Source organism: Gymnogyps californianus, chromosome 3 (genome assembly GCF_018139145.2).
Source record: "Gymnogyps californianus isolate 813 chromosome 3, ASM1813914v2, whole genome shotgun sequence".
NCBI classification, from domain to species: Eukaryota; Metazoa; Chordata; class Aves; order Accipitriformes; family Cathartidae; genus Gymnogyps; species Gymnogyps californianus.
In genome coordinates, this window is record NC_059473.1 from 57,930,208 (window position 1) to 57,995,720 (window position 65,513).

The following is a 65,513-nucleotide window of genomic DNA, read 5'->3' on the forward strand; positions in this document are numbered from 1 at the left end:
GCCACATTGAAAGTTAAAGTGTTTTTCAGTGCTTCCTCCTGAGAGGCCAATGAATCAAAAGTAGATCAGCCTCTGATCCATATACCTATTTGAAGCATTTATAACCCTAAAAATGTTGTTGCTCAAGTTGCAAAATTAGCATAGGGCCTGTCACCTGTTACTAGCAATAGCAATAATGATCTTACTGGGCCACTTGGCAACAACATTAATTAATTTCTCATAGATACTACCTTAACAGTGGCATAAGGCTGTCTTTTGCAACAAGTATCACCTGAAGATGCTGAATTATGACAGCTGGGGATCTAACACCACATACTTTGTAGCTGACAATGAACCAAGTGTTGGTGGGGTAAGTTACATGATGGTAAGGTAGCACATGTTGGGCATAATCAGGTTGCTAAAAAGCTGGAAGGGAGGACTGTTACTGGCCCAAACAACTCATGAGGATAGAAGATAAAAGCAGAACACTCTCAGAATTGCCGTTAGCTGTACTAAATTCATTAAGAATGTCAAATGCATTCAGATCCTCTAAACTATTTAGAAAAATTTTGTCATTCATCCACTTTCAGAAAAGTGATTTGATTTGAATAAAAAGTGGGTCAGCTTGAGACATGGCAACTTACGCTCAGAGTTGACCATTTGTAGTGCAGACGAAGATAAACTACTTGCTAGAATCCGGTCCCAAATCCACACAGACCAGTGGGAATCCTGCAATGGACTTCAGTGGGCTTTGGGATTCCCTTTACAAGAGAATGAGAAGTACTGAAGGTAGGAAGAAGCACTGACAAAAGATAACACTTTTTGAAAGGAATAAAGCAAAGGCTTCCATTAAGTTCCTAAGCACCAGCTCCACATAAAACTCAAAAGCAAAAACACCAGCATGTCTCTCAGCTCTTTTTTCTTTCTGCCGATGTAAATAATTTTCAGGGGGTAACAGGTATCTCTGCACTGCAAGCCAACAATGTGAAAGTCCCTCTGGGTTCTGAGCCAGCTTCGCAGCCCAGCATGGGAACGCTGCTGGGAAGATCGTTGGGAGAACCTAAGGCTGTTCTCCCAGGCCAGAGATAACAAGGAAATAGCACAGTAGTTGCCCTGCACTGCTCCCACGGCTGCAGTGCTCCCATACCCAAGCAAGCTAGTTTAAAGCAAACGTGACGAGTCCTCTCAGCTGGCACCCCACCACAGGGTATAAACACACTTTGGCTTTCCATTGCAACTTACAGTTCTCATCCTTCCTGCCTTGAATGCAGCGCTAAAACCTCTCTTGGCAAACTGGGAGAATGCGTCCACAAAATAAGCTGGGGGTACAAACCCAAGCTTTTCCCACCATCTCCCCCAGATCCCTACCAACATTTCTTGCCTTAATGTTCTCTTATAGCAAGGCCATCAAGGAGCGAGGAGATAAAACAGTATGAGATTTAAAAATTAGTATAGTGTAACTGAATTTAGATCAATAAACATTAAAATTACCCAAATGCAATCTTGTAGGCTTTGCACAACGTCGCTACAAGGAAAGTCAAGATTTCTTCCACAGGAGGTCATTTCAGTGATGAATGAAGAAAAAGTGGAGGCAGTATCTGAACTATTTAGTAAGCAGGATTGCAGCCTTTAAACCAAGTGAGAATTTGGAAGGGTTCTGAAAGGGAATATTACCGTTCCTAGCTCACACAAACACATGTTCTTATGCCTTATAATGTTTAGATTCACCTATCTAATAATACATTCTCTTAATTTGCTACTTTTTGTTTGGGACTAATTAATTGCAACACCCTGTAAATATATTTAAACATATTTCAACTTAAACTGTTGAGATATGTTTTCAACCTGGACTCTACTTAAATGAAGTTTTTGCCTGTGGATGAATCAAAAGAGCTTGAACCTATTCATAGTACTCTTATTTGGTGATGGAATTTGATGCAAACTGAGACAGGCCTTTGTAAAAAAAATTGAATAATACAAAGTAAATCTACACAAAATATCTTAGTATCCTACATTATTTTCAGCATCTACCAGCCTTTCTTCAATATTTTACTTTCTTCAGTCATGCTGGTTTACGCAAGATAAAATTAATGTTGTCGTACTACCAAGCAGCCTGATGTGCATTTATTTGTTTTCTGTATGTTTATCGCTTATCTGTTTCAGTTTCTTGATCTAGGGCTGTCATTGCATAAAAACTGTCCTTTTATCTACATTCATGGAGTTTTATGTCTTGCATACACTCAAGACAGCTCGCTTTTAATTTTTGTTACTGCTAATAAAGCTTACTTTCTTTGACAGTTTTATTCTGAAAACATCTTTATTGCACCCCTGAGAAATGTAAGACAGTATCTAATTTGGAGATGTGGCATATCAGGAAATCTGGATTGCAGTTTAAGTTGAACAAGAACCAGCATCTACCATAATTAGACATCTGCTAAAAGGAACAGATTTCAGCCCTATCAGAGCCATGCAGCTCTTCCTCACATTTGAAAGCCATGTTATCAGGGATGAAGGGGAGCAAAGGGAGGGTGTGATTTCTAGGAGATTCAATCTAATATTATTTTGGCGGCACTTCAGAGGTGGTTATATGCCATCAGGACTTGGTATGGCCCATGGAGAAAAGAAAAAGCTGCCACCAAGCCATCATGACAAGTTTTCTCTGGGCCAGCTAGGTGGGCATGGTCGTCTGACTCTGACAGCGATTGCTTACAAGCGGGAAGGGATGGCTTGGCAAAGGTGATGTAAGGAGTTCCCTAAAGCAACAATCTGTTCCTTTTAGCAGATGTCTAATCATGGTAGGTGCTGGTTCTTGTTCAACTTAAACTGCAAAGTCAGGCTGGCTGCTGGTGAGGGAGAGGGACAGAGCTGATGGGGAAGGAGGGATTTGGCATCACACTCGTGCTTTTGTTCAACCCCCCCCCTACAAGAAGCCCAGCTGTCCCAGACTTTGCCTCTCTCCCCGCTTTGTCTCTCTTCTCTGTGTTTCTGTGTCTGTTTTCCTCCCTATATCCTTCTCTAAGGGCAGGAGCAGCTAAGGCTGAGCCTAGGTGTTCTCCCTGCTGCTTTGCACTGCAACATCTTGCTTACACCTACTCTGCAAACAAATTTACAGTTAGCTAGGGTTTTGGCCTGGATTCTCCAGAATCAAATGAAATATTATTCCTGGCAGAATACTTATGTCCTCCTAAGAATATAGAGCAGATACAGATTTTTTCCAGCCATCAGTTCCAGTTTCCTATTAGCACCAGCTGTTATACCACACATCCCTTTCACAAACTGGTGGAGCTCCAATCCTGACACTAGTTAGTGTTTCAATCCCTTTACTGCTCTTGGAAAATGTTTCCAGAGCCTTGTTGTTCAGAGCAGAAACCTCCTCCCACTATTGAGCCACCCCCGCTAGCTTTGCTAGCCATTCCCTTTAACCTAGTTATTTCCCCTTCAGCAGTTTACCCCACCATGCATTTTCAGACAGCAACCATACCCTCTCACAGCTTGCATTTTGCCAGTTTAAATGAGCCAACCTCTTTTAATGTCTTCTCATAAAGCGTCTTCTCTTCCCCTCCTCCTCACCCTAGCAGTCCCTCTCAGCAGGGACTTGTGAGGTCTTTCCTGAACAGGGGCAGCCGATTTGAACACGGTATTCCAGAGCAATTCCACAGTGCCTTTTAAAAGGACTGAACATTTCCCATCTGTACTGCTAATACTTAATCTGAGACTTTACAGGACAGCAGTTGGGTTTTGTTAATGCAGGACATTTTCAATTCATAGTAACCCCATGACCAAGCAGTATAGCTGGGTCTTTCTCTTCCTCTAATTTCCAACTGATGAATTCCAAGCTTGTTACAGAAAAGTCCCTAAGTTCATGACACTGTATTTTGTATAATTAAATTGTACCTTATTTCTAGTACTAGAACCTTCAGTGTCAAGCAAAATTCTCAGTATGATATTCTGCCTCCTTTTTTTCTTTTTGTGCTGAGCCCAGCTCTGTATCTTCAGTAAATTTCAGTAGCCTTCCACTTCTCATGCACCATTTCCCCATACCTAAAATATAGTTCCATAAGATATATCAATGGGAGTGATTCATTTTGTCTTCTCTGAAGCTAGAGAAGGTTGCAATTAATCTTACTCTGTATCTAGGTCTTCTCTTTGCTTTTAATTATTTATAGCTGCTGGTACAAATTGGTTGATTATGGAGAATTTCAGTTCTGCTATTCTGTACAGCTATTAAAAATACAACAATCTTCTTTTGGAGAAATAAGACAATGGATCTGTTTGAAGACTGGAATATTAGAAATACCCACATCTTTGCTCAATTGTGCACCTTCCACATGACCTCAGGCAAGGTATCCCATCACTGGAGGTTTTAGAAAAGGATAGACAAACATTTGTCAGAAGTGGATTTTGCATATTTAGTTCTGTCTTAGGGCTGGGGATGAACTAAGTATGTTCCCAAGGTTCCTTCCAGCCTTACAATTCTGTGGAATAAATCTACTTCCCTGTGTATTAATTTCTCACTCTTCACAGATCTTAATCAGTCAGTTTACCTATGGGTTTTAATGGTCAGCAACTACTGCTCACCCTGTGTTGGTAGTGTCTTAAATATAGACTTTTGTGAGGTTTTTAGACCAAAAGTTAAGAGAAAGCATTTCATCAGTTCCAACAGTATTAACATATTTCTGTAGTTAACATACAGTTAATATAGAGTAAGTTTAGCAAATTTTTTTTCCATGGACTGCAGTACAATACTGTATATAATACTGTATTATTTCAGAGAGGCTGAAGTTCTGATTCATTTTAATGTATCACAGGTATCAGCTTATCTACAGTTACTTGGGTAGTAATTATGTTCCTCTCATAGCACCTCAATAAAAAAACTCATTGTATGGTGTAAGTTCTCACTTTGAAAGTGATCTTATCTAGACAGTATTGGCAAGTCTGGGTCTTTTTTATTGTGTGTTCTGTTATTACTGTGGAAGGCAGCTCCCGTCTTTTTATCTGATGTGCTATTGTTTGTAAATTGCTTAGTGAATGTAACCTCTAGGAAAAGAATATTAACAATTAATTGGCAGCCAGGATAGAATATTAGCAAGAATGTGGCTGGGTAGCTTAGTAGTTTGAGCATTCAGATTAAAGTGAGGAGTCCTGGGTTCCCACATCTGGTTTACAGACCGTTTGTGTATTCTAGCCAATGGCTGCTTGACATAAATACCCAAGTGATTGTTGAAACAGGAGCCCCAAGCTATTTATCTCCCAAGTGAACAGTATAAACATGTAGCTAAAGATCACACCTTTTTTTTTTAACCTTCTTTCACAACTACCCTTGACTCTTTTATGAGCAACACCACAACTGTAACAGAAAGAAAGCACAATCCTTGGAGAAGGAATATATGGATTCCTTTTTTCAGGGGGAAATGGAAAGCGATGGCAGGAGATGCAGAACTCTGCATACGTGTTGCAACCAGGGAGCCCTTGCTTATAAAGGGGACACCTGCTTGAAAAGAAAGCAATGGTCACTGCAATGTCGCCTGCAAGCTGGGCAGCCTGCTCTGAAATTGGCCACAAGACCAAACCCCTCAATCTAGACAGGTGGAGGAGCACCTTCAATGACATCTCATATGGACTTCCTTTATTTTGCGGTAAAATGGAAATGTCACACTCTCTGATGCAGTGCCTCAGCTGAGAGAAAAGCTGCTAGCAGCTCAGGGGTGACAACTGGATGCTAGTTGTTCTATTTTATATTCTCAGGTAGCTGTCAGTAGGGATAGCTGAAATGAGCTTTAAGTCAGTGCCAAAGAACAACATTAAGTCTTAATTCAGATGCCTACATTCCTTTCACAGATCTTGCCATAGCCTAGCATTTCTATAATGCATATACCTCCATACCATATTATCTCTCAGTCATGCACAGCAGCTAGCTATAGTGGTTTGCAAGTCTCTCTTTTCCCATTTTCAATATGTCACAACCACCAAAGAAAATTGAATGTACAGATCTTTTACAGAAATTAATCATAAAATGACCTTCTTCTGTTCTTTAATTTAAGCTACATTAAACAAACTGTAAATATTGAACTTGTGACTTTCTGCTTGTCACAAACATCACCTTTCTCTGCACCTACCCAAAATTCAACATCTCATTCTCCCCTTACAATTATTTTGCCAAAACATTATGAAAAATGAAGTCCATAGAAAGCTGACTATATTCCTAACTAGCCCTCAGAGAATCTGTTAGTGGTTAATACCTACATACAGTTCAATTAGTCAGCAGAGAGCAATTTGACCTCAGAGGGAATTACTTGCACAGAAGAAATGCAAAACTGGGCCTACTTATTGATTCATTTCTTATGTTTGTTTAAACACTGTCAGACATATGACATATCTTGTTAGTTCATTGTTTAAAATTTCATAAAGTGTGGGGCATGCTATCAGTGCTTGTCTTTCATGTACCAGTGAGCAGATTGCAGGTGTCACAATGCTCAGTTTAACTGTTCTCACCTTTTCACCCATGTGGCAATTCCTTCCCCTGGTACCAGAACCAGGTCCATCCTGTTCTCAAACAAACCTTGGACTGAAATCTTTGGAAGGACTGAACTGTCAGCAGCAAAAGTCTACCTGTAGAGTTTTCTCCTTTTTCTTTTCCTTCCCATTCTTCTCTTAACTATGTATTTCTGACTTCACATAACAAATCCTTTAGGCATCCCGTGTGATAATTAAGAATTTGAGCCAAAAGCTGCCAAGACACTCTACTTTTAGCTCTGGTTTCAAACAAAATTAAACTAGAAATTATGGAGAACACTACTCAGAATGACTGAATAGAGCAAAAAATTATTAAACTACAAATGACCCTAAAAATGGAACGTCATCTATTCTATGCCTCCCTAATCAGGATTAGTTATTAATGAATGACGGGTGGGCCACTCTCCAGCTTTTTTAAAACGCTCCAGTGCTGAAGATCCCATGATCTCCCTAGGCAAGGATTAGCTGTCCCCAAGGAAGACACTCCACCGCAGGGCTAGAGAATTGTCTGAGGCAGTGAGTAGTCCTGTCTTGCCTACAACACAACAGTCCCCAAAGCATCAGGCAGAGCAATGGCCCATTATATTGCCGCAGCTCCAGTGTATGCCTCAAAGAGCAGGTTTACACTTTGACTACTAAGCTACTCATAGGTTTTTCACTTAAAAAAGAGCTCAGCTATTACAATATAAAACAAATCCATCAAATACGAATAGCACCTTTGGGATGAAACCAAACCTCCTCCCTTAACTTTTCCACCCTGTGTTTGACTCAAGCCCACAGATCAGGGAAGGCTGAAACAAGAATCTCACCATAGTAAATGCAAAAAATTATTTTATATCAATTATTCTGATTATTCAGGCTACTAAAATGATTGAGTGATAGAAGTGAATTCCAAAAATGTTCCTTTCCTCTAAAAGTTGGAAGCCTACCTGAATAAACTTCAGGCACTGAGTAATACATAGACCCAATCTGTAGCTATCAGATTTGGGAGAAAGAAGGGCTAATGTAATTACAGTCTTCAAAGGAATCTCTTCACTACAGTTGCTTCTAGCTACTTGACGATGCATTGAATAGAATTTAAAATGCATATTATTGGTGGTTATGTGGATACCAATTGGAAATGTGGTACCAAAAATAAATGTGAGAGGAAAAAATAACTGTTAAAAGTCAGAAGTCAGAGTCATATTTAAAGCTAACTCGTTAAGGTACAAAATTTTGCCTAAGATCAGAGGAAAGTTTCAAGAAGGTTTCTGAAGCATGTGGGAAACTCAGCACGTGTATGAATTCCGTGCCAGACGAGCACCACCTTGGCAAAGGACTATTCTTTCATTATCTTAATCACTAATATAAAATCATCTTAATGTATATAAAGTGACTGGATACTATTTTAGCAAAATAAGATAAAATATATGTCCACTGCATCCTTTGTGGTCAAGCTAGTTCTACTGACTTTCTTGCTGGTGGGAATCCCTAACTCACCTCTTTTTCTCATGTCAGTTTTCCAGTCATCTAATTTTCAACTTAGCTAAAGCTATGCTGACATGAACCACTTGAAACAGTTACTCATAAATGCTATGCTGCTACTTATATCTTGTTCTGTCCCTAGTGGTTGTCATGTATTATTTCCTATATTATCTGACAGTAACTGCTACAGTTAGGCTTGCTAGAAGAATTGGTTTAAATGCATGAAGAATACAACCATCTGAAGAAACTGCGTGTTTCATTTAATTTTAGATCCAGCCCTGATTTAATTAACCTAAAGCACGTAATTTAAAAGGAGGTGAATGCATGGATACCTCTCTGGCTGAATTGCAAATCAGGAATTCATATACTAAGGTCACAGCTTTCTTAATATTCATAAAGCATGCCTACAGATTCAATTTTTTCCTCCAAACATGGGAATAATTCAAATAACACCAGAAATTAATCCATCACTGGGTTTTTGCTCATGCGGTAAACAGCACTCTCTTCCTGACGAAAAACCAAATGAGGTAAGACTAGCAGCCCTAAGTCAGTTTTCCTCAAGCTGCCAGGTAGGGGCAAAGAAAAAGGAAAAGGAAAAAAGGAAGCGTTATTTTTTTTTCCTAAAAAAGAAGAACTTGCTTTTCCGTTATTGCACTTTGTTTTCTTCGACAAAAATATTTTTTACAACCCCAAGGTTCTCTGGCTTTGCATGCCTTGTCCCAGCAGTTTTCTTAATGGAACAGCAGATGAGGACATGCCTAGCAAAATCATTCAGCTTTGACATGGGGTAAAGGACAATGCTGAGCAAAGAGTAGGTGCAGCTTCAGCAAATGAACATAACTACTTCTCTGGCTGCAAAAATTATGGACAGGAGAAATGTATTTCCACTCCAGAAACTATTCACAAAGATAGTACTAGATGTATGTGTAAAGTATGCCGAGGCAAACTAGATGGTCAGAGTGCTTGTTTGCATGCCAGCACTCAGGAAAGTCCTCCATCCTGCAGACCTCGCATGGCAGCGGTCCAGCCTGAGACCTGGGAGTCAGTCTGAAAAGTGTGAGCTTCTTCCAGCCTCTACAGGCTAGTCTGAGCACTTTTAAGGCCAAAACTATGCAAGCCAATACATAATCTTTGCATCTGCAGTGCTGCCCAGTTATACACAGAGGTTCATAAATTCATAACTGGCACTGAATCAATGAGTAGGGAAGGATTCTTCCCTGTTTCATTCATTACAAGAAGAATGCCCTGTAGTGCTGCCCTGCAGTACTGGAAAAAGCTTTTTCCAGCAGCTACAGACTTGACAAAAGATGCTGTTAGTGTCATGCAAACCAGAGCCAAAACAGACAAGTCAAACGCTGGCATCATTCCAATGACAACTATTTAAGTTCAGATTTGACAGTAGCATGACATCAGATTAATCAGAAAACCAATTAGAGGTCAGCAAGTCACTGTTAAGAATGCATATGTAGTGGATGGCAAACAGTGGCCAAAAAAAGCAGAATATCATACAGGAAGAAATATGAATTGTTGTAGAAAATGTCTGCATACCTAACATTATAGTATTATATCTTTGGAAATCACTGAACTCCATCCTTAATTGTATTGCCTACTGGCAGTCATGATGCATTGGTAGAGAAAGAGACACTGACATTTGGAAATATTACATTAAGTATAGATGGGTGTTAATGTCTTTCAGACAAGAGAGGGCTAAATACAAAATGCCTGCAATTCAATTCTGTTGTTATTTACAGCTGACAGTGGATTTCTGATGAATATGTAAGGATAAATATAGGTGTAGGCTGCTCTCAGACAGTAGAAAATAGCATTACCACATACCATACTTAGTCGTCTATGAAAAAAAATGCAAGGTTACAAATGGGAGCCAGGGAAGGCTCACTGACAGTTCCTCCTGGATTATTATAGCTCATTATTACCATATTTATAATAAAAACTCTTCCATCTAGGGGGAAAAAAAAGAAAAAAAAAGATGGTTGAGGAATAAGAAATCTAAGCATTCATAACTGGCATTGCAACAGTGACTGGAGAGCGATTCCCCACAATTTCTTTTTAGAACATCTCAGTAGAAACTAGCAGGTACCTGGTTCAAAATGAACAAAAGGACATATTTCTCACATAACGGATTGTTACATCATGTACTACTGAATGCCATAGATGGTAAGAGGTTTCATAGGCTCAAAGGGGATTGGACGAATTCCAAGAAAAAAAGTAAGTCATGTCTTATTTGCAAAGATATCCTCCCTGTCTCAGGAAGTCCCCAAGTGAAAACCTGTAGAAACCAAAAGAAAATCTGAGGAAGCACTGCTACATGCTTGTCCTGTAGCTACATGCTACTATACTGTTCCCAACAGCACCTGCTATTGATCACTATCAGAGTCAGGATTCAGGGTAACATCTTTATATTCTTACTCTGTATGTGGTTTTGTGAACCATAAATGGTATTCTGGCTTTCCCAAGTAAACACAGCCTTGATCCTTCAAAGGTCTGAGTTCTGCAGAAACATGACAGTAGGTGATATATTAACTTCAGCATCTGCTTAACACTGAATTCAGTGAAACTGCTGATATGATTCACTTTAAATAAACCATAAGGACAGGATTCCTATACTATTTAAGGACACCATGTGGCTACAATGACACAAGAATTCCTGAAGACACAAGAGGAGGCGGGGGAAACACTATATAGGATATCTTTAATGGCAATAGATGTCTATGTTCAAGCAACTGAACTTCACCCTGTCTGGACTGGCCACTGAGAAAGACCCTGTCAGGACTGAGCCTTCTCATTCAAGGTCAGCAGCCCATATTTCACAAACCTTTTAGGCAGATAACTGTTAATGCACGCTTAAATATGCTGCTGCCTTGGGACACAGAGAAGGTACTAATGGTCTAAAAGCCAGAGGAGAAGAAATGCTCTGGGACCTGCTCTGGAGAAGGTCAGAAACTTGAAGATTTTGTTCATTTGATTGATTAATGTAATACAAATCCTTTGAACATGATGGGAGAACCAAGAGTGAGACCAATACTGAGTAATACAATGGTGTGGAGTTAGAAGACCATTCCATGCACAGAAGAAACATGGTGAACCTTATAGAGATGGAGTGATAGAAAGAGACAAAAGATCTTGGTATCTGAACTGGAGGTTCTGGGAATGCTAAAACATTCCACAGAGTGCCATGACTGTGGTGAAAACTGATTTTGATTGCAACTTTTCATTTTAAAATTACAATTAGAGCAGATCAGACTAATAAAAATAAATCATAGACAAAGCAACAAACAAACAAACAAAAATGCTTGGAAGGTAAAACTTTGCTCTGTGTGAAATTATTGTTTCTGGAAATTCTTTCTGGGCAAATTTTAAAATGTCAGGTTTCATATATAACTGAAATGAAAGTAAATTTTTAAAACTGTAAACTTCTCTGAGAGAATGAATTTCTACTCTGTGTGTCTCAATGAGATTCTGCATGGGCTTAGGAAATTTACATAGGAACAAGTAATTTTAGGAGACAGAAAAAGATGCAAGTAAAAGTAAATTATTGAAATTTGCACTATCAGGCAATTTAAAACTGAATTGCCCTTTAGCTGCTGGACTTGTAAATTACATCCAAATCTTGCTTGGACATCAGGAGAAGGTATTCTAAATGAAAGTAGCATTATGGCCAGACTGAGAAGGCAGCTTGTGCTCTCCATTTGTGGAGTTGTTTGGGACATAAATTAGTTATATCAGAATGGGTCACTTATTTTTTGGTGCCCGCAAGTTCAATCTGGAATATAGACTCCTGACTTCTTTTATAGTGTCCTTCCAGAGAGAGATTTCAGAGGGAGGCAAAGGAGTTGATCTTTTTTTCTATCTGGAGGACCATACAAAGGAAGTCACATGCTGTATACATAATAAGTCTCTCCACAGGTAGGCCTTCTTTTCTTTTCCTCTCCCTTCTTTCCCCTTTCTTCTACTCTTAATGCTAGAAATAAGCCTCACAAGTTTGGTGGGCTTTGTAGGAGTGGGGAGTTAAGGCCAAAATAGAGATATAGATCCATCTTTATATTAAAGAACATCACATAATGTGAACATTGATAACGCGCATACCTATACATCCTTAAACACTGTTCTGGGATTACAAGCGAACTCTTTTCTAAAAGGTGAATGGCTTCCAGCCTTCAGGGCACAAATCCATCTCCTAAGACGACTGGAAATGTCTCGTAATGATGCCTCATCCCCTCTGCTACACAAATTTCTATTAGAATGAGCAAATCCTTTAAAAAGGAGATATTGGGTTGTTCTAGTAGCACATTGGGACAAAATCAGCCCTTCACTCTTATAAAAATTAAAGTCTCTGATGCTGCATAAAGCTACTCTACTCATATTTTTCTATACCACCAACAAAGTTCAAATCAAGAGCTAAAAATAGCAAGATATTTATGGTGAGAAGACACTCACATCATCCACTAACATCTGATGACAGATATGGTGATTAATATACTTTGGTTTATTTGCTAGTGTTGCTTATAGAAAACCACAAAAAAATAATGAGGAAAATGTAGAGCAATACGTACCAAGCGAGGAATCAGCCCTGGCACCTCCCAAGTGTACCTGCCAGAAGAAGCAGGTGGCACAGTGGGCACCCAACGCAGTGGGGGCACAGCTTGGGATCTGAATGCATGTTGACAGATCCAGCAGCAAGGAGCTGTCTGGTGAGGAACCAGACAGGGAGTGTGCCCAGCCCCAGTTCAGGGTTCAATCCCTTTGTGCATGCACTGGTGTCTGGAAGCAGAAGCAAGGAGTAGCAAACAACTCCTCCTATCAGCAAGTTACATCAGGTCAACTGATCTTTTCTCCCCCACTCCTTTCTCAGATCCACACAGATGATAAGACCCAAACCACACCCTCTCAGTTGTTGCAGCTCACCTGCATCCCTTTATCCTTCTCCAGGGCTGTGACAACAAGCACCAGAGTCTATCCCAAAGGAAGAAGTTGGTACTTTATTATACCACAAACTTACAAGGAAAACTAAGCAGAATGAATTCAGGAGAATAGAGTACCAGCTGTCTTGAAAAGGCACAAGTCCACTGGCTCCTGCAAACCTACCTCAATTTACACCCAACAGAGCAAAAAAGCTGTTCCTTCCTGTCTTACAATGCCATGGAAGAAAAGAAACAGATAAACTTAAGTCAAACTTCTGTTGCCTCACCCTGAAAACCTCATGGTTTTAGTCAACAAAAATGATTTCAGCTTATCCCAGGGTAATATAGGTCATGACATGTTCTCATGGGCAAGTTATCACATGGGAATTAATGAAATTGAAGTCTACATTAATTTTAATTATATTTGGGCACTTAACAGAGGCACCTGTGTTAGGGATTTTGAGGTCCAGCACAGTCCAGCATGGCCACAGTCAACGGAGAGACAGAAGCGTCCTCAGGAGAGAGAAATCCCTCTCGCACACAGTTCAATGTACTTCCCACTCTGTCACTAACCAATACTTCTCCCCACTGTAGCTCTGTTCTCTGTCCCTCTTGTACATCCTGCAGAGCTGGGTCTCTCTCTTCAGTTCCTGGCAGGAAGGCAATCTCATTATGGCTGGGCTGGAATAACAGCGGGTGCCATAAGCAAAGTGACACTGGAAGCTCCTGCACTCTTATGATACTCAAGCACAAAGGAAAACTTTCCTAGCAGGACCTGGAAGGGAAGAAATAAACTCACTGGCTTGCTGAGATATTTGTTAGAGCCAGATCCTCAGCTGCAATTAATTCTTCTATATTACAGCTGAAGGACTGTATGCATTTGCTTACATTTTATTTTGCACTTATGCTCTCACCCCAAATAGCATTTGATGGTACAATGCTTTCCTGGGTGCTTGCGTTTCGAGAGCTCCATCAGAAGGGCCACCTGACTGATCAAGTGGGCTATTGGAAAGCATGAATCATGAGGTGCTCTGAAACCAGCTTCACCATACTTGTATATAAAAACCTTTATTCATTCAAAGAGGGCAGACTGACTTCAGCCTTTCTTCTGTGCAAATGACTCATTCCAGGACTAATGAAACTTCAAGGTTTTGGCAATCAGTCCTCCCACAATCTGCCATATCAAAGGGCAAGCTTACAATGATGATCTGAACTCTAAATTCATGTTCTAATTACTATGCTTACTCTACTTGACCTTAGAAGTGGTGCAGGGACTGCAAAGACAGTCATGCATGGCAGGTGAAATCTTCACAGTGGCAGGATCATTGTTCTTGCCTTCTAGACTTCCTTTCCTTTGTGCTTATTTTCACACTGACTTCATAGCTTCTTACGAGTTGCGGGATTGAGAATTGTTAAGATTTTTATATAAATAAAGTCTTGAGCAATGATTTCTCACTCTCCCTTCAATTGTGAGCGATTTCAATGAGCAAAAAAATCTCACACTCCCTAATGCTATATTTGGCCAGTACCACTGCACAAGCTCAAGTGGCCGCCTAACCAAGAAAAGCACACTTCTGCCCAAGAGTAACTTGATGAAAGATATATACGCATGAAAAATTATGCATTCAATGGATAATAACCATTTTGTATGCTTCCACTGTACATGTCATCTGAGGATTGCAGAACACTTCTCAAATGTTAATTGAACTTCATAATACCCTTCTGAGATACATAAAAGATATAATGGATGCTTCAGCTCCTCAGTAAAATGTACTAGCATCCAAGAGAGAACCAAGAAATTATCTGACAGTATATAAACACTTCAAAAGGAGGTGAGAAATGACAGCATATTACTTTGAAATAAAACAAAGGGAATTCAGTAGCAGTTTGTTCTAGAAGGCTAAAGCTTCCTTTTGCATTGGATCCACTGAAACATTAATGAACACGTAAGTCAGGAATTCATTTTTCTCTCCTATTAGGACAGCTGATCCTTTAGTAATACAAGTGCTCCCAAACTCTTTCTGAAGTACTGCTGCAGTAACAATTCTGCCAAAAAGTGCCATCTGCTGCTTCTCTCCTCCACCTCCTGCAGCATTTGCTATCACTGCGTGGTAGCTATACCATCAACTACGGCTATTGTACAACCTCCCAAACTTGTGGGCCCTGGCATGGCTCCAGCATGAAGTGGTGTGGCCCCAGGCACCACCGGGTAGGTGAAGGGCTTCCTGTTGCTGTTTCCTTTCTCCTTGGCAGCCCCATTCCATGGGACCAAGGCCCTAGTGACCTTGTTTGCAACAACTCTTTGCCCTGGTGCTCTACACAGTTAATTATAGCAAATGGAAGATCTTCCCCCCGCAAAACTTGCAGTCTAAGTAAATCAATATACCGGACAGAATGTGTTCCCCCAGGTAACGATAACTGACAACACGTCTTTCCTCAAGTTCCTGTTGCCCTGTGCAGCTCCACTGATTTCAGCGGAATTACACCTTACTTACTCCAGTAATATCAAAGCCAAATTAGTCTCATAGTTTTGTTTCTGATTAAATGATTTATGGTACATAAAGATAATGGCACCCACAAAAGGAGAAGTTCTGCTATTTGAATGTGATGCCAAGGGTAGCATACCCAAAACAGGCAAGAATAAGGCTAACACAGATACTACTATTCTATCATTTCAAGCACCTCAAATACATAAAAACATTTTAAAACAATAAAAATTATGCAACTACGACATTCACATTTTTAGTCATCCATCACGCAACTTTCCATTGCTTTCCCCATATGTGATCCCATTTACCTCAGGCAAAAATTCACACGCTTCTTCACTCTATTAATTCTTCCAGGCAAAGACAACATCAAAGTCACACTTCAGAGGTTACAAGAGATCTCAACTTAATAGACTACAGATATTTCATAGAAGGGAGAAATCAAAGAGAGAAAAGATATTCTAAAACAGTTGAAATTACGGAACTTTCCATAAACAATCATTTCTACAATCCAAAGGGGGGAAAAAAAGACTATTTTTTTCTTTCACTTCAAATGTCAGTGTACCCCAACAGGACACCTTCCTATTGCCAGTGGCTGCTAGAATCCAGAATCTTAGTGCCAAATTAAAGGTCATCTTTCTATATGTCATCTCCTACTGCAAATTAGCTTTTGCAATCACTAATTGATGAGAAATTACAAGTGCTTCTTATACAGATAAGTGTGAAAGCTTCACTTGAAGCTGATTTCTTTCTGCTATTGTGGTTATTTGGAAATGAATCATCTCCTACACTCTCTTTTTAGTAACTGCTGGCTACTTAAACAGAAAATAGAAAAGGAAGGAAGAGAGTACATAAACCAGAGAAATCAGAAACAAATGTTTCTTTCACATTTTAGTTTTTATGTTGCTTAAAAATACATAAATAAATACAGGACATACTTACAACCTTTCATCCTGTTATAAGTAGTACTATTATCCCTCCTATACAAATGTGAAAACTATGACTCAGACAAGTTGTGAAGTTTGCTGACTCTGTTATGTATTTGATAAAGAGGCTTAATAATTCACTGAGCAGAGTCTATGCATGCTTGCGTGCATTCACAACACAATTACCTTATGGCAGTCTGAATGCAATAATACATCTTCATGTTCCACTGAAATCCTATGCCATGTGGCACCAAGAAAGATTACTACCTGTTTGTAAATTGTCTCTTGTACTTGCTTCAAAGAAATAAGCTGAGCAGGTATACCTCTCCAACAAAAATTAGCCAGGAAATATCTTTGTCCTCCTGCAATGTCTCCTTTCACCAGGTTCATCATTCAAAATGGATTAGTGTGGGAACAAGGCTACAACAGTTCACCTCTTTCCTCAGCCCATGAAGCGGCAAGCCACAGATGAGAGAAGGATCATCCTAAGATAGTTCTGCTTTCTGAGGCAAGAAAAGTGGATAAATCTGAGTGCCTTTCTTTGGTGCATTATGTAGAGACACAATACTTGTAAGATGCAATCTTGAACATTTGTCAAAGGTATGACAAGGACAAATGCAAGTAAGCAAGTTCAGAAGAGAAGTACTGTGTTTTCTGTGATAAATCTAAACTGAAGCTCAGGAGACTACATCAGCATTCTGCTTAAGGTTATTATTTTTATTTGGCAACAGTTGTCTATAGAGGATTGGGTGGGTTGAGTTCAAACCCAAGGGCTTCTTTACAGCAGGCATTTGCAAATGTTAAAGGGAATTTGAGCACCAAAATCAGCAGTTCTCCTTGGGACTTAAGTTCCCTCACCCTACATTTCAGGGAGATGCCTCCCTCCAGTTTGAAATCACAGCCACAACTTCTTCTTCCACTGCTGGGTGCCCATCTCCATGTCACTTCATAAATCACTGCTGCTGCTGTGATGCTTTTTCCCTCATACATCCTAACCCGCACCTCAAGGACAAGAATACGTGCACAGGAGCTGGAAGGCCTGAGCTCACATCTCTCATCAGACCAAAAGGACTTAAGCACAGTTTTTAGCAGAGTGCTTAAATAGTGGATGATAGTTCAGGGGAGACTGGGAGAAAAGAGGAAATGAAAGCTTTTTCTTTTTGGAAGCTGCTCCACTTTGTTGCAGATAATTAACCATTTACTTAGCCAGAGCAAAGGGACAATGATAATTCCCAATTCAGCAGTTAAGGAGCTTTCCTTCCTGAGGTGAACCTTACTATCAGTTCCTACTCCAGTGAACACTGTAAGTATAAAATATTTAGCATCTAGCGATAAATGGCAGCCAAATACAAGTGTGGAACTTTTTACATTTTGGAAAGGGTTTGTGATCCGGTGGTCACCTATCTAAACCTTTTGGTCAAACTGACCCTTTGTGGCTAAACTGATGACTTGACCTTTATGAACTCAAGTTGAGCTGTGTTGTATCTTAAGGCTATTGTTCCCACCACCCAGTGACCCAAAACAAGGTTCAGCCTCCTTCACTATTTGTGGGGGTTTCTAGGACTGCACCCGGTGTGTATGAGAAGCCAGAGTGTGACATCAGACTCTTCATGGAATTCAAGCTTTTCCAGTGTGTCTCTTCCTTTTCTGTTGTTTATATCTTTGCTTAGTCTTTAGCCCTGCTTCTGCCTTCTGGTCTACATCTGTTAAGTGCAAGCTTTAAAGTGTAGTGCTCAGTTACAGAAAACAGGCAGCCTTCCAGACCAGTTCTGAAAGAAGCAAGGCACGCTGCCCGCAGCAAGAGCACACACAAATGCTTCAAGGAGTATTTTGAGTATTAATTGCCATAGCAGACAAATCAAGCAGGAAACAACAATTACTGTCATGAGCTGGCAAACAGAGGGCCTTCTTTTACACTAATTGATACTTACTAGGAAGACAAAAGAGAGATTAATTCACCTTACAATATCAGTTACTGTGGAAAGGTTTGAAAAGAAAAGCCCATGGCATGCCTGTAGGTAATTGCTCCCAGTCCGGTTTGTTACCGGTGCCTTTTGCAAGAACTGTTGTGAGGACACTGCTTTCATGATTTATATGAGCCTCTAAAATTATCTCCCACAAATTACTGTAGATATGGTGGTGAAGTGTGCTTCCTCTGCATGTGGAAGAACAGAGATAAAGGCTGTGAGGAGGTGCGCTGAATTTTTATTTTGGCTCATTCCAGTGGTGTCTCAGCTCTGACTTATGCTTTCATAAGGTAGCAAGCAGGGTATTTGAAGGGCATATGAACAGTTTCTCTCTTTATCCCCATTTAATAGATTTTATTCAATTTGGCCTGAAAAAAACCGAAAATAATAGCAAAAATTCCTAAAATATAACATTTACTCTTTGTTAAGAAACATCATATTTCTTAGGTAAAATTTTTGTAGGATTTAAGGTCCATAAGCTGAACCAAGAAATTAATCTCTTCTCTGCTTCTCTTCATAGTAATTTACAGTCTATCTAACATCATTTTTTATTAGCCCTTTGAAATCTTCCACCAACTTCATACAGTATACACAGTTTCCCAGTGGAACACTCTGAAATGCTATTATTCCTTTAGATTTTCTGAATGGCAGAAGCTTCTTCTAGGAAGTTTATTTTAATGTTTTACATTAACAGCAAGCATATTTCTGTTGATATAAAAATAAAACACTGATGTGTGTGAACAAATATATAAAGGTCATTTGGTATTACCACTGGCTTCTTATATTAGAAGCTATCTGAGTGCAAAGTATCATTGCAGAGTTTAAAAATCAATAATTGTCTGAAAAACACAAGTAATACCTCCCCACAAAACTCTGGAAAACATGTTCTTAACTATTCCAGTGATGCTAAGAAAAAGAGATCATAACTCTCTGATTAAGATTTAAATTTAAAATACTGTCTCTAGGACCTACTCGAATTCAAAAAGACTGTTTTAGAGGCAAGACTCACACATACATAAAACGCTAAAACACCAACTTAACTATCGCAGCATTGACCACTGTGTCCTTAGCTGACCAGCTGGTCCAGCTTTTGAATCGAGAACACAGAGTCCAGGGTTCTTTTTTCCTAGTGCACCAAACAAGCAGATTTAGGCACTTCTGAATGAGATCCACCAAACTCTGCATGCCAAGGATGTGACCCCCTGTGTTAGCTGACATGAAATGGCAAGGACAAAGGTGAGTGTGACATCCTGCCCTTCTCAGTGACTCGGAGGTAACAAAAGATATTGCCCTCCACTTGATCCTTCTCCTGACCCCTGCCTAGAAAAGGACAGTTTTGCCTTTGAAAATAAAGCTGAAAGAAACTGATTTTAGACAACAGTTAGTAATTCTGGATGATGACAGACATGGGTTCAAATCCTTCCTTTACCCTGTGAAAACCACTGGAAAGCAGTCTGCCATTCCTGTTGAACTTGTCTGATCAATAGGAGAAAATTAAAGATTCAGTGGATGAAGAAGAGGAAAGCAAGCACATAAATCTATAATCTAATAATTAGATCATAGTGTCCTGGTTTCAGCAGGGATAGAGTTAAGTTTCTTCTTAGTAGCTGGTACAGTGCTGTGTTTTGGATTTAGTGTGAGAATAATGTTGATAACACGCTGATGTTTTAGTTGTTGCTAAGTAGCGCTTATCCTAAATTAAGGATTTTTCAGTTTCCCATGCTCTGCCAGCAAGCAGGTGTGCAAGAAGCTGGGAGGGAGCACAGCCAGGGCAGCCGACCCAAACTAGCCAAAGGGGTATTCCATACCATAGAACGTGATGCTCAGTATATAAACAGGGGGGAGTTGGCCGGGAGGGGCGAATCGCTGCTGGGGCATTGGTCAGCAGGTGGTGAGCAATTGCATTGTGCATCACTTGTCTTTTCTTGGGTTTTAGTTCTCTCTTTTTTTTGTTATATTCCTTTTCATTACAATTATTATTATTATTATATTTTTATTAGTAGTAGTTAGTATTATATTTTGTTTTACTGTAGTTATTAAACTGCTCTTATCTCAACCCACAAGTTTTACTTTTTTTCGATTCTCCTCCCCATCCCACTGGGAGGGGGGAGGAGTGAGGGAGCAGCTGCATGGTGCTTAGTTGCTGGCTGGAGTTAAACCACAACATAGAGAAAGACCTTCTCTTCCCCCTAAAAAGAAACATACTCTATTTATCACTTAATACAAAATACATAAACAATCTTTGCAGCAGGACCAGAAATCTCCCCAAAGCCCCAAAATCTCCTAAAAGCACATACCCTTACCAAAAAAAATCCTCACTCTCCTTTTGTGGAGGCTGAACTTCATCTAAGCATAAGCCAGAAGTTTCTCAGCAACTTTGAAGGCGAAAATCTATGTGTCTATGGATCTCAGATTTCTGCAGAATTAAGGAACAACTGACAGGTTCATAATTTTGAACCTCAGAGCCTAAACTATGCTGATAGCCTGCTGACCAAGATCCTCTTGATACTTGATATTTTTTTCCATGACAGGATGATATTTGAGTTCATTTAAGGCAAATTACAACTCCTAAGTAAACTGTATTGAAACTAAGGGAGTATCTAAAGGGACTGAAGACAAGAAAGAGTGAATTCAGTAACCTAAATGAAGCTTACTAAAGATATTCGGAGGTTCTTCCAGAAGAACACAGAGAATTAAACTCCCATTGAATGCTCATAAAAACCAGCGTATCCCTTTATGGGAGACATTACCAGGATGATCCATTAGGATGCTGAACACCTAATATTTAAATCTAACTAATCCTTAAAGTATATCTCAGCTGCCAATGAACTCCCCAGAAGGAAAAGTGTACATCTCTGATTCAGGCAAGCCACTGACACTGCGCTGTCATCCATCAGCTTCAGGTGGACACCTTTTTCAGCACTTTCATCTTGTCTCAGCGTATTCACCCCTTGTGAGCAAGCAGCAGCAAAAAGGCAATAAAGTAGGAACATCATAACACAAAGAAGCAGCAATCCTTTTTCATGCAGCATGACTTTTGCAATACATATAACACCAGGGTGTCACTATAAAAAAGGGAAAGAAAATTTGCCAAAGCCTTGCCAGTCATTAGATTTTAAGTTCTCTTCTTGAAATGTAACAAAATATTGCTCTTACAACGTAAGGGGGAAACTGTTCCTCCCATCAAAAAACAAAAATGCCTTTGATAACCAGAGGGAACTTGCAGATTTAATTTTAACACGATGCTTTTGGCTCATGTGGTTAAGCTGTTTTCACTAGGGGGCTTTTTAAAATAACTCAGTACATATTTTTTATTAAGTTGGATAAACTTAAGATTGGAATAATAGAAACTCTAATCTTGGCCAGCACAGGGAGGAGTAATTTCCCAAGTCAGGCCTGGTCTGAGAAGTGAGACATTGAAAAGTCTCTATGAAAACATGTACGAATAACTGTGACTGAAGTCACTTCTGCTTACTGCTTGTACTTTTTGGACTTCCCCTCCCCGCCTTTTGATAAAAAGAACAACTTTGCTGTTGCGTGCCAAAAGACAAGGCTGAGAATCTGACTAAATCTGACTAAAAGAGGTGTTAACAAAGATAAATATGCTTAGTGGTACAGGGGACCTGCCCCAGGGGTAAGTTAATCAGCTGTTTAAATCAAATCCTCTCTCCTCCTGTCTCTCCAGCTTTCCATTAGGCAGGATCCAAACATTTTCAATTTTCCAACCTTAGAAGCCTACAGCTGGCTTTCCTGAGGGCTGAAGATCACGATTTTGCCTTGAGAGTAAGCTGCCATATGTGCTCTACCTAAACTTCAAAAATCAAGATTCATATCCCAATATTGAGATTATAATTAAGAAAGACAATTATTCAGGCTCAGCATCCTACTTCTCTTTCTCTAAGATGTGAAATTTTAGAAAAGCAGGAAGGTGCAGCTCATATTATATTTTTATTAGCTCTACAGTTTTGTTCCCTGCACCACAGCAGCCAGGGGAGAGCTGGAGCATACAAGACATGAGCGACTGCATGGCTCTAGGGATGATACAACCATGGGACCCACTTTGAGGATCAAGAACTGCTAGGAAGAGATGGGATCCACCTGCAGTGGGACAAAGGCCCACAGGCTGGCCAGCCTGTGAGGAGAGTTTTGAACTAGGAATGATGGGGAGGGAGTGGATGACCAACAATCGAGTGAGGAAGTGGTGGACTGAGGCAACAAGCAAAGTGACCAGGATGATGTGAACAGGAGATAATTAACAAAACATGGCAGAAGGGGGCCCACCCCAAGGGTATGCACACAGACAAGCAAGTGCCTATGTGACAGCATGGTGGGGGAAGCTCTAACACCTCTTCTGGAAATCCCACATGACTGGATGCCTCTCTGAAGTGCCTGTACACTAATGCACATGGCATGGGGAGGACACAGGAGGAATTAGAGGTCTGTATGCTGTTGCAGGGTTATGATCTCATTGGGATCGCAGGGAAAAGGTGGTATAGCTCACATGACTGGAGAGCTGCAATGGATGGCTACAAGCTCTTTAGGAAGGACAGGCTGAGGCAGCAAGGAGGGGAGAGAGCAGGGGAGAGAGCACAGAGCTCTGCCTAGGGATAGATGAGGAGCCAGCTGAGAGCTTATGGGTCAGGATTAGTGGGGCAGACTAAGGTCTCAATTGGGCAGAAGACGTGGTGACAAAGGACAAGGAAAAGACCAAGATATTCAATGCCTTCTTCACCTCAGTTTTTACAGATAAAACTGCCCTTCAGCAGTCCCAGGCCCAAGACCCTTGAGAAAGTCTGAAACAAGGAAGACTTACCCTCAGTGGCGGAGGATCAAGTTAGGGAACATTTAAACAAACTGGACATACACAAGTCTGTGGGCCCTTATGGGACACAACCGTGAGTGCTGAGGGAGCTGGCTGGTGTCACTGTGAGGTCATTTTTTATTATCTTTGAAAAATCATGGTGATCAAGGGAGATTCCGGAGGACTGGAAGAAAGCAAACGTCATTCCTGTCTTCAGGAAGGGCAAGAAGGAGGATCTGGGTAATGACAGGCTGGTCAGCCTCAGCTCAGTCCCTGGGAAAGTGGTGGAGCAAATCTTTCTGGAAACCATTGCCAGACACCTCAAGGACAAGGTGGTGATCGGGAGTAGTCAGCATAGATTGTTACAAAGGGAAAGTCATGCCTGACCAACTTGATAGCCTTCTACAGTGAACTGACTAGCCTGGTGGATTAGAGGATAGTAGTGGATTTTGTTTATCTTCTCTCTAGCAAGATTTTCAACACTGTCTCCCATAACATCCTCACAAACTAATGAAGTATGGACTAGATAAGCAGACAGGGAGGTGGATTGAAAACTGGCTGAATGGCTGGTCTCAAAGGGTTGTGATCAGCAACACAAAGTCCAGCTGGAGACCAGTCAGTCATTAGTAGTGTACCCCAGGGGTCACTGGGGTGCTGGTTAACATCTTCATTAATGGCCTGGACAGTGGGGCAGAGCGCGCTCTCAAGAAGTTTGCAGATGATACAAAACTGGGAGGAGTGACTGATATACCAGAGGGTTGTGCTGCCATTTGGAGGGAGCTCAACAGGCCGGAGAAATGGGCCAACTGGAATCTCATGAAGTTCAGCAAAGGGAAATGCCAAGTCCTGCCCCTGGGAAGAAATAACCCCTTGCACCAGTACAGGCTGGGGGCTGAGTGGCTGGAAAGCACCTTGACAGAGCAGGCGCTGGGGGTCCTGGCAAATGGCAAGTTGACCATGAGCCTGCAGTGTGTCCTCACAGCAGAGAAGGCCAACAGCCTCCTGGACTGCATTAGGAAAAGCATTGCTAGCAGGTTGAGGGAGGCAATCCTTCCCCTCTGCTCAGCATGGGTGAGGCACATCTGAGTCCACTTCTGGGCTCCCCAGTACAAGAGACATGGACATACTGGAAAGAGTCAAGCAAAGGGCCACAAAGATGATTAAGGGACTGGAGCATCTGACATATGAGGAACGGCTGAGAGAGCTGCGACAGTTCAGCCTGGAGAAGAGAAGGCTCAGGAGGATCTTATCAATGTGTACAAGTACCTGACGGGACAGTGTAAAGAGTATGGAGCCAGCGATAGGCACAAACTGAAACACAGGAAAGTCCATTTAAACATAAGAAAAAAATTCATTACTCTGTCTGTGGTTCAACACTGGAAGAGGTTGCCCAGAGAGCTTGTGGAGTCTCCATCCTTGGAGTTATTCAAAACGTGATAGGACAGCCCTGAGCAACCTGCTGTAGATGACCCTGCTCTGAGTGTGCTGTTGGACTAGCTGATCTCCAGAGGGGCCTCCTCACCTCAGCCATTCTGTGACATCTGTGATCTAGGACACTGGCACCATCCTGAGCATTTGCATAATTAATGAGACACAGGTTAGCTTTTTTCTTTGCAAGAGACCTGCATCTTCTCTCTTGTAAGGCAGCTGAGGAATAGAATCGATGAAGACACAGAGAACCAGGTGAACATGCACACTATGACTGATGATACATTCAGGTCTGAACCACTGGTGCAACAAGGTTCGTGATGTGTGAAAATGACCCTATAAACACACAATGTGGAGATCAAACTGTGCTTGGACAGCTGCTGTTGATCAAGGTATGCATTATCTTTGACATTTTTTATTTTTATATGTAAGAAAAATTAGGAATAAAACTATCGATATATTTAAAACTTCCCATTATTTCAAATTAAGAGTATTCATATGGGAACATGAATGATGGCAATTATATCAGTAGAGTTACATTGGACAGAAGATTTCCCCATGGTAGATCTTTCTTATCACTTCTTGTAAGTGCTGCAGAGGAAATGAGAAACAAGAAAGGATTTGAAAGGGAACAGGACATGAGTTTGAAGGATCGAATAAATAATGCAGTCCTAAAAAAGATCCATAAAGGATGCCAAGGAAAAGGTTTCGGAAATTTAAGCAGGTAGAGGCAATGAAATGTTAAGTTTGATAAACATATCAGGCAACAAGATCCCAGAGTTGGGTTTGTGGAAGCAATCATAAGCTCACACTTCACACAGGACCAAATTGAGACTATTTCCTCATTTGAAAATAAGTAGAGCTTGTCAGATTTTAAATTCTGTAGCTTTTAACTATTTCTAAAATTAACCAAAACACACATTGGAAAATTCTCAAAAACATAATCAACATTTTCCTTCTCCTTTTACTTCTGAAATGAATTTATTTCTCAAAATAAAATCACATGGAGAAATCAAAAAGCTAGGCATCACCATGCCCACTCTGTAGTGATTTCACTAGTGTTCTTCCACTCCAAGAATCAAATTTATCTCTTTCTTCTGCAACATTGTATTATTTAATTTCATTAAACAAATAATGGGTGGCAATTGCTTCATGTCACATAATGCTCTATTTTCAGTGCTACCAAAATGACATTAAACTGTGATTTAGAAGTGATATTTTTTACAGGGCAATTTATGATGGCTCCTCAGAGTCTTCTGTCTATTTCAGAATGCCTTGTGGAACCTGTGAGGCCCATAACAAGTACTTTACTAGTGCATTCTGAGGATTTACTAAGAGAATATGATTTTTTTTAAATTGCCTATTTAAATGTCCTCCCTTCAGCAAAAGCCAATTGTATCGCCACAGAAACATTTTTCCCTACATTACCATCTGCAGCTGGGCAGAGGAGTCAGTCTCTTTGCGGACAGTATTTCTCCAACAGGTGCATCCTTTGCATGTCTAATGCTGGCTTTCTGGCATATCAGAGAAATCAGTATTTAGTAGTGAGATTGCCAAAGATGACTCTTAAGCTACATGATATGTGTCCACACACACGCAAGGAGCACAGAGAGACAGCACCAGGTAGGGAAACCTAAATAATGCTCCGCCCTGGCTACTCCAGGGGCAACCACAGGAGCCATCAGCCCTTAAAAGACTCATCTCCCCACACAGGAAGGAGCACGGGGGCAGAAGGGCAGGTGGGGGAACACCAACAATGCCATCAGAGAAATGAGATCCCTCCCTAGACTGTCCCCGGGCTGTCGCAGGGGAGCCTCAGCCCCATGGGCCAGGCATGACACCCAGCACCATGGGTCTAGGGGAGTAGCTTCCTGGAGCACCTCACAGACTGAAGGGTATCACCGCCTAGGGATATGGGACACAATATGGGATGCAGGGGAGGAGCGTTTTGGGATTGCACAAAACATATCATGAGATGCTTAAAGGAGGAACCACAGGCAGGGAAAGAGAGGGGCCCAGGCCAGCTACTGAGCAGACTGAGAGTCTAAGGACAGTTCCTAGGGGACCTTAGTGCGTGTCCCCGTATGTGCGTTGGTGTCTGGAAGTGGGTACATATCAGCAGCGGGAGTGGTGCTGCAGCCTCAGGGCTCATATATCCAGGTGCCAACAGCTGGGGTGCCGGGAGCAGCTACTGGGCAGACTGAGTGTCTGACCCCAGCTGATCACTGAAGGGATCCACATGGTATATATGTATATATATTCCTATTAGCAGACCTTCATCCTGAACAGCCATAGAGGGGAACAGGATGAGGCCGTTGGTGCCATTTGTGGTTCTATGAGTGCTGAGTATGTGTCTGTGCTGGTCTGTGTGGCCAGCAGTGTGTATATGTTTATGTGTGGGTTCTATACAGGTGTTTGCAAGCATGACTATTGGGAATACAAGCCCAGCCTTGCTACTGGTTGGACCTGAGGGCACAGAGCTGCAGTATCCTCCCCTCTGTTGAGCTACTGGATTTGGAAAGCCTAACCAATGACCACGCATTAAACTTGCAGAGTCAAAATATTCAAGAGTTAGAAAATGTAAGATTGTATGAACTTAAGTGTTCCCCTTACTATAGTGTTTAATTATATCACATACTAACTTCCTCTAGACCCTTACGTCATTCAGTACAGTGTTAGTTTTTCAGAACCCCTTTCATTCTTCTCACTCAATATGTAGCTCCAACTCAGCAAATGCAAAATTATTAGTTTCTTCAAGGATCGTTCTGTTAATACAGTCCTTAACAAACACTAATGAATCTGCCTAGTAGCCTTGCCAGATTAGGAAGTCCGAGTCTATATCCCCAAACCATGATGCCCTTCAGACGTGTTATACAAACACAAAAGCTATCACTCGTAACTACATTTATTAAACTTTGAAGATACATTTTATTTTTCACAAGTGCAGAAGAACTCAGAGATCCTGGAACCTAAAGTACTTATTTTCAACTAACGGATCTCGTGTTTGCCACCCCACAGACTACCCTTATCTGCAGAGTCACTGTCACAACCTAGCAAGGAGACACAGGTGACCTGGGTCACTAATACAGAAGTAATGCAAATGACTGAGACTGCTTCTTTAATGTGAAGAAGGAAAAAGCTGAACACAGAAACTTCTACTTTCCACAAAGATAATTGACTGGAGACCAGCCTCGTACATGAGTTATTAATACATTATTATCCATATTCTAGAAAATGAGGCAAAAATGTTAATATCAAATCTGTTAAAGCATTTGATTAATTTTAGGGACTGTGCTGGTTTTGCCTGGGATAGAATTAATTTTGTTCATAGTAGCTGGTATGGGGCTATGGTTTGGATTTGTGCTGAAAACAGTGCTGATAATACAGAGATGTTTTAGCTATTGCTGAGCAGTGCTCACACAGAGTCAAGGCCTTTTCTGCTTCTCACCCCACCCCACCAGTGAGCAGGCTGGGGGTGCACAAGAAGTTGGGAGGGGACACAGCCAGGACAGCTGACCCCAGCTGACCAAAGGGATATTCCATACCATACAATGTCATGCTCACCATATAAAGCTGAGGGAAGAAGGAGGAAGGGGGGGACGATTAGAGTGATGGCGTTTGTCTTCCCAAGTAACCGTTATGTGTGATGGAGCCCTGCTTTCCTGGGGATGGCTGAACACCTGCCTGCCGATGGGAAGCGGTGAATTAATTCTTTGTTTTGCTTTGCTTGCGCGTGTGGCTTTTGCTTTACCTATTAAACTGTTTTTGTCTCAACCCATGAGTCTTCTCACTTTTACCCTTCCAATTGTCTCCCCCATCCCACCGACGGGGAGTGAGCGAGCGGCTGGGTGGTGCTTAGTTGCCGGCTGGGGTTAAACCATGACAGGGACCCAAACTGTAGCAAGCAAGTGACATATTCCTAGCACCCCAGAATTCACAGCAGCCCTCCAGGCTATTCAGGCTGTTGGCAGTGGTGTCCCTCACTTCCAAAAATCAGTCCTCACATGGCTACTATAGAGCACAAACTAGTGAACTCTGAACATACCGCTTTAAATGATGTGCACACAGATTTTATGCCAGAAGTTGGGACAACTCTCATTTCCGCAAGTCAGCACCTGGTTCCCTCACAGCTAAACACCTGTAAGAGCGAAGGAAAAGCCCTACTACGTCAGACCAGTGATCTACCTCGCATCTAACCTCTCTGACACTGGCTTGTACTAGACACCTAAACTGAGCTGGTTTTGTCTTTGACTCCATTAGCACCTGTCCCTCTCCCCTTTACTAAGGCACACCAGTCCTACCCAAGCCTCTCACGTCCTGGATCTTTCCTTCACTACTATCTCCCTCCTACCAACTGCTCTGTACCCTGGCCTCTGCATTTCTTCTCATTAGCTACCACCATTTACCCTAACCTTTTCTTTGGCTGGCTAGCTCTTGGGCTCCTGCTGCCAAAATCCATACAACTATTTTTATTGTCTATGAAGACTAGGAGCAGAATTTTCAAAAGAACATAGGCCAATGCTAAACATTTTTACAAATCCTGAAGTTATATGAAAAAAGTGTTAAAATCTACGATTCTAGATTGTGTGTATTTGTCATCATCTGAATTCTGTAGCCTAAGTCTAAGTTCCAGGATTATGTAGCATCATTATATAAAAATCATACTTAAAATCCCTATACATTGAACAATGGAGGTTTTATTTACTTCAGGGTAGAAAGACAAGTTTTGGATAAAACATTGCACTGAAACTAAGGAGATGGAGACATGCTGATCTCAATTAGTGTAATTTTGGGTAAATGACTTAAAGAAGAAACAAGACACAGAGAAATTATCTGAGCTACCTTAGAGAAAATATCAGCCAATGTAACCACAGTCGGCCCTTCTGACCACTGAAATGTTAACTAACAGACTTGCCTGTAAATTCTTAAATAGCATTGTCCATGCCACACATTCCTTACATTGCATTGTGAGTTGGGCTCTGGCCAAACCCCATCCAAACCTGAGACCAGACCATACAGCCTGCTAGTATCGTATATGAGATTTAAAATAGCCTTCACAATGCTGCTACCAAAACACTATTGCTATATCACCTTGAGGATGTCCTTGAGGGGGAAAAGGGGGATGTGTCTTTGGAGGACTTCAGAACCGGTTGAAGGCTATGATGCAAATGGCTCTGGGATTACTGAGGTAGTGCCCTCCTTACCCTCTCTTGCATAACTTCTCCTGCTCCTCACTCTGCTCGGGATACATGGACGCAGCACAGGCTCTTAGGTAACGCACTGTGAGGAGAGGGAGTACTTCCACCAGCAAGGCTGAAGAGCACAGCCTGCTTCCAGACCCCTTCCTGCCCTGCTCCTAGAAGAAACAGGTCGCATCACCATGCTACTAGTATACAGGCCATCTTTACAAAGTGCCAAGCCACAACAACCCATCTCAGCTCTGTTTCTTAACTAGGCTGTAATCAAGGCACACGGTTTCCATTCAGTTTAGGACTCATGGAGACACTGTGGAAGTGAATGCACTACATGAAACTCTGGTTTTGCTATTGAGACAGAAAGAGAGATGTATATAACTGCATCGGAGTGACCTCACCAACCAGTACTCCTAGGACAGTCTTTGACAAACTGTTTTCATCCTAAAATTCTCCGCAAGTCTTGAGTCTTTCTCAAGTCTTCAGTCCATCCATTTCTAGTTACAGCCCCGGAAACTTTTCTATTGCTAGTGCTTTGGCAGAAAAGAGACAAGCAAAAATTTGATTTGAGATGGAGGTTGTGATTCTGCCCTCAACCTGATGTTGAGGCATCCATTTAAAATGTACGTCTCAAAGCTATGTATGTCCCTTTTCTCCATGCACTACTCTGCTACCCAAGAGAAGGAATAACTGGTCTGCAACTTCACAAATACCTTTTCAGTAGAACCTTGACTACACAGTCCTTTATTATCTGAAATTATTTGAAGAAAGGGTCTCATGCATTATTATACTTTAAATGTCCTTCACCATCTGAAAGCATTATTGTAAAGATTTATTTCATATTGCCTGTGTCCTTGAGAAATAACATTCGTAATAACTTCGCAAAAAGGTGCATTTAACTATCATTCCCTTACCTTGAAATTTTGCTTAATGACGCCTATCTTAAACAGGCTCAACTCCCAGGGCTTTTTGCCAGTCCTCTCTGCAGCCCAAGTTTTCATCTGCACCTGCCAAAAGGTTGATTTAATCGGGCATAATAATTATGCTGTCTTTAATAATAAAGACTTGCATATAACACTAGATTTACCTGGGCATCTGTTTTTAAGACTTTTTTAAGACACTCATTTTTAATACATCAAAGGCCCTTCTGACAGCGAGGATGATACAAATCTGGCTGTGACAGAAGATACAGAGTGGATCTCCTAGCAGCCTTGATTTTTGTTCCCCATCTTCCCCATCCCTTCCACAGCCAGGCACAGGGGCTAAAAGGGCTAAATACTAATTGCGTCCAGGCTTACATTAAACTCTTCTGATGGCTTTGGTGGAACAAAGGGCAAGCACAGAGAGAGGCTCCTGCACACTATGCACATACCCAGAGATGAAAGTCTTTGAGAATGGCCCAGTTTTAAAGCCTTGTTCCTCCCACTCTGTGTATGAGTAAACATGCTATATTTCAGAAGGGGATAAAGAGGCAGTGACTTTGACCATGTGAAATCTCTGAGTTCTTGCTTTCATTTCCCCTTGTCCACAATTTTTTCCAGCGACAATTTAACTCCTATTCTAAAGCTCTTTTTCTGAATATGATGCTAAATGGTGCTCTCCTATCAATAAAGGATGCTGAAAATACTCTCGCTGGCCATGAAGTAATACATGCTATCTACCAGAAGTGCCCATTAACAGCTTACTTGATCTTCTTCCTCCATTCCACTATATGCCTGATAAGACTTGGCAGTACATAACTTGAAAAAAGGAATACCAGTTACCCAGATCTATGTCCCCCTCAAAGTCCAGTGACACCCCTTTCCCATTCACTCTTCTTCCTCCCCACTGCTAATGATCAGAGATACTTTGGAGGACTGTGTGGTCTAACTCTGCTACTGTTACCTGTCGTGATCGGCACTGGCTTCCATTGGTTGTGGCACGGTAACACGGGACCTCCTCAGCCTAAAATGCCTGAGTTTTTGCATCTTTCCGTCAGGGTGCAACTTGCTGCTTCTCCACTTCTGCCATTACCACTCTTGAAGTAGCAGGAGGTGCTCTGCACATGGTGAGCAGATACACTAAGCGTGCGTCCATGATGAGGTAGCAGGAGCAATCACTGCCACTCTATCTCCTTCCTGCTCACTAGGAGGTATTTTTTCTGCCTTACCAAGGACCCCTCTGATTTCATTGATGAGACAGTAAAAGAGCTAAATCCTAGTAATTTACGATCAGCCATACAGCAGGCAGTCCTGGAGATGCATCTCTGTGCTCATCTGGAACAAACTGACCATGGAAACGTGCTGATGCAAATAAGCGGTGTGCGAGTCAAGCACCGCATGCGAGTAATGCACGTACAGTTCAGAAAACGGTTTTGATGTCTTCCTTATCTGTGTTACCATATCCGATAACAATCAATCACACCAGTGCCTAGGGGAGAGCACCCTTGGAGCTCTGGAACAGAACGTCATCTGGAAATCCTGAGGATCCGTGAGATCCCAGTCATTTCCAAAGCACAAGTCTGTTCACAGTCACCCCTCCCAGCGTGGTGCCGTACCGTTCACCACATTTTATTACAGGGCTCAGCTATCTCCGTAATCCCAGAGGACACCGTTTTGCCAAGATCCCTGACTCATTACGTTAATCAGTCGCGCACTGATCTCCTCCCTGCCCCGGTCCTTAGCCCGCGAAGTCAGTCTTTCCCGGCGCTTTCTCTCTGCTGTTTGTCACCGCTGACTGCGCCGCCCGGGAAGGGAACATTTTAAGCGCTTTAAGTGCCACCCGCAGGGAAGGGGACACCTGCTGGCGCGCCCCCCGCTCCCCCCGGCCTTCCAGCGGCGCGACGGGGCGGGCAGGCCCCGCTCTGCACCCGCTGCGCCGCGGCGGGGGCTCCGCTCACCGCGGCAGGCGGCCGCGCCGGGGGGCTGCCCGTGCCCCGCCGGCCCGGCAGGGAGCGGAGGAGGGAAGCCCCGCCTCCCCGCCGCCCTCTGCCGCTCCTGCCGCCACAGGCCCCTCCTCCCCTGCCCGCCCCGCCCGCCGCACACATGTGCCCGCAGCCAGCGGCGGGGCGCGCCGTCGGGGCGGGCGGGCGCCGCCGCCTCCCCGGCACCGCTCACCGCGACAGCAGCGCACCGCACCGGCACCGCGCCGCGCCGCGCCGGGCATCCCTCGGGCGCGGAGAGCCGGTGGCCGCGCTGACGCCGCTGCGCGCCATGGCCGTCGCCTACCTGCTGGGCAACGGCTCCGCGCCGCTCCTCGCCGGCGCCCTGGAGGTCCCCTTCGCCGCCAACGGCTCCGCCGCCGCCGCCTGCCGCCCCGCCGCGCCGCCCTGCGCGGCCGCGCCGCCGGGCGCCTGGGGCAACGCCTCGGCGGCGGCGGCGGCGGCGGCGGCGGTCTGGAATCGCTCCGAGCCCTGCGGCGGCGCCAACGGCAGCGCGGGCGGCGGCGGGCCCTGCGCGCCCGCGGGCAGCGGCCCCTCCGTGGTCACGGCCATCGCCATCATGGCCCTCTACTCCGTGGTCTGCGTCGTGGGGCTCTTCGGCAACTTCTTGGTCATGTATGTCATCGTCAGGTGAGTGCCGCCCCGCCCCCCCTGCCCTGCCCTGCCCTGCCCTGCCCTGCCCTGCCCTGCCCTGCCCCGCAGCCCGCGGCCGCTGCCGTCGGGGCGGACGCCCCGCCGCGGGGAGCCGGGCTGCGGACCGGCGTCCCGACGGGGGATGCTGCGGTCCTTCTCCGGCAGCCAGCACGCAAAGGGCCGCACTGGGGGTGGGGGTGGGGGGAGTGCGGAGGGGCTCCTGCCCCCTGCGGGGAAGGGAAGGGGGCTTTTCAGAAAACGCCGGAGCCGGAGGATCGGGGAAGAGAAACTTGCGGTGGGGCCGTGAGGACCGGCCGGGCTGGGCGGTCCGTCAGAAACGGCTGCGGGTCTGGGAATGCTCTGCGGACCCTCCGTGCGAGCTGCTGTGGCCAACGAGGCCTGAATCCCGCACCTGGCCGCTGAGGAGGGAGGATTTAAAGGGACTTCAGCCGCTGCCTGTGAGCGTGTGCGGGTACAGGGTCGCGCACGGACACCCGGCACACATCCACGCGTCTTTCCCCCCAGCTCTCCCAAACGCACAAGCAAAATGTAAATGGCATCGCGGCTAAACGCTTCTCTCTGCCCGGATTTATAGATCCTGTGCCTCAAGTCTTGATATATATGTTTATATTCATGTACATTTATATATGTATATGAATAAATACATGCGTATACACGTGTATAAATACGCCAGGGTCGCGGCCACTATCCGTAATCCCGGCCTCCCGGCTGTGCTGCAGCGCTTCGCAACTTTCTCGCCCACAAGCCCACCCGGGCTTTTACAGGTCACTCGCAAGTGTCTTTCACGTACCAGAAATTCCGTGCCCGTAAATCGGCGGAAAACGGGTGGACGAGCGAGACCGAACGGGCTCCTTTGCCCGCCTGGGAGCGGGGCGGGCGGCTTCCGTGGGGTAACACTGCCACCTCCCGGGAGCGGCGGGGCGGGACGGGATGGGAGCGGCGCGGCGGGACGCGACAGGACGGGGCTGACCGGGCTCCTCTTCCTTCGTGGCTGCTCGTCGTTTCCGAATCAAGCAGCCGCTGAGCCCTGCAGAGCCCAGCGGGCGCTGCTGCGGGGGGTGCCCCTGGGGAGCGCTCCCTCCCTGCCGGGCAGCCCCAGCGCTTCCACTTCCCCCAGGTCTCGAAAGCGTCCCTTTCCCCTTTGAACGCTATGTTTCCTAAGGAGTCGGGGTAGCAGCCGTCGAGCATGGGTGCCGTGGGTGCAGGGAGCTGGCAGGCAGGAGCAGAGGTTGGCGCCCAGCATCGCTTGCAGGCCAGTGGCACCGGGATGGCTTCATGGTGGGTGCAGCGCTGACAGTGCTAGCTACAAAAAGCCGGGGGTGAGGATAGCGGTGAAGGTAGGGTGCTGTGGCACTGCGGAGGATGATTCCTTCGGCATGTGTTGGGGATGTCACTGCAAAGCCTGCGCAGCTCATAGCCCTGATGGGAACACAAATAATATGCATCAGTGGTTCAAACTGTAGTAGTTCAGAGACCTAATGGTTTTAACTATACTTTAGAGGCTACATTTTAAATGCACAGATGTCCTGGTTTCAGCTAGGACAGAGTTAATTTTCTTCCTAGTAGCTGGCATAGTGCTGTGTTTTGGATTTAGTAGGAAAATAATGTTGGTAACACACTGATGTTTTTAGTTGTTGCTAAGTAGTGTTCATACGAAGTCAAGGATTTTTCAGCTTCTCATGCCCAGCCAGCAAGAAGGCTGGAGGGGCACAAGAAGTTGGGAGGGGACACAGCCAGGACAGCTGACCCAAACTGGCCAAAGAGCTATTCCATACCATATGACATCATGCCCAGTATATAAACTGGGGGAGCTGGCTGGGAGGGGCGGATTGCAGCTCGGGAACTAACTGGGCATCGGTCAACGAGTGGTGAGCAATTGCATTGTGCACCACTTGCTTTGTATAGTTTAATTCTTTTAGTATTACTATTGTCATATTATTATTATCATTATCATTGTTTTTCATTCCTTTCTGTCCTATTAAACTGTCTTTATCTCAACTCACGAGGTTTTTTTCCTGATTCTCTCCCCCGTCCCAGGGGTGGGGGGGAGTGAGCGAGTGGCTGCGTGGTGCTTAGCTGCCGGCTGGGGTTAAACCACAACAACAGAGCTGGGGAGATTCTCTTCTGTGGTTTTGGTCAGTCCGAGACTCAAGCTATCTGTGTGAAGATACAGCTGCAGAAAGGCTTCTGAACAGGGGCATGACTGCAACCGGCTGAGCAGTGTTGAATGCATTCCTCTGGGAGAAAAAGCAGATGCACAATGTAACAGAGCCAGGATAGCTGTCAGCAGAGAAATATGCCACAGGTTGTCCCTGGAATTATATATTTATACCGAGCATAACCCATTCTAGGTTCATATTTTTTACATTAATTAATTGAATTACACTTGCACCACAAAGCCATATTGAATGAGGCACTTGCATTTAGATTTCTATCTAAAGAGAGCATCTTTCCCTGAGATTACAGCTTAAAAACAAAAGCCAGAAGCAATGGGAGAAGGCAAAAATATATTTTCATTTTACAGAGGAAAACACAAATAAATTAAATGGCTTCTCCAAAACCATCCAGGAATTCTATGGCAAAGGCAGGACCGAACCCGGGTCTCCTGTGCAAGAACAGCTTTTGGTATGACAAGAGTTCCTTCCCAATTAATATCATGCAGCTGTTTACCAATTTGGGATGAAAAAGTGTTTACATGTTAATGGTTGAATAGGATCTGTGGTTTAAGCAACATAAAAACGCATTTCCTTTCTGTGCTTCTCTATAGGTTTAGTATATCTAGACAGCAATAGGGAACTTTTCAATTTATTTCCTGTTGCTAACATGACAGTATTCCCAATCCTATAATATGCATATATGAAATGGTGAGGTTATGTGCTCACATTCATGTATCCTTGGATCCAACTACAGATAGGAGGCAAACCTTTCACTGGACTGAATTTGGCATCATATAACGCTCCCCTTCTTTATCTATATTTCACACCACGCCTGCTCAGCAAGAACAAAACATTGAAGTTCATATTAATTTTGAGAAGAATTGAGCCTACTAGAAATAAGATTTTAAACTGATATTGGTACTTAGTTTGCCTTGAAAATACTAGGAGTTGGGAGGTAGGTGCTTAGATATTTGAAGCTCTGTCCCAACTCACCTTTCAGAGTCCACCCCCAGTGAAAGCAACAGTGACTTCATATTCAGTGTGCTGCATGCTAGTATCTCATGCTTGGCTTCTTTAGAAATATTTTTTTAATAATTATTATATTATTCTTATAAACATTATTATTCTTACAGCTTGTCTGCATGAAGCAGATCCATGGGCTTGGAGGCAGAGCTGTGCAAGTGCTTGCCTGATGTGGAACTGTCACTATCAGTCCACAATGCCACCCTGTTATCCCAGCTGGGGCAAACAGGGGTCAGAAAGCAGACATGTCCAACAAGGAGTTAGAAACGTATTGTCATTATCGACAGGAAAATCAGGCTCTTCATGCAAAGCAGGTCCATGGATTTCCAGTGTGTATACATGTTACTTTATAATTAATGCATTCTCATCCACTCTCCTTATTCTCCCAAATGGTTCCTGTTCAGCTGAATACTTTCATCCTTGGATTAATATTTACATGTTATATCTGTAGGGCGTGAGGCTGAACCCCATGTTACTAACACTAAGCTGCTTCCTTTGTCAAGTACAAAAAAATGCCTTCTGAGTGACAGCAGTAATAGTCAGGTTTTACTGCCAGCCATGAATTTCCTGTAATCTGAAAAATCTGTAGATAATTTTTATTATCTGTTTTCCTCATGTGCTTTGTATAAGTGTAAATTACTAATATGAACACAATGTTGTTATGGCTATGTCAACAGCAAATGCTACCTCTAGCTGCTGCAGAGTACAAGAAGACAGTGTACAATTAGTACCATGTGGTATTGAATTAATTTACACAGTAATCTATAGGCTTTTCCAGCTTTCTCATCAAGTCAGTGGGATATTAGTCACGCATTCGAGTGGGAAGAAGAATATGCCCGGTGATTAAGGCAATATGCTAGAAAGCTGTACTAGATCATAGATGAAAATCCTTAGCATCGCTGGTCTGGAAGAGAGGAATAGCTCTCGGAGGCTCCAGTCCTCGGTGATGCCAAGTGGCTGTAATTCCACCAACAGCCGCTGAAGTCACTCAAGTCAAGAGTGATTCCTTAATTGCTTTGCTATTAATTTTGTCACATATCATAAACAAAGGGGCCTCAGGTTCTCCATGATCCTTCGCGGGAGGAAGGAAATGTCTTGTTTCATTAGAGTAAATGATTACTCTGCTTAAAAAAAAAAAAAAAAATTAAAACAGGGAAAGAAGTCCTCTCTGAAACAAAGAGATTTCTTTATACATTTCTCAAAACAGCTTCTTAATAGTGTTTTGAAAAAAAGAGCTGTGACTGAAACATCATCTAATCGGGAAAGACTATGCAGTACTGAAAGCTCTGGTTACTTCAGCTTGGCTCACTGACACTTCAGGAAAACTGTTTTACTAAGTAGAACGGAATTTGGGGTGAAATTTCAATTGTAGAAAGAACTGATATCACCAGAGGGATGAATATTCTCACACATGTGCACAGAAAGGGAAAAGTGAGGGGTTTGGAATGAGGTCATATAACATACGAAGCGGAGAGAGTCTGTTTAGAGAAATAAACTGAAATGATGACGAGCTTGAAAGTGGCTGAAGTGAAGCAAGTTTTTCTAAAAAACAGGGGTTCTTCTTTGCAAGGTGACATGGAGTTATGGATTGTCGCGGATGAGTCATTTAGATCACTTAAAGAATCACTGTCAAAGGTATTAGCAAAAGGTGATTTTGATGTGAATTTGTAAAAGTGCGACTTAACAAAGTTCGATGGCAAGGTTCACTCTATTACTTGCTACATGGAAGAAACATAAAAAGGAAAATCGAGTTAGAATCGAGTTAGAATGATTCACACAGAGACCAGAGATGCAAAAGGGTAAAAGGGAGACCCTCCCGTTGAGTCACGAGGTTCAGAATGGACCCCCTTGCTTTCTAAACTGCTTCTCAGAGTGGAGTCTAGGTGCGGCTGCATCCAGACTTAGTCCCAGACTTGGTCAACAGTTTATGCCTAATGGAAGGTATACAAAGAGTAAGGACAATCTCCTGTTGAATTACTATGCCAATTTGTCAGGGAATGAGTGATTATGGATCCTATACGACTTTGAGGTAGCAGCAATTTAAGATTTATTAACACTATTATGGTAAATCACAAGATTAGGTTATATGATTTTTAACAATACTTAATCAGCAGCCAATTATCAGACTGATTTAATAAAATTTGCTATAATCAACACTACGAAGCTTCCTAAATCAAATCACACACACTCAAACACACATACAGAGATACGGAGGTTAACCTGTGATCAAGATTTTTCTCTCTTTGCCAATTGTAGTAAATTATTGGTACCAAATGATCTTTGAAACTTCGTGAAATCTAATTGTAGTGAATTACTCACTATTTCCTTCATCAGCATTTGTCAGCAGACGGTCTTTGACCCCCTCTTCTTTGTCGGCATCTGTCAGCGGACGATCTTGGAAATCCTCAAGAAATCTACTCTTTGAAATCCTCATGAAATCTACCCTGAGAGGCATCCCAACTCAGGGGGAGATACTGGGTCACAGCTTGCTGCGATCCCAGAGAGCTCAAAGGGATCCTCACTTAGGATCATTTTTTATAGGGTCACGAGATGATTGACTTTGGTCAGTATATTTCCATTCTGGCCACAATTCTTGTCAGGTAATTCTCGCACCTTCCAGGGCAGGCCATGGTCCAGGCAGCAGAAGTTTCAGGTACGGTTCCAGGCAACAGGAGTTTCAGGTACAGTTAGGGAGTGCCTAATCGTCCTAACTCACTGTACTGTAGCCAGGACAAGAATATACCACATTATCCCAACTCACTGCGCTTGTAGCCAAAACAAGAACACAATGTTGGCTGGTCCTGTCATCGCAACATGGCCCAGGAGGTCTGCACCACCGCATGGATGCAGTGTGAAAGAAGGCCTACAGCATCTCTTGTAGCAGCATAGACAGGGAACTTAGAAACCAAGAAATGCATAAAATTCATTCTTTTCTTTCCTGTCCACAGCCTCATGAACTTCTCTGCATTTGGATGGCATTGCATGTGCGAATGTGTGTCCTGCCTGTTCCACTGTCTGCAAAGAAAAGGTTCCACCCCATTGCTAAGAACTGTTAACTAAAGCCACAGCAGCCTTAACCAGTCATGTCAATTATGAATTGATACTGCTCACCAGCACAAGTCAGAGAAGATCTGGGGACAGAACTGAGGGAGTCAGGTTGGGCAGGAACAGCACAGAAGCTGAATTAAATGAGCAGCATAGTGAGGGGGTGACCCTCAGCATCCTGCATTACAGAAAGGCAGGTGTCCCTGTTTGCACACTGTTTGTGAGAGAAGTTTATCAACCTCTGCTAGTGAGTAAATGTTTGACTAGCAAGCGGCTCCCCTCCCTCCCCCAAGATCAAGGGAAGCAGATAAAATGGCATGTATACCTTTGTATTCTCTTTTTTTTTAAATTATATTGATACGGACATGGTCAAAAATCAGCCAAAAATACATTAGTCTGCAACCTGGGGATAACCCCAATCTCCCGGGGGGAGCAGAGGTGACTGCGGGATGAGTGAGAGCTCTGCAGCCCCACACTCATCTCCAGACCCTGTGCCACCCCGTGCCTGGCCCTGGTCCCAGCGAGCTCTCGCCCACGGAACAGCACACATGTCCCAGGAGGGCAGACCCCCCTGCTCTGCTAGCGGCTACCACCAGGTACTTCTGGGCAGAAAACATCCCCTCTCACTCAATTTCTCTTGAAAAAAGATCTGTTTTGATCCCACTGTATTTTTCCTGGAGTATCATTTTGGTAATGGCTCCCATGAAAAATAATGTTAAACACTTCCTGATTATTTTTTTTAATTGCCTTATAAAAATAAGTCAAATTGTACCAACTTTTCATGGCTTCAGTAAAATTAGAAAATATTGTAAGCACATATTGTTTATATTATGTAATTATTAGCAAGCTAATGACTAATGAGCTAATTAGCTAACAGAATCCTGAAGTACTGCTTTATTACATTTTAACTTACAGTATTTTTTCAAATCATCAGGCATAGCTTTTGCTGAACACTGTTGATAAGCTTTTATAATTTTTCTAGATCAAAAGGTGACATATTTACAAAAATCTCAAACATAACATGATGTAAGCCCAAATGTCTCAGAATCATAGTCTAGCTTACTAACCTCTTTTCCAACCATAGCCAGCAGCTGGTGTTTAGTCGAAGAGTGGAAGAAATAGGGGTATCACCATGTGAGAATCCTTCTAACAGTCTGTTAGACTGCAGAGGGACTTTCTGAGCTGCAGTTTGCATCAGCACTTATTCAGTAGCTTTTTGTGGACATTTCTAACATGCAGCAGTCCCAAAAAAATCAGAATCAAAAATAAGGTTGGAAATAAAAGGTCACAAATATTACCACTTCTAAACAAAGTTGCTTTGAAACCAATATTCTCTAAAGTAAAATTTCAGAATTCTGAAACATTCTTAAAGATCCTAAGTTGGTTATTTTTAAGCTTAGGTGTTCTAAGATGGATGTTGTAGAGATCCTGATTAACGAACATTTTCAGAAAATGATTTATTTTCATTATGATTCCAAGTGAAAACAAGTTTTCAATCCTTGATGATTCTCTTCAAAATACAAATCCACTCATCATAACTATATTTTTTAAAAACCTGAAAGCAACTATTTTCTGAATTGCTGTGGTTAGGCTGATCTCAAACGAAGTTCTTTTTCTAACTATCTGTGCCTTCTTTGGTTTATACCATGAAGTCTGAGTTTATGGTATTATGAGTGGGGATGCTATCATTATCTTTCAAAGCCCCTGCTCCCTTTTGGAAGTTGGCTTTTAATGGTGTTCACTAGCAAGGAGTTCCACAGCTTAGCCCAGCTGTGTTAAGAAGCATTCTCATTCATCCGTTTAATGTTAAACACTTCTAAATTTTATTTATATTTCCCTTTGAATTTACATGATGAAAAAAAGTAGGGATGACAGCCCATAGCTAATCAAATAACTGTGAAAGACATGAAATAGCATATTTTTTCCACCTTCTTACTGAGAAGTGTTCAATTATCAGCTATAAGATCTTGTATCTCAGATCAGGAATAAAACTTCAAAACAAAAATGTTTGTGTAAAATGGAGCATCTCCTCCTCATTGTGTTGTATGAAGCAATCCCAGCTGAGAGAAGTCTCCTTCTTAAGGGGGAACAGGGAGCAGCAGTCAGGGTGTCTTTTCCTGTTTTCCCCTTGCACAGTGCTAACCTCCAGCCCTGGGATGTGCTGCCTCTATAGAAAAATCATCCAAGAAGCCAGTTACCCAAATCCTTCTCATAAGGTGATGGTCTCAGTACCTCCCTCAGAGCCCCAGTTTCAGACGCAATCTCATCCTTGTCACATGGAGACTAAATCCATGATTCCCAGTACTTTTGATCCAGTCTTCTCAAAACACATAGTCATGCTCCTTCTTTCCGTCACGCCCGCCTCCACCATCGCCTGCTTTCCCCTTTCCCCCCCTCACAGGCAAGTCTTCCTCCATGTTTATTCTCTCTCCAGTCCCTTTGTCTCACCTCTGTCGCTCCTTTCCAGATCACACTCGACAGCTTCACTAGAAGATCCCAATCTCTTGTATGCGAGAGACCATACCTTGTATACTTAGCATTACATTTATCTACAGTCTGTGGCCTTGCCTCGAGCCCCATGCTACCTCCCTGATACCCTCTGACCAGGGAGGATTACCACTGCTGTTCCCCATCACACCTCTGAGGATCTCACATCTACTAGCGGTAAAACTGTCTTCAAAGGCTTCCCTGCCAGCTTCCCTGCTGAGCAGGGGATGTTTGATGTACAGTCCTCACCTGAGGTAATCAGTCTACAAATCAGGAGGAGGGAACCAGCACTGGGAAACCAGAGAAAATAGCTGTTAACTTGTCCCCCCTAGAAAAATGTCGCCGCAGTTATCATAGATGCAGTCAGTGGTTTTACTCTCAATCACACTTCCCTGAAGGCAGAGGGGAGAAAGTTAAGTTGAAGACACCGACAGTTTTCCTTTCCATGTCTTCCTAGCAAAGCAAAAACTTCAGCAATAACCACCCGCTGCTGGATAATAGCAATATATCAGAGTTAGCCTTTTCAGCACCATTAATTTATTTCAGAGAGGTGTGTTACACAATAACTGCAAAAGCAGCAACCTTTACTAGAGACCCATATATGCCTCAGCACCAGGCAAACAGAGACTCAGCTAAGGGTGGTTTAACAGGCCAGATTAAGTCCTGGAATAATTGGCAGATAATTTTTCCCCAGTTCAACTAGGCTGGAAGGGAAGGAGGTGTACCAGCAGAGGACTGTTTGGGCATTGGAGCGTACATATTACTGTCATTTGTTTTTTATCATTAAGTAGCTTTTTATAGTGTCTGGGAAAAGAAAAAGAAATGAGGGTAATAGGAGTTATGAGACATTGCAACATCCTAAATGTTTGTGTGGCAAGTTGATATGAATATATCTATAACGATGTGTTCTTGGCTGGTTCCCCTCCCCTTTTTGGAAAAAAGAAAGAATGCATCACATCAGCTTTATTTTGTATGGATTTCTGCCAGGATATTTCGCATATACATGTCAATTAAAAGGCATGAAGATAGTAAGAGAGAAATAATAAAATAGTTACCTGTTATGACTACTGTGGAGTTTGTGTGTTCTGTCCGAAGTAATCTCCTTGCTTGTTAATCCTCTCAGTCAGACATCAAGGGAAAGGACCAGCCTTCCTCCCCCAAAATAGATATTTTTCCCAAAGAAAGAAGCCTGTTTTGTTTTCTCTGGGGAGGGACTAAACTCACTGAATCAAACTAAATAGCGGAAAGAGAACCTCTATATGATGCCTTTCAGTAGCAAAAAAGCAGGAAGAGCCATAAAGAAAGCAACAAGTGAATTTTAGCCCAAAGCTCAACACAGTATTGTAATTATTGAAAGCAGGATGAGTCAGATGCCCTCCCAACTCACTTGGTGCCACATCATTCCCAAAAAGACCAGCACTAGAGTCTGAAGAAAGTTGACTCTGCCTAAAAGGCTTTCATTTAGCTCTCCCTCTCCCAAAGCTGAGGTCTGAGAGAAGTCGCTGGTTGGTTCTGAGTACAGGAGGAATGGCCCTGAGCCGGTGCTCCTCCACGAGAAGTGGTGTGCTCTGCTTACTTCTCCTGCCTGGCTCCTGTAAGCAAACACTGGTGGATCTGCACGTGCCTTGATGCTGCCCCAATGCAAGGAAAGGACAAGCTGGGAAGTCGAAGATGCTAGCAAGATGACCCAAGGGAAGTAAACTTTGGTGAAATTCTGGCTTAATTTCATTTGCGCTATGGAGAATAAAGTGAAAAAGGAACTTGGCAGTGGGAAAACAAAGTATTAGGGAGAAGAGAGGTAGCAGCTGAAGCAACTACAGTTCAGCAGTTATCTGCCCTAAGTTCAGATCCACATTTAGCACATACATTCGAACTCCTTCAGAAAATGGACATCCCCTTGCCCATGTGCGAGGAAGGGAGAGGAAGGCTGCTCCAGCATAATGTATGTGAAGGCCTTGCTGTGTTCCCGACTGAGTATGTCAAATAACTAGACGTTGCAATTTTAGATCTAGTACGCTCCCTTACTATGTCATGCCTTGACACCTGAAGTGATGCTTGATATTCCTGTGTTTTTTCATCTCTCTAATTAAACCACCATCACCAGTCACAGCAGTGACCAGGTAGTGCCGTGTTGGGAGTCAGGATGCAAGGCTTTAACAGGAGGAAACAACCACTCCTTCTGTCCTTCTTAAAGGCAGTGGAATCTTCCTCCCTTCCCCAAACTAAGGAACAGTGCAGGAAGTAAGTGAATGTGCTGCAAATTGCACAATTTCATTGTAACTAAGTGTGAACATTTTCTGCTATAATGTTGTACCTGCTGAAGGGGTTTTTGTCAATTTGTTGTTTGTTTGTTTTCCCTGAGGGCTTATTATTTTTAAATTACATCCTTGTCTTCAGAAGAACATAAATCAAAAGGATGAGTAGATTGTTAACCACGGTATGGCACCTCCAATCTGGGTGGCCTGACCACCTAATAACGTGTAAGGGTTGTACACAAATTTATGGTGCTTGTACCCAGAGCCTGAATTTAATGGCTTAAGGCATAAGCATTCTGAAGTATCCATGAATAGAAAAATCAAAGACTAAATCTTCAAGCTGATTAAGTCATATGCTCCCAGACAGGGAGCATATGATAGGTTAGGCTCATCCAGAGTATATATGACTTCAAAACGTTAATAGGTAACAGTCTGCCACAGCACACATCGCAACTGTGGCTGAGATATAGTACGGGTCTTTCACTCTATAGATACCCACTACCATGCAAAGAAAGAAAAAGGGCAATAAGATAGGATGGCCATCAGTTAAGTCCATGATTTGAGACCCTTTAGCTCAAAGGTACTTTCCAGAATATGGCCTAGCTGAGAGACTTCATTTCAGTGTCAAACATACTAATTGGATTGGCAGACAGAAGAAATATTTGAGGGTTTTTCCAGATTGTCCTGAATATGACATGACCTTTGTCAAAGCTTTAAGGGCTCAACAAAAATTGAAAGTACCTGATATCTCAGAAAAGCATGCAAAAAAACCCTCTTTCCTACTATTTTTGAGTTGCATATATGAGATGCACCAGAACAGCCATGGAAATAAATGTTCATTTAAATTGGTTAAACTAGGCATACTTCACATGTTTTAATCTTCCCACCCAAGGAGACCTCAACTGATCTAACATATGCACAGAATGATTCTTCATTTGTTTAACAAGTCATTTATGCAAGAAGAACATGAATTTGAAACACTAACCTAATCTCCTCCGGCATCAACAAGAGTTATGTCAGGTTGTCTGTATGCAAGACCTAATTGCTGGCTGTTGTTTCTTTCAGCAGCCAAACCATTTTTATGAACGACTGCTTTCTGCAATGAATCTCCTGTAATTAAGCCAGTTTTTCATATATTTTGCATTGAACTTAAACACAGATCAGTTGAAGCAGTCTTTGTCTCCAATTTAGCGTTCTGTGGACAAAAGCTTGCATGCCTTTGTGTTGCTGAAAGTAGTTATTACCAATCTATCATTGGCCAGCCCATTTCCTAAGTGCAAAAGACTGTTTCTGCTTTTCTCCTCACTGTTGTTTTTCAGATAGGAACAGTTTTCAAATTAATTTGTAATGGTACGTATTACTATATTCATTGGGCTAAACATGGACCCCGTCTCTGGCTTCTTTGCACCAGCCTAGTGGTACAAAGATGCTGTGAAACTGATCTGGTACAGAAGGGCTGAAGGGTCTGGAGGAGGGTATATTTCAACAATCCACATGGATGTAAACGGCTTGTCCAAGAAGCAGTAGGGACAAGACTCAGGTGGCAGTATACCAACAGTGTCTGTTAGGCTTAGATAAAGTGTGATGTGAACAAAAAATTTCATTTTTTTTTAAGAAAAGATATGGTCTTCATGTTATTTGTTCTTTACTTTTGAGCCATTGAGGCTTAAAAGAAAAGACTCTTCAAAAAATTTTGGAGGTGTTAAGGTGGAGACTAAACCACTGGAGTGGGCAGGCCAGAAACAGAGCTGTGGCACGTGTCTTGCAGAAAGAGAGGCACAAGCGTGCTCACATCTCTCTTGTTGCATGACTGTGAGGTGGAAGGGAAGGTGCTCGTGGCTCCTGCTCAAGATGCTGTTACACGTTGTGTAATGGAGCTGGGGGTCTCTCTAGGTCAGTTTGGTGAACGTTTTATTTGGTTTGCAAACTACAAGTAGCCCATGGGCTGTCAGTTGAAAAGGTCATTTCAAGACTTTCTATTTACCCTTGAATGCTAGGAACTTAGTGACTGAGTAGGATTCTCATACTTTTCTCTATTGCTTTTTCTTATTCCAAGCAAATCCCAGTTGAGTGGACCTCTACAGCTCAGATCTTCAAACTTCAAGTATATTTTAAAGCTTTGCTGGATTGAAGATAAAGGCAAGGCTGAGCTTTCCCTACAGAATTAGACAGACATAAAGTATATTCTTACTGTTGTAAATCTGATCTATCATCTACTACTACCAACAAAAAAACGCTTCATAAACATACTTTATAATACAAAACCTGCACTGAGGAGATAGAAAGGGCATACTAGTGGGTGTCAGTATTGTAATGAGCATAATTAATTTGAATATGTATCAAGAGCAGTATCAAGCTAAATATTCACAAAAAAATTGAGTCATCATGTTGCTCTATTATTCTTTCATTGCAGAGTTGTAAAAATAAAAGTAATGTTGCCAAAAGCCAACTTCTGTCTTCACTTGCAACCTTGCTCATTGTCATGCAAAATTTAATATAGTTAGTGTTTTAGATGCTGAAATTTCAGTGTAATCTAAATACCAGCATTCAGATTTTCATGGGTTTGTATTTAAGACTCTTTCTTTACACATCTGTTCATTTTAAATTCTCTAGTGACCTTGAATGAAAGTGTGAAAACAATATCTGTTAAAAGATTGCTTTTATAAACACAATACTTTTGGTATTACAAGTCATATAGATATCCTGTGACTTTAATTACATATAAAATCCAATCCCTCTGAGGTATAGAAATCTCATCACATACACATCTATGTCTGGATGATGGAAATGTTTGTGCTGCTTGTTCAAATAGATAGACTGATACCTTAGCAAAAGATATAATAACAGTTAAGATCAAGGCTTTGAAGAGCTCCATTTTGAGGGCCTGTTATTTTTCATGCTGTTAAAATTACTTTTAATCAATTGCTTCAGTATTTATTTGTTCATACCAAAAAAATAATCCTGGGGACACTGATAATCTATTTATTTGGAAAAATACATGTTTAACAAAATGTACCTTTCAGAAATAAGCCCTTTATAAAATCTTGAAATACTCATTACAGAGAAACACCAAAATCCCATAGAGTTCACTGAAAAGAATACCGTGAATTTCAATAGGCTTTTGTTGATTAGGCAATTGTGGAGGTAAATACTTTCTATCACCACAAAAGCTCTGCTTCCTTTCTCTGTAAGAACAGCATGATCAGAAATATAAAGATTACAGAGTACATCAAGAAAAATCCTTCATTAATAGCCTATAGAGCCCATTAAATGAAATAAGTCCAAGAACTTTTAAGCTTAAATTGATGAAGAAAGCAAGATAGCAAAACTGAAAAATGTGTAGCATTTAAGTGGGATAAGGCCCATGCCAGTCCCAATGAAGAAACTTTATTCCATTTATTCGGAGCTTTTCCCTGCCCATCCTCTGGCATGCTAACCTGAGAGTCACTTACATACTGGTTGATGTATTTCTTTTTTTGCTGTATCAAGCATTCCCTTTAGATCATAAGAATGGCTTTAATTACTGATAAAAAAAACACATTATCATTATCATCTGATGATGTGCTCTCCAAACAAAACTGTGCCAGAGTCGTGTGTGATGACAGCAGCACTGAGCAGCATACCTAAGCGTGCTTTCTTGTCCAGCCATAAAGACAGGGTGATCACCCCAGGGCTGAGTAGGGATCAGCAGCCTGGGTGAGGGTGCAGGATCCTCATCGCCTTTCCTTGTCTGTGCAGAATTGAGAGGCACTGCCCCTCCGCCGCTGTTACTGCCTGAGTGGATCAGACTGGAGCAAGCTGGATATGTCTGCTCACAACGCAATCAAACCTCCAGGTTAGCTCTCTGGACACAACCTTAGCTAGTCCTGGATCTATTGTCAGACCTATGGAGAAGACGTTCATTTTTGATAAACAACAGGAGGCATGGCAAAAAGAGGGCTTAGTACAACATTTTCATTCTGGGTAATAGTAAAGTCAATATAAAAATGTTGCTATTTTCATTCTCCTCTGCAAGGTTCTCCAGCAAATTGCCCAGAAAATATTTTCTGTTCCCTGCAGCTTATTGTGTACCTCTCCCACACTGCAATCCTGTACATTTTTTCAAAATAATTCCCAGCAGAGAGAGGCATGGAGGCATCTACCTCTTCCTAAGTTAGTATTACAATCTTGGATAAATGGAGTGCTCCTGTAAGAAAAGTTTTTAGGGTACTTTCAGAATATAGGTTTTATTTAAAGCTTGAAAGTATCATACTCAGATCATACTTTCCCAAGACAGCAGTCAAGAAAGAGCTTGGATCTACTTGAAAATCTTTTTTTAAAAAAACACCCTAAATTGAAAATAGGGTTGTTAGTAGCTCCTCATGCACAGTGCTAGAAAACGAGAGAACGAAGTCAGTACAAACTTCTTCAGATGTTCATCATAAAAGCTATCTAGATGCATTCAGCAAGAAGTCTGCATTTCTCCAGACCCTACCAAAAAAGTTCCAAATGTGTGTTCCCTACACAGCCCTGTCATCAGGGTTTTTTTGCAGCTGACTCATGTTCTGAAGAGATCAAAGTCAGAGAGAAAAAAAAACATGAAATACTGTATTTTACACTTTGTCTTCCCCAGCAGGTTGCCTGAAAGATCTTTTCAAATGGGCTACTCCTCTTGCAAATCACTCTATAAATTGTAAAATGTTTGATCAAACACTGTACTCATTATTTTGCAGAAACAGAAGGAAGTTTTATCAAAAGAGCAAGCCATCTGACCCCCTGAAAGCCAGGCAGCCACAGTGCCCAGCAACCTCGGCAGCAATCAGGACTGCAGGGCAGCATGGCCAGGAACATTACTTAGAGTGAAACATTCATTGTACCACTCCAAAAGTATAGCATCCTCATAAAAAGTGCATCTCAAGTGCTACTCAGCTGACACAATGGACTTGAAACAGTGAAGGGCTCTTCAAAAATTTGATGAAACTAAGGAGGAATTTGGACTCTACCTTGAGCAATGCAAATTAAATTAAAACATAATTAAACATAAAATATAATTAAAACATGAAAAGCTCCCCCTGCTTAGCTGTGATTGAAGTGTGATGTTCAAAATTCAGGAAGTGGTTTTGGGGTTGTTAGCAGCACAGACGTAGGAAGAAGGGTGTGCAATGGAGGTTGAAGACTGTGGAGCAGAGCAAGCATTCCTACCTCAAGCAATAGGGCTGCAGCATCCATCCAGGTGGTGGTTCTATTGATACATTCAATGCATATGGTTAATAGCATCTGTCTTCTGGTTTGATTGAAAGAACATCTGTCCAACTTATATTGGACATTGAGATTAGTAAAGCAATGTCGTAACGATCATTACAAATTATTTTAGAATTCTATAATTAGAAACAAACGAGAAAGTTTAATAGCCTGAATTTTTAGACACAGTGGATTTGATAATTATACTAATCTTTTAGGTACTTATTCCCTAAGGAATTACATCGTTACTACTCCACAACTTACAAATGAGTTCTCTTTTTTTACAGACCATGCTTCTGATACTCGGCATGACATCAGCAGATACAGAAAATCTATCTATTTAGTACAGTGTCTGATATGTACAAATACAATTTTTTTCAGCTTCTCAGTTCTTTAGCATCTATAATATTGTTTCTTCTACGTGTATCCTTCCTCTCTGCACAAATTAAATTAAATCTTTTCTTTTCTTTCTTACACCCTTTAGCTAATGCCTCACTGAACTGCAAACATTATTGTAGATAAACCATAGCAAGGTCATTTGGTTAAAAGCAGAAAAGATGATCTTTGACGGTATCTATCTATCACATTATTTCACAGAAGTTTCTTATGGATGGTGCACTGGACTCAATTTTGTTTGACATTGTCAGTTGTGGTCATTCACATGCTTTGCTGATTTTTTTTCTAGGTACACGAAAATGAAGACGGCCACCAATATCTATATTTTCAATCTTGCATTGGCAGATGCCCTAGCAACAAGTACTCTGCCATTCCAGAGTGTAAATTACTTGATGGGAACATGGCCATTTGGTACCATCCTTTGTAAGATTGTTATATCCATAGACTACTACAATATGTTCACCAGTATCTTTACACTGTGCACCATGAGTGTGGATCGCTACGTAGCTGTTTGCCACCCAGTTAAGGCTCTTGATTTCCGTACCCCCAGAAATGCCAAAATTGTCAATGTCTGCAACTGGATTCTTTCTTCTGCCATTGGCCTGCCAGTTATGTTCATGGCAACTACTAAATACAGGCATGGTAAGTCTGGCTTTCATTCCTAAACTGAGTATTTCAATGTTTAAACTCCTTTCTGCATTGTTTCACTTCATTGTAGAGGCGTTGAATTAACTTCTGACCTCCAACCTGTATAAAGCAGGTGTCAGTGCAAATGGACCCTTTCAACAATTTTGCATGTGGCTGTAGTTGACTGGACACAGCACTGCTCATGATCGGTCTTTTATAACAGGCAGCTCCAGCTCCTTCTGTGGGTCTGTGCGAGTCTTGCTGCCCCACACTGTTACTGTAGTGTTTGGAAAAGCATCTGTGCCTGCCTGCCTTCTGCTGTGGGGCGGTTGTGCACTGTCCTACAGCACAGAAGCCTGTGCTTTACCCAGGATATTCCCACTGAAGTTGGCAGACATAGATATGTTGCACCTAGTCTGGCAGGACGTCATACAGAGCAGAGAGCACATTCTGGATCACTGGTGCTCAGAGACCTTCCATGAAGTGACAGCATCTCGACATAAATCCAAACCCTCCATTGTGCACAGTTACTAGGTGTCATGCCATTCTCTTCCCCATTACCCTGAAATGCCCAAACTCTGAGCAGATACGGTGGTTAAACCATCTTTCTTTTCACCAGGTTTTATACTGAAAGTGAAAATGAGTCAAAGTTTAAGCATTTATGACAATTCAACTCTTTTTCTTGTCCAATATACATGCAATTCCAAGCAATAAAATGCAAAAGAGAACACATTACTTCAGTTTTGTTTTTCTAACTCACACTTCAAACATGTTTTGCAGCACTGTGTCCTATCAATGTTTGTGCCGATGACAGGTCACAGATTGCTTCATTTTACCTGTTTACTTAGTAGATCTTCGTATATTTGTCTATGATATTTAACAAAAAAGGTTTAAAGAAAAGCAAATGAAAAACTGACCCGCTTGTTCTTCTCTGCTGTTTTCCTTTTTCTCCAGGCTCTATTGACTGCACACTTACGTTCTCTCACCCTGCGTGGTACTGGGAGAACCTTCTGAAAATCTGTGTGTTCATCTTTGCCTTCGTCATGCCAGTCCTGATCATTACCGTGTGCTACGGGCTGATGATTTTACGCCTGAAGAGCGTTCGCATGTTATCTGGCTCCAAAGAGAAGGACAGGAACCTGCGGAGAATCACGAGGATGGTTCTTGTAGTGGTGGCGGTGTTTATTGTGTGCTGGACTCCCATCCACATTTATGTCATCATTAAAGCCCTGGTCAACATCCCAGAAACTACTTTCCAGACTGTCTCCTGGCACTTCTGTATTGCTCTAGGGTATACAAATAGCTGCCTTAATCCAGTCCTTTATGCATTTCTAGATGAGAATTTCAAACGGTGTTTCAGAGAGTTCTGCATCCCCACTTCCTCAACCATTGAGCAGCAAAACTCCACCCGAGTCCGACAAAACACTCGTGACCATGCTTCCACTGCCAACACTGTGGACAGGACTAACCATCAGGTATGACTAGCAGTGGAGATGTCATCTCTGGATCCAGGCCTCCCGCTTGGAGATGACATGTATTCTGAAGTTACAGTTTATACTGATTTGTAGCTATTTGAAGGTCTAAACACCTTCAGGGTTATATTTGAAACTGATATATGCATACACAGAGACCCTAGTCCTGCATGGTGCTAGTTGTTCTCTCCTCTAGTTGATGCTCAGAAGTTGAGGGCTTTTGAAGGTACCTTGCGTGACCGGGTCCAGCGTGCATGCATATACAAAGCACACAAAACAGTGTTTCATTTGCAGGATGTTTACAACAGGTGACTGGTTTAGAACTGGTTGGAGATTAATCACAGATTTCTCTATTCATACTCCTTGTCTGCTGGTGGAGACAGGAGTGGGACAGAATATAGATCACTTCTCCCATTGCAACAGTGAATAAAGAAGAGAAGAAACTGTGCTTGTAGACTTCTGATTGATGTACAAAGAAGGCCTACTTGGCCTTGTATTTCCTGGAAGACATGCAAGAAGTAGACAAAGGCTTGTCTACATGCAGTTCTTGTATCAGATAATTGTCTGTGTTGGCTAAGGTGGGTTTTGAGAGAGAGAGAGAGAGAGAGATAAAAAAATATGTACACACATGTTAAGGAGTATTGTGCCATTTTACCATTTAAGGTATACTGAGAATATACCTTTTCCATGTAGAAAAAGCCTTTGAGAAGTAGGAGTTTTATGGCACAGCAGATACCAAGAGAAATAGATTTTTTTATTATTATTATTCAGGCTGTTTTTGCTTAGCTTTTGCAAAGAAGCTCTTTTGTTACATATTCAAGATCCACGTTCCTGTGATTAGTCCTGAGAATTTCCAATCCCCATCCCTCAGTGCCCATCAAGCTAAACATGAAAGCAAATCTTAACATTCGTGAAAGTAACTCAAGCGCATCACAAGCACTAGACAAAGTTTGAGTCGTCTCTGTAGGTCATTAAAAAGAAGAACAAAAGGCACAAGCCTAGTTCATTCCTTGCCATATCACCTTTCAGCAATATACTTAGGTTGCTCCTGCACCAGTTTCTCACTGCTGCCACTTCAGCCACAAGCTAGCTGCCTCCTTGAGGTGCAGAAGTCAATGGCTTCTTGTGAAAGCAGTTGCATACCTGCCACTCAGCTGCTGCCAGAAAGCCCGAATCAGAACATTACCATCTCCAAACAGACAAAATAGTAGTTGCACCAGAAAAGAGGAGGGAGCAGGCTAAAGGGAGAAGCTTTATTAAGCATCTGCAGTTGGTGGTGTCGTTCACCAGCATCTGATTCATACATGCCAAACTGTGGCCTGTGAAGTCAGTTAGCACCTGCTCAGTCTTACACACACTTCAGTGGTGGAGCCGAACTGCCAAATTTGGCATACATATATGTATGTGTGTATATACGTGTAGTATTTACTAGGTGTAGTGAAAATTTATTAGACAGATTCAGCTGTTAATAATGCATTTGCAACCCTCAGTGGAGTCAATTTTGTGCATGTGTCTGACAACAGGATTGTATCTATATCTAGTACAATTCCAACTTTTTACAGTGCAGTGTGTATGCACACATTTGCTACATTTAGTTATGTATCATCTTTATATTATTTTTAGGAGAGCTGTAGCCTTCTAAACCTCTACCCTTAGCAAAGCTTAATGTGATACTGCCCAGAGGCTGAGTGAAATAAAGTCTATTTCCCTGGGCACTGAGCAAACACAGAATAAAAGATGATCCTTCCCACAAAGATCTTTCAACCTACACTAACAAGGGAGAGAGCCAGCTGAGGCAGGGATGGACCAAGCAAGTGCAATGGGCTTTATAGTGCCCATAAGGAGGAAGCTAGTCTCATAGTTGGGTTTTTGGTTGGTTGGGTTGGGTTTTTTTCCATTCAGGGAATAGTGATGAAATTAGTTAAGAAGAGATAAAGCACATGTAAAGAGAAGTAAATAGGAAGATGCTGAAGTGAAAGGGAGGTGAGAAGAAGAGTGTAGAGAAGAAAAGGGAACATCAGGAATGAGGTCTGAGTGAGGCAGGAAGGAAGGAAACTGAAGTAAAGAGCCAATATGCACGGAACAAAAAAAGGTGTATGCAGAGCTGTAAGAAATTGTTTGACTATGCAGCTTTGGCTACTTTGGTGGCTCTTCCTAGAAACTAGCCATCAGTTTTCTCCAGGGCCGGGGAGAAGACGACAACACTTGGAAGCTCATGTCCTCATAGATGGGTGGATAGGTCTCTTTGCATGGTCTGGTATTTGAAAGAATTTGAAGTGGCCATAAACGGGCCCAATTTCAGTTCCCCCACCACCATCCCTGCAGTCCTTGCTTTGGCAGTTGTTGCTGCTGCCCCTGGTTTATTTCTGCCAGATGTGCTCACTGGATGCTGACCTGAGCCTTCTCACTGCTGCACTCCCTGGAGTACAGCGCACCAGCTATCGGGTGCAGTCTTTCGCACTCTCCACAATGTCTATAGAATACATTCATACCAAGCTATGTTCAAACCTGAATATTTAAACTTCATTTATTTTTTTTCTCCGGCAAACATTTGTGTAAGAGACAACATTTTTGTTGTCTGCTACTATCAGAATGACAGACAAGGTTGCAGGACTAATCTACACTAAAAAGGTTCTGTGGTATGGTACTTACAAGTGTAACATCTAATATTTTTTGTATTATTTTTTAAACAGAGAAAGCCCTAGGGTGAATGCAGCTTTTGCTCTCAGAAAAGAAAAAAGAAAGAAAAAAAGAAAAAAATCTCAGACAAACCACTGTTTGCTCAAACAGTGAGCTTTTGTAAATTCTATTGACAGGGCATTCTTTTCACAGGTAAGTGCTTTCTGTACAAGAAAGTATAGCTAGTATATCTGTATTGATCTAAGTACACTGACAAGCCCTTTCTTGTATAGACAAGGCCTTGGAGAGCATTTGGTATGAATTCTAATTGCAAGGCTGTATAGTTCTCAGCACACTTCACGTCATTTTCGAAGAAACAGATGTTCTACAAGTTGCTTTTTTGCCAAGTGAGAATTCTTTACTCCTGCTGAAGTTAATGAGAACTGCACGCACTCAATTGCTCAACAGCTTAAGGCCTCACACTCTTAAAGCACTTAAAAATAAGCATTTACTGCTGGAAGGAACAACTGTGTTTTCTATCAGTGCAAAAGCAGTAACAGGAAACATCATAAATATTCATATTTTTCTGAGTTAAGATACTGGCCTTTGGCCTACTCTATGGCTCTTCGGCATTACCAAAAAGATCTAGATTAAGAGTTTGATTATTGTTTTGTCAGCATTTACAAAAAGTGGAAGAGCAAAACAAGTTCAAAACTCCTCCAGAAATGCAGTTTCTTTCAAATGCACAGAGTAGCATCCAATCCATAACACTGATGGTGTGAGCATTTATAGAAACTGTATGTGCTCCGTGGAGCAACGTAGTTCTAAGGGAGAAAAGACAGTGGCTAATCAGGCATGCAAAAACTGGAAGAGTTGTAAGACTGAGATGTTTCACGTCTGTGGGGGATGTATCCTGTGTTACAGTCAACTAACTCTTGTGGTAAAATGCATAGGTTACATTTGTTCCAAAGTGAGCTTAAAGGCTTGGCTCGCTTTAATTTTCAGGGAGGCATATGCAATCTTACAAGTGCATTTGCATGAAGAGTTAAAATGAGAGTAGGAGTGATGGAATCCTGGAAAAACTGCTTGCAAAGCAAAACCACTTACTTTGAACTTTTCCCTATATGACCCAATATTGGTAGGGAATGGTAATAAAGGACCAAATACTAGCTTCTGCAAATGGCTGAGGTTTTTTGATGTCATTGACATTAACCTGATTCATAACAAAGACCTTGACAAGTATTTTGAAATAGCTTTTACTTCAGATGCACAGAGACTCCATGCATTAATTTATCTCTGATTTGAATATTTTTGAAAATTTAGAGTTCAGTGATAATTCTTTTTTCCTGAAAACTACGTTTTCCAAATACCTTTTATTTTTGTTAATATCTGTTAATAACAAAAAAATCCTAAATACTTAGGGAAATGCATTATTAATAATTATAGAAATCTTAGAAACTTAACTTGTTTCAGTGAGTTAGTTTCTTTGTGAGTCATTGTCCTGGTTTCGGCTGGGATAGAGTTAATTTTCTTCTTAGTAGCTGGTACAGTGCTGTGTTTTGGATTTAGTGTGAGAATAATGTTGATAACACTCTGATGTTTTAGTTGTTGCTAAGTAGCGCTTATCCTAAATTAAGGATTTTTCAGTTTCCCATGCTCTGCCAGCAAGCAGGTGTGCAAGAAGCTGGAAGGGAGCATAGCCAGGGCAGCTGACCTGAACTAGCCAAAGGGATATTCCATACCACAGAACGTGATGCTCAGTATATAAACTGGGGGGAGTTGGCCGGGAGGGGCAGATCACTGCTGGGGCATCGGTCAGCGGGTGGTGAGCAGTTGCATTGTGCATTACTTGTCTTTTCTTGGATTTTATTTCTCTTTTTTTTTGTTATATTCCTTTTCATTACAATCATTATTATTATTATTAATTATTGTTAGTATTATATTTTATTTTACTTCAGTTATTAAACTGTTCTTATCTCAACCCACGAGTTTTACTTTTTTTTCCTGATCCTCCTCCCCATCCCACTGGGAGGGGGGAGCAGCTGCGTGGTGCTTGGTTGCTGGCTGGGGTCAAACCATAACAGCCATTTAAGTTTTTATAGCAGTCTCACCTGAATGTATCCAAGCAACTAAGCAAATTATGTATAGGCACATTTTCAGGACTATTTAGTCATCCTATGTAACTATTTTTTGTATTTTTAGCTTCTGATGCTTTCTCCTTAACCACTGAAGTGTCTAAATGCAATAACGGAAGCTGCAAATCCTCCTCATATGCTGAAAATGAGGCCTCAGATATGTTCAGTAACCAGAAGCTCTGGTATTTGTGCTCAGCCCTGAAAGCTTTGCCCTTATTGCTTGGATTGGCAGCCACGTGTAGAAATAAAAAGGACATTGGATTAAAGAAAAAGTATTTTTAAGTTGAAACAAGGAAAAATTGAAAGCTAGTTTCACTTTGATTAAATAAATGAAGAAAGTACTTTCTTACATTTTAATTTTCCCAGTGCTATATGACAGATTGCAGACAAATATGGGGAATGCTGGTGAGTCCTATGCAGAAACATGACAAAAGCTGGGCAGATTCTGTAACTCCAAACCTTGGCAGATTCATATCTACCTGTATTAATAACGAATGGCCTTTCTATGTTTTTTTAGAAAATGGACATATCTCCTTTGTAAATAATACTATATTTTAATAGTAAAGTATTGATTTCTTATAAAGCCCATTTCTGGCAAGATATTGACATCTATGAAAAGCTTGTCTAAATTCAATAGATCCTTAAGACTGGGCTTTCTTTTGTAGCTGATTTGCACTGACATGGGCCCTTTGTGAATCTTCTAGGCAGCAGAGAAAACAGAATGTGTTTGTTAGACTATTTCATGAAAGGAAACAAGAATAAACTATGCTATGAGGACCAGAACTAATTAGATGGCTTCTAAGGTTGCCTGTGTTTGTGGCATTCCTTAAACTGTGAATTAGAATAAACGGGGAACAAAAAATTTCATTTTTTTCCCTTAATAAATTAGAAAAAGTTCATTGGTAAAAAAATACAAAAGAAATGCTTCTATTTCATCTAATCCATAAAGGTCAGTGAATATGGACTTCAAAATTCATTTCTGGATCTAGACTTCTCCAAAAGACAGGGACATTCACATTTAGGATCAGGTGAGTTTCTGGCCAAAAGGAGCTGAGGAGAAATATTCCCAATACAGAATAAAGAAAATCCCTAAATATAACATGTTAAATTGAACAAGCATTTGAGTTATGTTGTGGCCTTGGAGAAATTTATCTCCAAATCAGAAGTCCTAACAGCCTCCACTCTGCTGAACGTGCTTGGAAAGCAATCCAGTTAGAAAATGCACTTTCCTTCTCCCTGCCCCAAAATCCTTACCCATGTCCCATTACTTTTACAGGAGCACGTTCCCTCTCTTGTCTCAATCAGGCTTCATCTGTGACTGTACTTTCCATACTGTAAACCCTTTATCTGCAGTGTCTCCCACCCTGTTTTCAACAGGTTCTAGTGCTGCAGGACAACATTTGCTGGGCAGTAAAAAGGGTTGCAGAATTTCAGGATGTGCTGTGCAGTAAGCAGATTTTCTTGATGAAAACATCTGTACTGCTGTTGTGCCTCTATGCAAATAGGACTTAACATGGATACTGTGGACACACAGGGCTGAGAGGTTGTTGGGTTTGTTTGCTATGTAAGTCCCTCTCACACAGAATTTAAACTAGACTTTAACTGCAAATCCAAAAGTTAGCCAATGTACTGATGTGAGCACTGACTGTATCATCTAAAATACTAACAACTCCCCTGCAATTGCTACAAAAAGAATACAGGCAGGGAACAAATCCTTCCATACTCGTGAAATTCATAGGGAGTTCCCCTCTAGAAAGAGAACAACTGGCTTGGTATGAAATATATTCTAACTCTAATTCAAATTTCAGATCTACTAATGTTTCTTTGTCTTTGAAGGTCAGACACAAAACTTTTCTGTGATCATTTCCTCTGCTTTTGTAGCTTCATGGCAAAGGCATAGTCTTGCCTTACTCTCTGGGCTCCCTGTTTAGCTTTATACAGCAGGCAGTAGCTGCAAATGAGAAGTAAATCCCTCTTAAAAAAACCCACACACGCAAACACACACACAAACTTGTGGGTGGGAAGAAATCAAGTAATTGTTCATTGTATTTGCAATTTCTTTCCTTTCAGTTGGAACTTCAAGAAGCTGAAACCACTCCACTGCCGTGACAGGGTCTCCTGCCGTATAGCTCTCAAAGCAATTGCACAGCAGTGCCACAGTGTGTCTGGGCAGTATGCTATGGGAATGTGTAGGATACACTTTCCCTCAAAAAAATACCACAGAGGAAAGTGCCTGCTTTTCCAGTCTGTCAAAAATTGCTTCTGCAGCACTTCTACATTGCACATAACAGAAGCATGAAACATAACAGCAAGCAGAGCCAAGAGATATGGGGGGCTTGCCAGGCTCCAGTGTTCAAAGCAGTCATGTTTACCAGGAATGCATACATTAGTCTAAAACAAAGCTACTGTACCTGTAGCGATCTGACATGCTCTTGATAAGTTACAGTGGTGTTAAGCAGGTTGGAAAAAAAAATTCAAAGGCTAGACAACTTTAGTTTGAAAAATGAAGGTGAGCTTTTAATGACGGGAAATAATGGCAAATGAAGTTGTAATACTGTTGGGTACTTGATTTACTCTTAAAATTTATTTGTAGAATTGTTTTCTGTGCAGGTTATTTGTGTGCTGAAATCTCACAAGATCATCTAGAACAACACACTTGCAGTTCAAGAGATCTTCTCTTACAAGGATTGCATGTTCCACAATTTCAAAGGGAAAATATTTCTTTCAGTGCTCACTTAACAAAAAACAAAACTCCAAGCTTCACCTTCTGCTTCTGTTTCTCACATAAAAAACAGACTTTAAAATCAAAACAATGAGCTATCACTTCTTCTAAAAGAGATGAGTAAATGAAAGTATGCCATGTTGTTATTGATCGTCAAATGATCCCCAAAACAGCATAGACTCTATTAACATAAATTCCTGTGTGAATAGAAACCTACCTATAAGCCTGTCAGAGCTAGCACAGGCTGATGATGACTTCTCTTGCAAGTAGTTTCTCAAATTTCAGCTGCCCTGTCAGCAACATTTTGAATGTATAAGTCATTGACAGTCCCTATGTGAAGTGCTTGGAGCAGTTAATGCATTAGACCTTTTTTTAAAAAAAAAAAAAAAAAAGTTACATTTTGCTAGACATCTATTTTTTCTTAACCAAACCCGTAATATGTTTGCTTTTCTAACGTACGTAATACAGTCTGCATCTCCATTTTGTATTAGCTGCTAAAACACATGAAAATTTATGAAAGAAATATTGTACTGAAGTAAATGCCATCTTAGCTGTTTTCTAGTATGAAAAATAGAAATATCCATGTAGATAATTTGTGGTGCAATGGTATTTTCTAGCCATTGTTTGTTACTTGCTTTGTAAATAAATCATCAGTAGTTAACCAGGGGAAAATGTACTTTGATGAATTTCAGTGTATTCTAAAATACAACTCTATGGAACAGGTGTTTTTTTCTTTCTATTTCTGCAGCCAAAATGTATTTCTTATTTTCATTGTTAAAATCTATGTAACAATATGCTTTTAATGTAAAATTGTTTGTTTCTGCCATGGACTGCGTAATAAAGATTGAAGGCCAAATCCTTGCAAGTTGTAAATTAAAGTAATATTTGAGTTTCATCACTGTGTTGCAGCTAAATATGTAGCCCTATATATCAGCAGAATATGAAACTAGATATAGCAGAAGTGCCTTCATTTTTTTTTCCCTTTTCTGTTGAAAATTCCACTGTGCTATCATAGGGATTTAATATTTAATATTGTATTAGTTTAGCTGGATCTCCTCATAGTCATCATTAAAGTTTAAACCAGAGTCATCACCATTCTAAGAGGTTTTGCATCTAGTTTTTAAACAGCATAAGATAGGCACTTGGAAGAATTTGACATGTTGTTTTGCACTACACAGCAGTATTATTTAGATAACAAGAAGAACATAGAATACACCAGAAATGCAAACAGATTAACGTCATACAACATCATTACTGTCTGACGGGTTCTGAGTAGTCTGCCATGCTCACATACAACAACCTCACAAAACTGAAATACATTGAATGACTATTTGAAAAGTCTTAACTGATAGATCAGAAATACGTTCAATTAAACTTAAAATCATAGTTTCATGAGTTGTCAAAAGTTCATCGGCTTTCACAGAATTTACATAAGGAATTGAAACATAATGAATTTCTTCTGTACTTAGAATGGAATGAAGCTTACAGGCAAAATACTATGACTTGCCAACAGACAGCCTAATATTTTAAAAGATATTTTTGGTTTCTACAGTCCAATAATTAATTGAGCAACCTGACTGTAAATATTTTTAGCAGTAGTAATGTTGTTGTAGCCTTAATGGTCTAAGGATATGAGGAAGCAAATTTTATTAGCAGAGCATTAGCAAAAATAAGTAAAATGTCTTGTTTTTTTCCAGAAGGCTTGAATGTTCATTGGTAGCGCTTTGCAGTAAGTAGCGTATTATTATACAACTTCTGTATCTCCATTGTAAACCTTTAATAAAAATGTTTGTGTTTCTTGTATATTTGCAATATACTGTATTCAAATACATGTTGATTAACATCTTATGCCATATATTAATAGCTTAGCTTTAAAAAATGCCAGGCAATCAACCGATACCAACACAACTGCCTTGAAGGTTCTCAGATTATTTACCTGACTGCTTTAAAGGATATGTTGTATTTTTTATTTAAAGAAGGAGAAATCCCAATAGTTCATTATTTAAAAAAAAATTTTAAAAGCATATGGGCAGAATTCAGTTTGGATCCAAACTGCACACGTCCCTCCTGTGCTGAGAACTCGCTGTAGGGCCTCAGCTCCAGGAGCCGGCCAGCGCAGGAGCCTGTCTCCGGCAACAGAAAGACAGGGTGAGCAGAGGGAAACTTTCCCTTTCCAGCTTCTGGCAGACGGAGGCTTCCCAGGCTCTTTCCTATTCAATTAAACAGCCTGGGCACATGCCCAGGCACTGGAACAAGCCTGCCGGTATCGCTAAACCCAGAGGCAAGGTAGAGCCTGGCGCTACTGCCTGGCTCCCTGCTGACGTGCATGTTCCTATACAATTTTGGAGGCTAAAAGAATTTACTAGCTTAAATGCAAGCTGTTTTGTCCCAGTGGGTCTTGGTGTCCTCACAATGTTACCAGGCACGTTTTCTCTATTGTTGTAGAAGTGCTCATAATTTTTAAAAGACTGTGGTGGATTTTTCTTTATGGAGTGACTGGACAAATTCCTCAATCTCTAAATTGATAGAGATTGTTACCTAAAACATCCTCTAGCACGGAAACCTGTGGTTGAGTTGTGCTGAAATATTCTTGTTTTGTTGATTTTAAAAGTTCTGACATATTTTATTTGGGGATAACTATTTCTTATATGTGGGGGGGAAAAAAGTTAATAATAGCCATTCAGTATGACATTTGAGCAAGACAATATGAATATGACTATTCAGTAAAGAATAATCATGATTAGTTTTAGTCTCTTCTTCATGCTGGTCATGGTTTTACAGATTTTATTGTATAACTCCTCAGTTGTTTCTTCTCTAGCATGCTCATTGCCATTTTGAACAGTCTTGAGCACTGCGTGGATGTTTTCAGGGGATTACCCACAATGACTCTTAATATCTTTTGCCTGATCAGTAACAACTAATTTGCTACCCACTGTTGTACATATGTGGTTGGGATTTTTTTTCCCTGCACGCACACATTATTTTGCATATATCAACTTTGCATGCCATCCATCATTTGATCCCCCAGTCACCCAATACCATGAGCTCTTTGTCACATCTAGCCTAGCTTTGACTATTTTAAATAACTGTGTGTTTTTATAAACATTGTTACTTCACTGCATGCCCCTCTTACATGAACTGTATGACAAAATGGGACAGCAACTTTCTGGGACATCACTGGAAACCTCCCTTCCACTTACTATTTATGCCTACTGTTTGTTTCTTGCCTTTCATTCAGTTATTAACTCAGTAAGGATTTTTTTTTTCCTTTATGTCATTAGACTTTGGTTTCTTTAAAAGCCTTTGGTGAGGTACAGCATCCAACAGGTTTTTCAGAACAGATGCACGCTGTATCTCAGCTGGATCACTTTTTTCTACATGCCCATCAGCTCCTCCAACGACCTCTGAAATGCTGGGTCAGTTCTTCTTCATTCTGTCATACTTGCCACCTGTCTATCCATTCTGCTCTTCCCCCTACCTGGCTTACTGAAAAATCAGAATTACCTGTCGGTAGTTCCCCTTTCCTCAGGCTCTTCTTTTTTAAAAAAATAGAAGGTTCCTAACTGCCATCTATTATTTTAGTTCTAAAGTAAGTTCTAAAATGCATAATACAACACAGTTAGAAGCTCAGCAATTTCATACTTGAGTACTTTTAGAATCCTTGAGTGAATAACATCTGGCCCTCACTATTTGATCCTATTGGAAAACCTGATTTATTCTAAGCCACTTCAGCTGACACTTCATTCTGAGATGCCTCTTCAGGCTTCTCCTCTATGGAGGATGCAACACAGAAACTCTCCTAAATTCTTCTGTAATGAACTCTTATGTGAAGGATTGATACATCTTTTCATTTTCCACCATGTCTTTTATTTCCTAGTTATTTATTGGACCCTTGGCAGCCTTCCAGTTTGTCATGCTATGTTTACTCTAGGTCTGAATATTTTTTTGTATTACCAACATATAACAGGAGTAGCCAAAGAAGATAAGTCCATAGCAAAAAAAGCTAACTAACTGATCTATGGTCGCTGTCAGAGTCAGACACCGCATCATTTGGAGAAACATCACAAATACCAGAGAAGTAACTTACTATATCCAGAGGTCCCTTCAAAACACCATTTCTGTGATTCTGTGATTGCATAGTACAGCACACAGGGCCTCAGAGAAGTTTTGGATACAGAAGAAAGCAAACAAATGCTCTATATTGATGGCCTTGCTTTATGTCTATTCTGCACCCACATTTCTCTGTGCATAGAAGTGAGATGAAGCAAGCAGGCAGCTGCTGAACACGCTGCTCTCAGCTGTTCCCAGCCTGCGTAAGCCCCTGGAGAAGAACCATTGGCCTCAAGGAGCACATCAGCTGACATCAGGAACTAGCCTAATGACACAAGGCAAGAGGATCCCACAGAGGGAAAAAAGATGATGCAAAACCGTATCAATCCCCAAGTTCCGTTTGTTTCCTAGGTACCATCTGGCCAGAAAGTAAGTGAGCATCCAGACATAGTAAACAATGTGTTGGTGTCAAGAAAGGACGGGGACATAACATGAGAGGAACCACAGTAGGTTCCGTTCCCAAAGACACATTTGTATGTAGTAGGCAGCCACACCAGGTCAGCCCCCTGGGCCTGAACTGTGGAGCAGGGCCTGAACCGTGATGCCACTTTGGGCAGCACTGACAATTCCGTTTCTCCAGCCTTCAATCTTTTAATGATTTTGTTACTTTGGAAGAGATGAAACCCCACTATGTGAGTTTACATCTTCCCTGATGCACTGTCTACCGCCTGGATAGGAAGCAGTGATAAATTCTGTTTACGACCCAAGGGAAGCTGCCCAGACTCTGTGCAGCTCCCCAGCAAGACATAGCTGACCTCTGGGACGTAGAGCCATCTGCAGCCTCCCAAAGTCCTACAGTAAAATGACTCATCAGGTTCAGGGCAGGTCATAGTGTTTTCTTTGGATGAAGATCTTTGCAACCATTTCATACTCCTACTCTCTCTGTTAAAATTTACAATAAGCATCAGCACAATAACTATACACAAAGCTGTATTCAGTTTTCAATGTAACATCAAATTAATTCCACTGCACCACATTCACCTTTGGCATTAGCTGAAGAAATAGAAGATATTTTTTTCTTTGTTGGACAATTCAGTGAAAGTTTTGGAGTGATTTGTAATATCAGGCTAAATTCCTAAGTGCTACATTAGTGAGGAATATAAGAGCAGTATGGCTAAAGATGAAAGACAGACATTTATTGTGTATTACTCCAATTCTAATTCACTTCACTTCTAATCCAACAGCCTTTTCTGGAGTACACATAAATTCGCACATACCCACAGATTCACAGATTAATGTGCTGATATTGGTTGCAACACAACAAAACACCTTGATCTTGAAGAAAGGTGTGTTAAAGCCTGTAAAATTATTGAACACTCACAGTATTTTTTGCTTCATAACACTTTTTAGATAACATTTTATTTCACTGTTCTTTTCATCATAAACTTAGAGGAAAAAAGTGATGCTTCTCTTTACACTCTCATTGATATCTCTGCAAAAAGCCCAGCAATAGGCATCAAATAAGTTAACAGAAACTATGCATTTAAAAGGAACAATCATTTCTAGAAAGCAATAGGACTGGAAAGAAAAGCATTACACAATGAACAGAAGATTGCTGCTGTGTTGGGGAAGAAACAGTCGTAGGTCCACTGAGCTTACACCAGGCAGGAGGTAATATAGCAACTACAAAGCAGAGGCAGTAATGTTAAAGGGAAAGGAGTGGGAAGGGGAAACCTTAGTAAAACAGCCTGTGGAGACCACCATCTACATGACATTTAAAACTTGCCCTGGGTTTTCCTCCAGTATAGGTAATCCTGATTTCACTGAATTTTCCTACATAATAAATGTACTTATATTGTTCTGTTTGTTTTCTTTTTCTCACTCACTTCCAAATTGTATTTTATTATTGATGTATGTTTGTTCAGGGCCTGTAAGAGATTTGCTGAAGTTTTGCCGTGGTTACCTAAAATCTACTGCTACTAGTGACCTGTATTATTACTTTTAAACCAAAACACTCTGAGGATTTCTTCAGATGGTGTTTTGCTCATCCCTTACAG

The 65,513-nt window shown here is 41.6% G+C and overlaps 1 protein-coding gene across 2 annotated transcripts; it reads left to right on the forward strand.

Moving 5' to 3' along the window:
- The first annotated feature begins 32,866 nt into the window (after nucleotides 1-32,866).
- OPRM1 (opioid receptor mu 1) lies at nucleotides 32,867-59,744 on the forward strand. 2 transcript variants are annotated; one of them, XM_050893276.1, is made up of 4 exons: nucleotides 32,867-33,225; nucleotides 50,121-50,473; nucleotides 51,413-51,933; nucleotides 59,278-59,744. In XM_050893276.1, the coding sequence occupies exons 1-4, from the start codon at nucleotides 32,867-32,869 to the stop codon at nucleotides 59,308-59,310; spliced, it is 1,266 nt and encodes a 421-aa protein (XP_050749233.1). In that variant the 3' UTR covers nucleotides 59,311-59,744. The 2 variants fall into 2 exon arrangements, with proteins under 2 accessions (XP_050749233.1, XP_050749232.1); XM_050893275.1 differs by lacking the exon at nucleotides 59,278-59,744 and adding an exon at nucleotides 58,755-59,052.
- The last annotated feature ends 5,769 nt before the right edge of the window (nucleotides 59,745-65,513 follow it).

What these genes read in the sequence shown, in the direction of transcription:
- OPRM1 (XM_050893275.1), top strand. Translation starts at nt 32,867, where the DNA reads ATGGCCGTCGCCTACCTGCTGGGCAACGGCTCCGCGCCGCTCCTCGCC. An exon ending in GTCATGTATGTCATCGTCAG is followed by an intron (nt 33,226 to 50,120) that starts GTGAGTGCCGCC and finishes TTTTTTTTCTAG; the next exon opens with GTACACGAAAATGAAGACGG. An exon ending in AACTACTAAATACAGGCATG is followed by an intron (nt 50,474 to 51,412) that starts GTAAGTCTGGCT and finishes CTTTTTCTCCAG; the next exon opens with GCTCTATTGACTGCACACTT.